The sequence below is a fragment of the Rhineura floridana genome, chromosome 19, assembly GCF_030035675.1.
Source record: "Rhineura floridana isolate rRhiFlo1 chromosome 19, rRhiFlo1.hap2, whole genome shotgun sequence".
Lineage (NCBI taxonomy): Eukaryota > Metazoa > Chordata > Lepidosauria > Squamata > Rhineuridae > Rhineura > Rhineura floridana.
The window spans coordinates 6,871,427-6,943,515 of NC_084498.1; positions in this window are offsets into that span (position 1 = coordinate 6,871,427).

Sequence of the window (72,089 nt, forward strand, 5' to 3'; positions counted from 1 at the left end):
CAATTCAATGTTACAGCATAGGTTTGTTTGCTGCAACATGACAATCATCATTTCTACAAATTTTAACTACATCTGAATGAAGAGAGATATACATACAAGGGATGAAGAGAACACGATTAGCAATTCAACGTTACAGGAAAGGTTTGTTTGCTGCAACATGAGAATAATCGTTTCTACAAACTTTAACTACATCTGAATGAAGAGAGATATACATACAAGGGATGAAGAGAACACCATTAGCAATTCAACGTTACAGGAAAGGTTTCTTTGCTGCAACATGAGAATAATCGTTTCTACAAACTTTAACTACATCTGAATGAAGAGAGATATACATACAAGGGATGAAGAGAACACCATTAGCAATTCAACGTTACTGGAAGGGTTTGTTTGCTGCAACATGACAACCGTCGTTTCCAGTAACTTTACATGTGAATGAAGAGAGATATACATACGAGGGATGAAGAGAACACGATTATAAATTCAACGTTACAGGAAAGGTTTGTTTGCTGCAACACGGCCATCATCATTTCTAGTAACTTTAACTACATCTGAATGAGGAGAGATATACATACAAGGCATGAAGAGAATACGATTAGCAATTCAACGTTACAGGAAAGGTTTGTTTGCTGCAACACGGTCACCATCATTTCTTGTAGCTTTAACTACATCTGAATGAAGAGAGATATACATAAAAGGGATAAAGAGAATACGATTAGCAATTGAACGTTACAGGAAAGGTTTCTTTGCTGCAACATGACAATCATCGTTTCTACAAACTTTAACTACATCTGAATGAAGAGAGATATACATACAAGGGATGAAGAGAACACCATTAGCAATTCAACGTTACAGGAAAGGTTTGTTTGCTGCAACACGGCCACCATCATTTCTTGTAGCTTTAACTGCATCTGAATGAAGAGAGATATACATACAAAGGATGAAGAGAACACGAATAACAATTCAACGTTACAGGAAAGGTTTCTTTGCTGCAACATGACAATCATCATTTCTACAAACTTTAACTACATCTGAATGAAGAGAGATATACATACAAGGGATGAAGAGAGCACGATTAGCAATTCAACGGTACTGGAAAGGTTTGTTTGCTGCAACATGACAACCATCGTTTCCAGTAACTTTACATCTGAATGAAGAGAGATATACATACGAGGGATGAAGAGAGCACGATTAGCAATTCAACGGTACTGGAAAGGTTTGTTTGCTGCAACATGACAACCATCGTTTCCAGTAACTTTACATCTGAATGAAGAGAGATATACATACGAGGGATGAAGAGAACACCATTAGCAATTCAACGTTACAGGAAAGGTTTGTTTGCTGCAACACGGCCATCATCATTTCTAGTAACTTTAATTACATCTGAATGAAGAGAGATATACATACAAGGGATGAAGAGAGCACGATTAGCAATTCAACGTTACTGGAAGGGTTTGTTTGCTGCAACATGACAACCGTCGTTTCCAGTAACTTTACATGTGAATGAAGAGAGATATACATACGAGGGATGAAGAGAACACGATTATAAATTCAACGTTACAGGAAAGGTTTGTTTGCTGCAACACGGCCATCATCATTTCTAGTAACTTTAACTACATCTGAATGAGGAGAGATATACATAAAAGGGATGAAGAGAATACGATTAGCAATTGAACGTTACAGGAAAGGTTTCTTTGCTGCAACATGACAATCATCATTTCTACAAACTTTAACTACATCTGAATGAATAGAGATATACATACAAGGGATGAAGAGAACACCATTAGCAATTCAACGTTACAGGAAAGGTTTGTTTGCTGCAACACGGCCACCATCATTTCTTGTAGCTTTAACTGCATCTGAATGAAGAGAGATATACATACAAAGGATGAAGAGAACACGAATAACAATTCAACGTTACAGGAAAGGTTTGTTTGCTGCAACACGGCCATTATTGTTTCTAGTAACTTTAACGACATCTGAATGAAGAGGGATATACATACAAGGGATGAAGAGAACACCATTAGCAATTCAACGTTACAGGACAGGATTGTTTGCTGCAACATGACAATCCTCGTTTCTACAAACTTTAACTACATCTGAATGAAGAGAGATATACATACAAGGGATGAAGAGAGCACGATTAGCAATTCAACGGTACTGGAAAGGTTTGTTTGCTGCAACATGACAACCATCGTTTCCAGTAACTTTACATCTGAATGAAGAGAGATATACATACGAGGGATGAAGAGAACACGATTATAAATTCAACGTTACAGGAAAGGTTTGTTTGCTGCAACACGGCCATCATCATTTCTAGTAACTTTAACTACTTCTGAATGAGGAGAGATATACATACAAGGGATGAAGAGAACACGATTAGCAATTCAACGTTACAGGAAAGGTTCGTTTGCTGCAAGATGACAATCATCGTTTCTACAAACTTTAACTACATCTGAATGAATAGAGATATACATACAAGGGATGAAGAGAACACCATTAGCAATTCAACGTTACAGGAAAGGTTTGTATGCTGCAACACGGCCACCATCATTTCTTGTAGCTTTAACTGCATCTGAATGAAGAGAGATATACATACAAAGGATGAAGAGAACACGAATAACAATTCAACGTTACAGCATAGGTTTGTTTGCTGCAACACGACAATCATCATTTCTATAAATTTTAACTACATCTGAATGAAGAGAGATATACATACAAGGGATGAAGAGAACACGATTAGCAATTCAACGTTACAGGAAAGGTTTGTTTGCTGCAACATGAGAATAATCGTTTCTACAAACTTTAACTACATCTGAATGAAGAGAGATATACATACAAGGGATGAAGAGAACACCATTAGCAATTCAACGTTACAGGAAAGGTTTGTTTGCTGCAACATGACAATCATCGTTTCTACAAACTTTAACTACATCTGAATGAAGAGAGATATACATACAAGGGATGAAGAGAGCACGATTAGCAATTCAACGTTACTGGAAGGGTTTGTTTGCTGCAACATGACAACCATCGTTTCCAGTAACTTTACATCTGAATGAAGAGAGATATACATACGAGGGATGAAGAGAACACGATTATTAATTCAACGTTACAGGAAAGGTTTGTTTGCTGCAACACGGTCATCCTCATTTCTAGTAACTTTAACTACATCTGAATGAGGAGAGATATACATACAAGGGATGAAGAGAATACGATTAGCAATTCAATGTTACAGGAAAGGTTTGTTTGCTGCAACATGACAATCATCGTGTCTACAAACTTTAACTACATCTGAATGAATAGAGATATACATACAAGGGATGAAGAGAACACCATTAGCAATTCAACGTTACAGGAAAGGTTTGTTTGCTGCAACACGGCCACCATCATTTCTTGTAGCTTTAACTGCATCTGAATGAAGAGAGATATACATACAAGGGATGAAGAGAGCACGATTAGCAATTCAACGTTACTGGAAAGGTTTGATTGCTGCAACATGACAACCATCGTTTCCACTAACTTTACATCTGAATGAAGAGAGATATACATACGAGGGATGAAGAGAGCACGATTAGCAATTCAACGTTACTGGAAAGGTTTTTTTGCTGCAACATGACAATCATCGTTTCTACAAACCTTAACTACATCTGAATGAATAGAGATATACATACAAGGGATGAAGAGAACACCATTAGCAATTGAACGTTACAGGAAAGGTTTGTTTGCTGCAACACAGCCATCATCATTTCTAGTAACTTTAACTACATCTGAATGAATAGAGATATACATACAAGGGATGAAGAGAACACGATTAACAATTCAAGGTTATAGGAAAGGTTTGTTTGCTGCAACATGACAATCATCATTTCTACAAATTTTAACTACATCTGAATGAAGAGAGATATACTTACTAGGGATGAAGAGAACACGATTAGCAATTCAACGTTACAGCAAAGGTTTGTTTGCTGCAACACGGCCATTACTGTTTCTAGTAACTATAACGACATCTGAATGAAGAGGGATATACATACAAGGGATGAAGAGAACACGATTAGCAATTCAACGTTACAGGAAAGGTTTATTTGCTGCAACACGGCCATCATCGTTTCTAGTAACTTTAACTACATCTGAATGAAGAGAGATATACATACAAGGGATGAAGAGAACACGATTAGCAATTCAACGTTACAGGAAAGGTTTGTTTGCTGCAACATGACAATCTTCATTTCTACAAATTTTAACTACATCTGAATGAACAGAGATATACATACAAGGGATGAAGAGAACACCATTAGCAATTCAACGTTACAGGAAAGGTTTCTTTGCTGCAACATGAGAATAATCGTTTCTACAAACTTTAACTACATCTGAATGAAGAGAGATATACATACAGGGGATGAAGAGAACACCATTAGCAATTCAACGTTACAGGAAAGGTTTGTTTCCTGCAACACGGCCATCATCATTTCTGGTAACTTTAACTACATCTGAATGAAGAGAGATATACATAAAAGGGATGAAGAGAACACCATTAGCAATTCAACGTTGCAGGAAAGGTTTGTTTGCTGCAACAAGGCCACCATCTTTTCTTGTAGCTTTAACTGCATCTGAATGAAGAGAGATATACATACAAAGGATGAAGAGAACACGAATAACAATTCAACGTTACAGGAAAGGTTTGTTTGCTGCAACACGGCCATTATTGTTTCTAGTAACTTTAACGACATCTGAATGAAGAGGGATATACATACAAGGGATGAAGAGAGCACGATTAGCAATTCAACGTTACAGGAAAGGTTTGTTTGTTGCAACACGGCCATCATCATTTCTAGTAACTTTAACTACTTCTGAATGAGGAGAGATATACATAAAAGGGATGAAGAGAATACGATTAGCAATGCAACGTTACAGGAAAGGTTTGTTTGCTGCAAGATGACAATCATCGTTTCTACAAACTTTAACTACATCTGAATGAATAGAGATATACATACAAGGGATGAAGAGAACACCATTAGCAATTCAACGTTACAGGAAAGGTTTGTTTGCTGCAACACGGCCACCATCATTTCTTGTAGCTTTAACTGCATCTGAATGAAGAGAGATATACATACAAAGGATGAAGAGAACACGAATAACAATTCAACGTTACAGCATAGGTTTGTTTGCTGCAACATGACAATCATCATTTCTACAAATTTTAACTACATCTGAATGAAGAGAGATATACATACAAGGGATGAAGAGAACACGATTAGCAATTCAACGTTTCAGGAAACGTTTGTTTGCTGCAACACGGCCATTATTGTTTCTAGTAACTTTAACGACATCTGAATGAAGAGGGATATACATACAAGGGATGAAGAGAACACAAGTAGCAATTCAACGTTACAGGAAAGGTTTCTTTGCTGCAACATGACAATCATCGTTTCTACAAACTTTAACTACATCTGAATGAAGAGATATATACATACAAGGGATGAAGAGAGCACGATTAGCAATTCAACGTTACAGGACAGGTTTGTTTGCTGCAACATGACAATCATCGTTTCTACAAATTTTAACTACATCTGAATGAAGAGAGATATACATACAAGGGATGAAGAGAGCACCATTAGCAATTCAACGTTACAGGACAGGTTTGTTTCCTGCAACACGGCCATCATCATTTCTAGTAACTTTAACTACATCTGAATGAAGAGAGATACACATAAAAGGGATGAAGAGAATACGATTAGCAATTCAACGTTACAGGAAAGGTTTCTTTGCTGCAACATGACAATCATCGTTTCTACAAACTTTAACTACATCTGAATGAATAGAGATATACATACAAGGGATGAAGAGAACAGCATTAGCAATTCAACGTTACAGGAAAGGTTTGTTTGCTGCAACACGGCCACCATCATTTCTTGTAGCTTTAACTGCATCTGAATGAAGAGAGATATACATACAAAGGATGAAGAGAACACGAATAACAATTCAACGTTACAGGAAAGGTTTGTTTGCTGCAACACGGCCATTATTGTTTCTAGTAACTTTAACGACATCTGAATGAAGAGGGATATACATACAAGAGATGAAGAGAACACGATTAGCAATTCAACGTTACAGGACAGGTTTGTTTGTTGCAACATGACAATCATCGTTTCTACAAACTTTAACTACATCTGAATGAAGAGAGATATACATACAAGGGATGAAGAGAGCACGATTAGCAATTCAACGGTACTGGAAAGGTTTGTTTGCTGCAACATGACAACCATCGTTTCCAGTAACTTTACATCTGAATGAAGAGAGATATACATACGAGGGATGAAGAGAACACGATTATAAATTCAACGTTACAGGAAAGATTTGTTTGCTGCAACACGGCCATCATCATTTCTAGTAAGTTTAACTACTTCTGAATGAGGAGAGATATACATACAAGGGATGAAGAGAATACGATTAGCAACGCAACGTTACAGGAAAGGTTTGTTTGCTGCAAGATGACAATCATCGTTTCTACAAACTTTAACTACATCTGAATGAATAGAGATATACATACAAGGGATGAAGAGAACACGATTAGCAATTCAACGTTACAGGAAAGGTTTGTTTGCTGCAACACGGCCATTATTGTTTCTAGTAACTTTAACGACATCTGAATGAAGAGGGATATACATACAAGGGATGAAGAGAACACGATTATAAATTCAACGTTACAGGAAAGGTTTGTTTGCTGCAACACGGCCATCATCATTTCTAGTAACTTTAACTACATCTGAATGAGGAGAGATATACATACAAAGGATGAAGAGAACACGATTAGCAATTCAACGTTACAAGAAAGGTTTGTTTGCTGCAACATGACAATCATCGTTTCTACAAACCTTAACTACATCTGAATGAATAGAGATATACATACAAGGGGATGAAGAGAACACCATTAGCAATTCAACGTTACAGGAAAGGTTTCTTTGCTGCAACACGGCCATCATCATTTCTAGTAACTTTAACTACATCTGAATGAAGAGAGATATACATACAAGGGATGAAGAGAATACGATTAGCAATGCAACGTTACAGGAAAGGTTTGTTTGCTGCAAGATGACAATCATCGTTTCTACAAACTTTAACTACATCTGAATGAATAGAGATATACATACAAGGGATGAAGAGAACACCATTAGCAATTCAACGTTACAGGAAAGGTTTGTTTGCTGCAACACGGCCACCATCATTTCTTGTAGCTTTAACTGCATCTGAATGAAGAGAGATATACATACAAAGGATGAAGAGAACACGAATAACAATTCAACGTTACAGCATAGGTTTGTTTGCTGCAACATGACAATCATCATTTCTACAAATTTTAACTACATCTGAATGAAGAGAGATATACATACAAGGGATGAAGAGAACACGATTAGCAATTCAACGTTTCAGGAAACGTTTATTTGCTGCAACACGGCCATTATTGTTTCTAGTAACTTTAACGACATCTGAATGAAGAGGGATATACATACAAGGGATGAAGAGAACACAAGTAGCAATTCAACATTACAGGAAAGGTTTCTTTGCTGCAACATGACAATCATCGTTTCTACAAACTTTAACTACATCTGAATGAAGAGATATATACATACAAGGGATGAAGAGAGCACGATTAGCAATTCAACGTTACAGGACAGGTTTGTTTGCTGCAACATGACAATCATCGTTTCTACAAATTTTAACTACATCTGAATGAAGAGAGATATACATACAAGGGATGAAGAGAGCACCATTAGCAATTCAACGTTACAGGACAGGTTTGTTTCCTGCAACACGGTCATCATCATTTCTAGTAACTTTAACTACATCTGAATGAAGAGAGATACACATAAAAGGGATGAAGAGAATACGATTAGCAATTCAACGTTACAGGAAAGGTTTCTTTGCTGCAACATGACAATCATCGTTTCTACAAACTTTAACTACATCTGAATGAATAGAGATATACATACAAGGGATGAAGAGAACAGCATTAGCAATTCAACGTTACAGGAAAGGTTTGTTTGCTGCAACACGGCCACCATCATTTCTTGTAGCTTTAACTGCATCTGAATGAAGAGAGATATACATACAAAGGATGAAGAGAACACGAATAACAATTCAACGTTACAGGAAAGGTTTGTTTGCTGCAACACGGCCATTATTGTTTCTAGTAACTTTAACGACATCTGAATGAAGAGGGATATACATACAAGAGATGAAGAGAACACGATTAGCAATTGAACGTTACAGGAAAGGTTTGTTTGTTGCAACATGACAATCATCGTTTCTACAAACTTTAACTACATCTGAATGAAGAGAGATATACATACAAGGGATGAAGAGAGCACGATTAGCAATTCAACGGTACTGGAAAGGTTTGTTTGCTGCAACATGACAACCATCGTTTCCAGTAACTTTACATCTGAATGAAGAGAGATATACATACGAGGGATGAAGAGAACACGATTATAAATTCAACGTTACAGGAAAGATTTGTTTGCTGCAACACGGCCATCATCATTTCTAGTAAGTTTAACTACTTCTGAATGAGGAGAGATATACATACAAGGGATGAAGAGAATACGATTAGCAATGCAACGTTACAGGAAAGGTTTGTTTGCTGCAAGATGACAATCATCGTTTCTACAAACTTTAACTACATCTGAATGAATAGAGATATACATACAAGGGATGAAGAGAACACGATTAGCAATTCAACGTTACAGGAAAGGTTTGTTTGCTGCAACACGGCCATTATTGTTTCTAGTAACTTTAACGACATCTGAATGAAGAGGGATATACATACAAGGGATGAAGAGAGCACGATTAGCAATTCAACGTTACTGGAAAGGTTTGTTTGCTGCAACATGACAACCATCGTTTCCAGTAACTTTACATCTGAATGAAGAGAGATATACATACGAGGGATGAAGAGAACACGATTATAAATTCAACTTTACAGGAAAGGTTTGTTTGCTGCAACACGGCCATCATCATTTCTAGTAACTTTAACTACATCTGAATGAGGAGAGATATACATACAAAGGATGAAGAGAACACGATTAGCAATTCAACGTTACAAGAAAGGTTTGTTTGCTGCAACATGACAATCATCGTTTCTACAAACCTTAACTACATCTGAATGAATAGAGATATACATACAAGGGGATGAAGAGAACACCATTAGCAATTCAACGTTACAGGAAAGGTTTCTTTGCTGCAACACGGCCATCATCATTTCTAGTAACTTTAACTACATCTGAATGAAGAGAGATACACATACAAGGGATGAAGAGAATACGATTAGCAATTCAACGTTACAGGAAAGGTTTCTTTGCTGCAACATGACAATCATCGTTTCTACAAACTTTAACTACATCTGAATGAATAGAGATATACATACAAGGGATGAAGAGAACAGCATTAGCAATTCAACGTTACAGGAAAGGTTTGTTTGCTGCAACACGGCCACCATCATTTCTTGTAGCTTTAACTGCATCTGAATGAAGAGAGATATACATACAAAGGATGAAGAGAACACGAATAACAATTCAACGTTACAGGAAAGGTTTGTTTGCTGCAACACGGCCATTATTGTTTCTAGTAACTTTAACGACATCTGAATGAAGAGGGATATACATACAAGAGATGAAGAGAACACGATTAGCAATTCAACGTTACAGGACAGGTTTGTTTGTTGCAACATGACAATCATCGTTTCTACAAACTTTAACTACATCTGAATGAAGAGAGATATACATACAAGGGATGAAGAGAGCACGATTAGCAATTCAACGGTACTGGAAAGGTTTGTTTGCTGCAACATGACAACCATCGTTTCCAGTAACTTTACATCTGAATGAAGAGAGATATACATACGAGGGATGAAGAGAACACGATTATAAATTCAACGTTACAGGAAAGATTTGTTTGCTGCAACACGGCCATCATCATTTCTAGTAAGTTTAACTACTTCTGAATGAAGAGAGATATACATACAAGGGATGAAGAGAATACGATTAGCAATGCAACGTTACAGGAAAGGTTTGTTTGCTGCAAGATGACAATCATCGTTTCTACAAACTTTAACTACATCTGAATGAATAGAGATATACATACAAGGGATGAAGAGAACACGATTAGCAATTCAACGATACAGGAAAGGTTTGTTTGCTGCAACACGGCCATTATTGTTTCTAGTAACTTTAACGACATCTGAATGAAGAGGGATATACATACAAGGGATGAAGAGAGCACGATTAGCAATTCAACGTTACTGGAAAGGTTTGTTTGCTGCAACATGACAACCATCGTTTCCAGTAACTTTACATCTGAATGAAGAGAGATATACATACGAGGGATGAAGAGAACACGATTATAAATTCAACGTTACAGGAAAGGTTTGTTTGCTGCAACACGGCCATCATCATTTCTAGTAACTTTAACTACATCTGAATGAGGAGAGATATACATACAAAGGATGAAGAGAACACGATTAGCAATTCAACGTTACAAGAAAGGTTTGTTTGCTGCAACATGACAATCATCGTTTCTACAAACCTTAACTACATCTGAATGAATAGAGATATACATACAAGGGGATGAAGAGAACACCATTAGCAATTCAACGTTACAGGAAAGGTTTCTTTGCTGCAACACGGCCATCATCATTTCTAGTAACTTTAACTACATCTGAATGAAGAGAGATATACATACAAGGGATGAAGAGAATACGATTAGCAATGCAACGTTACAGGAAAGGTTTGTTTGCTGCAAGATGACAATCATCGTTTCTACAAACTTTAACTACATCTGAATGAATAGAGATATACATACAAGGGATGAAGAGAACACCATTAGCAATTCAATGTTACAGGAAAGGTTTGTTTGCTGCAACACGGCCACCATCATTTCTTGTAGCTTTAACTGCATCTGAATGAAGAGAGATATACATACAAAGGATGAAGAGAACACGAATAACAATTCAACGTTACAGCATAGGTTTGTTTGCTGCAACATGACAATCATCATTTCTACAAATTTTAACTACATCTGAATGAAGAGAGATATACATACAAGGGATGAAGAGAACACGATTAGCAATTCAACGTTTCAGGAAACGTTTGTTTGCTGCAACACGGCCATTATTGTTTCTAGTAACTTTAACGACATCTGAATGAAGAGGGATATACATACAAGGGATGAAGAGAACACAAGTAGCAATTCAACGTTACAGGAAAGGTTTCTTTGCTGCAACATGACAATCATCGTTTCTACAAACTTTAACTACATCTGAATGAAGAGATATATACATACAAGGGATGAAGAGAGCACGATTAGCAATTCAACGTTACAGGACAGGTTTGTTTGCTGCAACATGACAATCATCGTTTCTACAAATTTTAACTACATCTGAATGAAGAGAGATATACATACAAGGGATGAAGAGAGCACCATTAGCAATTCAACGTTACAGGACAGGTTTGTTTCCTGCAACACGGTCATCATCATTTCTAGTAACTTTAACTACATCTGAATGAAGAGAGATACACATAAAAGGGATGAAGAGAATACGATTAGCAATTCAACGTTACAGGAAAGGTTTCTTTGCTGCAACATGACAATCATCGTTTCTACAAACTTTAACTACATCTGAATGAATAGAGATATACATACAAGGGATGAAGAGAACAGCATTAGCAATTCAACGTTACAGGAAAGGTTTGTTTGCTGCAACACGGCCACCATCATTTCTTGTAGCTTTAACTGCATCTGAATGAAGAGAGATATACATACAAAGGATGTAGAGAACACGAATAACAATTCAACGTTACAGGAAAGGTTTGTTTGCTGCAACACGGCCATTATTGTTTCTAGTAACTTTAACGACATCTGAATGAAGAGGGATATACATACAAGAGATGAAGAGAACACGATTAGCAATTCAACGTTACAGGACAGGTTTGTTTGTTGCAACATGACAATCATCGTTTCTACAAACTTTAACTACATCTGAATGAAGAGAGATATACATACAAGGGATGAAGAGAGCACGATTAGCAATTCAACGGTACTGGAAAGGTTTGTTTGCTGCAACATGACAACCATCGTTTCCAGTAACTTTACATCTGAATGAAGAGAGATATACATACGAGGGATGAAGAGAACACGATTATAAATTCAACGTTACAGGAAAGATTTGTTTGCTGCAACACGGCCATCATCATTTCTAGTAAGTTTAACTACTTCTGAATGAAGAGAGATATACATACAAGGGATGAAGAGAATACGATTAGCAATGCAACGTTACAGGAAAGGTTTGTTTGCTGCAAGATGACAATCATCGTTTCTACAAACTTTAACTACATCTGAATGAATAGAGATATACATACAAGGGATGAAGAGAACACGATTAGCAATTCAACGTTACAGGAAAGGTTTGTTTGCTGCAACACGGCCATTATTGTTTCTAGTAACTTTAACGACATCTGAATGAAGAGGGATATACATACAAGGGATGAAGAGAGCACGATTAGCAATTCAACGTTACTGGAAAGGTTTGTTTGCTGCAACATGACAACCATCGTTTCCAGTAACTTTACATCTGAATGAAGAGAGATATACATACGAGGGATGAAGAGAACACGATTATAAATTCAACTTTACAGGAAAGGTTTGTTTGCTGCAACACGGCCATCATCATTTCTAGTAACTTTAACTACATCTGAATGAGGAGAGATATACATACAAAGGATGAAGAGAACACGATTAGCAATTCAACGTTACAAGAAAGGTTTGTTTGCTGCAACATGACAATCATCGTTTCTACAAACCTTAACTACATCTGAATGAATAGAGATATACATACAAGGGGATGAAGAGAACACCATTAGCAATTCAACGTTACAGGAAAGGTTTCTTTGCTGCAACACGGCCATCATCATTTCTAGTAACTTTAACTACATCTGAATGAAGAGAGATACACATACAAGGGATGAAGAGAATACGATTAGCAATTCAACGTTACAGGAAAGGTTTCTTTGCTGCAACATGACAATCATCGTTTCTACAAACTTTAACTACATCTGAATGAATAGAGATATACATACAAGGGATGAAGAGAACAGCATTAGCAATTCAACGTTACAGGAAAGGTTTGTTTGCTGCAACACGGCCACCATCATTTCTTGTAGCTTTAACTGCATCTGAATGAAGAGAGATATACATACAAAGGATGAAGAGAACACGAATAACAATTCAACGTTACAGGAAAGGTTTGTTTGCTGCAACACGGCCATTATTGTTTCTAGTAACTTTAACGACATCTGAATGAAGAGGGATATACATACAAGAGATGAAGAGAACACGATTAGCAATTCAACGTTACAGGACAGGTTTGTTTGTTGCAACATGACAATCATCGTTTCTACAAACTTTAACTACATCTGAATGAAGAGAGATATACATACAAGGGATGAAGAGAGCACGATTAGCAATTCAACGGTACTGGAAAGGTTTGTTTGCTGCAACATGACAACCATCGTTTCCAGTAACTTTACATCTGAATGAAGAGAGATATACATACGAGGGATGAAGAGAACACGATTATAAATTCAACGTTACAGGAAAGATTTGTTTGCTGCAACACGGCCATCATCATTTCTAGTAAGTTTAACTACTTCTGAATGAGGAGAGATATACATACAAGGGATGAAGAGAATACGATTAGCAATGCAACGTTACAGGAAAGGTTTGTTTGCTGCAAGATGACAATCATCGTTTCTACAAACTTTAACTACATCTGAATGAATAGAGATATACATACAAGGGATGAAGAGAACACGATTAGCAATTCAACGATACAGGAAAGGTTTGTTTGCTGCAACACGGCCATTATTGTTTCTAGTAACTTTAACGACATCTGAATGAAGAGGGATATACATACAAGGGATGAAGAGAGCACGATTAGCAATTCAACGTTACTGGAAAGGTTTGTTTGCTGCAACATGACAACCATCGTTTCCAGTAACTTTACATCTGAATGAAGAGAGATATACATACGAGGGATGAAGAGAACACGATTATAAATTCAACGTTACAGGAAAGGTTTGTTTGCTGCAACACGGCCATCATCATTTCTAGTAACTTTAACTACATCTGAATGAGGAGAGATATACATACAAAGGATGAAGAGAACACGATTAGCAATTCAACGTTACAAGAAAGGTTTGTTTGCTGCAACATGACAATCATCGTTTCTACAAACCTTAACTACATCTGAATGAATAGAGATATACATACAAGGGGATGAAGAGAACACCATTAGCAATTCAACGTTACAGGAAAGGTTTCTTTGCTGCAACACGGCCATCATCATTTCTAGTAACTTTAACTACATCTGAATGAAGAGAGATATACATACAAGGGATGAAGAGAATACGATTAGCAATGCAACGTTACAGGAAAGGTTTGTTTGCTGCAAGATGACAATCATCGTTTCTACAAACTTTAACTACATCTGAATGAATAGAGATATACATACAAGGGATGAAGAGAACACCATTAGCAATTCAACGTTACAGGAAAGGTTTGTTTGCTGCAACACGGCCACCATCATTTCTTGTAGCTTTAACTGCATCTGAATGAAGAGAGATATACATACAAAGGATGAAGAGAACACGAATAACAATTCAACGTTACAGCATAGGTTTGTTTGCTGCAACATGACAATCATCATTTCTACAAATTTTAACTACATCTGAATGAAGAGAGATATACATACAAGGGATGAAGAGAACACGATTAGCAATTCAACGTTACAGGAAAGGTTTGTTTGCTGCAACATGAGAATAATCGTTTCTACAAACTTTAACTACATCTGAATGAAGAGAGATATACATACAAGGGATGAAGAGAACACCATTAGCAATTCAACGTTACAGGAAAGGTTTCTTTGCTGCAACATGAGAATAATCGTTTCTACAAACTTTAACTACATCTGAATGAAGAGAGATATACATGCAAGGGATGAAGAGAACACCATTAGCAATTCAACGTTACAGGAAAGGTTTGTTTGCTGCAACACGGCCATCATCATTTCTAGTAACTTTAATTACATCTGAATGAAGAGAGATATACATACAAGGGATGAAGAGAGCACCATTAGCAATTCAAGGTTACAGGAAAGGTTTGTTTGCTGCAACATGACAATCATCGTTTCTACAAACTTTAACTACATCTGAATGAAGAGAGATATACATACAAGGGATGAAGAGAGCACGATTAGCAATTCAACGTTACTGGAAGGGTTTCTTTGCTGCAACATGACAACCATCGTTTCCAGTAACTTTACATCTGAATGAGGAGAGATATACATACGAGGGATGAAGAGAACACGATTATAAATTCAACGTTACAGGAAAGGTTTGTTTGCTGCAACACGGTCATCATCATTTCTAGTAACTTTAACTACATCTGAATGAGGAGAGATATACATACAAGGGATGAAGAGAATACGATTAGCAATTCAATGTTACAGGAAAGGTTTGTTTGCTGCAACATGACAATCATCGTGTCTACAAACTTTAACTACATCTGAATGAATAGAGATATACATACAAGGGATGAAGAGAACACCATTAGCAATTCAACGTTACAGGACAGGTTTGTTTGCTGCAACACGGCCACCATCATTTCTTGTAGCTTTAACTGCATGTGAATGAAGAGAGATATACATACAAGGGATGAAGAGAGCACGATTAGCAATTCAACGTTACTGGAAAGGTTTGTTTGCTGCAACATGACAACCATCGTTTCCACTAACTTTACATCTGAATGAAGAGAGATATACATACGAGGGATGAAGAGAGCACGATTAGCAATTCAACGTTACTGGAAAGGTTTGTTTGCTGCAACATGACAATCATCGTTTCTACAAACCTTAACTACATCTGAATGAATAGAGATATACATACAAGGGATGAAGAGAACACCATTAGCAATTGAACGTTACAGGAAAGGTTTGTTTGCTGCAACACAGCCATCATCATTTCTAGTAACTTTAACTACATCTGAATGAAGAGAGATATACATACAAGGGATGAAGAGAACACGATTAACAATTCAAGGTTACAGGAAAGGTTTGTTTGCTGCAACATGACAATCATCATTTCCAGAAATTTTAACTACATCTGAATGAAGAGGATATATTTACTAGGGATGAAGAGAACACCATTAGCAATTCAAGGTTACAGGAAAGGTTTGTTTGCTGCAACACGGCCATCATCATTTCTAGTAACTTTAACTACTTCTGAATGAGGAGAGATATACATACAAGGGATGAAGAGAATACGATTAGCAATGCAACGTTACAGGAAAGGTTTGTTTGCTGCAAGATGACAATCATCGTTTCTACAAACTTTAACTACATCTGAATGAATAGAGATATACATACAAGGGATGAAGAGAACACCATTAGCAATTCAACGTTACAGGAAAGGTTTGTTTGCTGCAACACGGCCACCATCATTTCTTGTAGCTTTAACTGCATCTGAATGAAGAGAGATATACATACAAAGGATGAAGAGAACACGAATAACAATTCAACGTTACAGCATAGGTTTGTTTGCTGCAACATGACAATCATCATTTCTACAAATTTTAACTACATCTGAATGAAGAGAGATATACATACAAGGGATGAAGAGAACACGATTAGCAATTCAACGTTTCAGGAAAGGTTTGTTTGCTGCAACACGGCCATTATTGTTTCTAGTAACTTTAACGACATCTGAATGAAGAGGGATATGCATACAAGGGATGAAGAGAACACGAGTAGCAATTCAACGTTACAGGACAGGTTTGTTTGCTGCAACATGACAACCATCGTTTCCAGTAACTTTACATCTGAATGAAGAGAGATATACATACGAGGGATGAAGAGAACACGATTATAAATTCAACATTACAGGAAAGGTTTGTTTGCTGCAACACGGTCATCATCATTTCTAGTAACTTTAACTACATCTGAATGAAGAGAGATATACATACAAGGGATGAAGAGAGCACCATTAGCAATTCAACGTTACAGGACAGGTTTGTTTCCTGCAACACGGCCATCATCATTTCTAGTAACTTTAACTACATCTGAATGAAGAGAGATACACATAAAAGGGATGAAGAGAATACGATTAGCAATTCAACGTTACAGGAAAGGTTTCTTTGCTGCAACATGACAATCATCGTTTCTACAAACTTTAACTACATCTGAATGAATAGAGATATACATACAAGGGATGAAGAGAACACCATTAGCAATTCAACGTTACAGGAAAGGTTTGTTTGCTGCAACACGGCCATCATCATTTCTAGTAACTTTAATTACATCTGAATGAAGAGAGATATACATACAAGGGATGAAGAGAGCACGATTAGCAATTCAACGTTACTGGAAGGGTTTGTTTGCTGCAACATGACAACCGTCGTTTCCAGTAACTTTACATGTGAATGAAGAGAGATATACATACGAGGGATGAAGAGAACACGATTATAAATTCAACGTTACAGGAAAGGTTTGTTTGCTGCAACACGGCCATCATCATTTCTAGTAACTTTAACTACATCTGAATGAGGAGAGATATACATAAAAGGGATGAAGAGAACACGATTAGCAATTCAACGTTACAAGAAAGGTTTGTTTGCTGCAACATGACAATCATCGTTTCTACAAACCTTAACTACAACTGAATGAATAGAGATATACATACAAGGGGATGAAGAGAACACCATTAGCAATTCAACGTTACAGGAAAGGTTTCTTTGCTGCAACACGGCCATCATCATTTCTAGTAACTTTAACTACATCTGAATGAAGAGAGATACACATACAAGGGATGAAGAGAATACGATTAGCAATTCAACGTTACAGGAAAGGTTTCTTTGCTGCAACATGACAATCATCGTTTCTACAAACTTTAACTACATCTGAATGAATAGAGATATACATACAAGGGATGAAGAGAACAGCATTAGCAATTCAACGTTACAGGAAAGGTTTGTTTGCTGCAACACGGCCACCATCATTTCTTGTAGCTTTAACTGCATCTGAATGAAGAGAGATATACATACAAAGGATGAAGAGAACACGAATAACAATTCAACGTTACAGGAAAGGTTTGTTTGCTGCAACACGGCCATTATTGTTTCTAGTAACTTTAACGACATCTGAATGAAGAGGGATATACATACAAGAGATGAAGAGAACACGATTAGCAATTCAACGTTACAGGACAGGTTTGTTTGTTGCAACATGACAATCATCGTTTCTACAAACTTTAACTACATCTGAATGAAGAGAGATATACATACAAGGGATGAAGAGAGCACGATTAGCAATTCAACGGTACTGGAAAGGTTTGTTTGCTGCAACATGACAACCATCGTTTCCAGTAACTTTACATCTGAATGAAGAGAGATATACATACGAGGGATGAAGAGAACACGATTATAAATTCAACGTTACAGGAAAGATTTGTTTGCTGCAACACGGCCATCATCATTTCTAGTAAGTTTAACTACTTCTGAATGAGGAGAGATATACATACAAGGGATGAAGAGAATACGATTAGCAATGCAACGTTACAGGAAAGGTTTGTTTGCTGCAAGATGACAATCATCGTTTCTACAAACTTTAACTACATCTGAATGAATAGAGATATACATACAAGGGATGAAGAGAACACGATTAGCAATTCAACGATACAGGAAAGGTTTGTTTGCTGCAACACGGCCATTATTGTTTCTAGTAACTTTAACGACATCTGAATGAAGAGGGATATACATACAAGGGATGAAGAGAGCACGATTAGCAATTCAACGTTACTGGAAAGGTTTGTTTGCTGCAACATGACAACCATCGTTTCCAGTAACTTTACATCTGAATGAAGAGAGATATACATACGAGGGATGAAGAGAACACGATTATAAATTCAACGTTACAGGAAAGGTTTGTTTGCTGCAACACGGCCATCATCATTTCTAGTAACTTTAACTACATCTGAATGAGGAGAGATATACATACAAAGGATGAAGAGAACACGATTAGCAATTCAACGTTACAAGAAAGGTTTGTTTGCTGCAACATGACAATCATCGTTTCTACAAACCTTAACTACATCTGAATGAATAGAGATATACATACAAGGGGATGAAGAGAACACCATTAGCAATTCAACGTTACAGGAAAGGTTTCTTTGCTGCAACACGGCCATCATCATTTCTAGTAACTTTAACTACATCTGAATGAAGAGAGATATACATACAAGGGATGAAGAGAATACGATTAGCAATGCAACGTTACAGGAAAGGTTTGTTTGCTGCAAGATGACAATCATCGTTTCTACAAACTTTAACTACATCTGAATGAATAGAGATATACATACAAGGGATGAAGAGAACACCATTAGCAATTCAACGTTACAGGAAAGGTTTGTTTGCTGCAACACGGCCACCATCATTTCTTGTAGCTTTAACTGCATCTGAATGAAGAGAGATATACATACAAAGGATGAAGAGAACACGAATAACAATTCAACGTTACAGCATAGGTTTGTTTGCTGCAACATGACAATCATCATTTCTACAAATTTTAACTACATCTGAATGAAGAGAGATATACATACAAGGGATGAAGAGAACACGATTAGCAATTCAACGTTACAGGAAAGGTTTGTTTGCTGCAACATGAGAATAATCGTTTCTACAAACTTTAACTACATCTGAATGAAGAGAGATATACATACAAGGGATGAAGAGAACACCATTAGCAATTCAACGTTACAGGAAAGGTTTCTTTGCTGCAACATGAGAATAATCGTTTCTACAAACTTTAACTACATCTGAATGAAGAGAGATATACATGCAAGGGATGAAGAGAACACCATTAGCAATTCAACGTTACAGGAAAGGTTTGTTTGCTGCAACACGGCCATCATCATTTCTAGTAACTTTAATTACATCTGAATGAAGAGAGATATACATACAAGGGATGAAGAGAGCACCATTAGCAATTCAAGGTTACAGGAAAGGTTTGTTTGCTGCAACATGACAATCATCGTTTCTACAAACTTTAACTACATCTGAATGAAGAGAGATATACATACAAGGGATGAAGAGAGCACGATTAGCAATTCAACGTTACTGGAAGGGTTTCTTTGCTGCAACATGACAACCATCGTTTCCAGTAACTTTACATCTGAATGAGGAGAGATATACATACGAGGGATGAAGAGAACACGATTATAAATTCAACGTTACAGGAAAGGTTTGTTTGCTGCAACACGGTCATCATCATTTCTAGTAACTTTAACTACATCTGAATGAGGAGAGATATACATACAAGGGATGAAGAGAATACGATTAGCAATTCAATGTTACAGGAAAGGTTTGTTTGCTGCAACATGACAATCATCGTGTCTACAAACTTTAACTACATCTGAATGAATAGAGATATACATACAAGGGATGAAGAGAACACCATTAGCAATTCAACGTTACAGGACAGGTTTGTTTGCTGCAACACGGCCACCATCATTTCTTGTAGCTTTAACTGCATGTGAATGAAGAGAGATATACATACAAGGGATGAAGAGAGCACGATTAGCAATTCAACGTTACTGGAAAGGTTTGTTTGCTGCAACATGACAACCATCGTTTCCACTAACTTTACATCTGAATGAAGAGAGATATACATACGAGGGATGAAGAGAGCACGATTAGCAATTCAACGTTACTGGAAAGGTTTGTTTGCTGCAACATGACAATCATCGTTTCTACAAACCTTAACTACATCTGAATGAATAGAGATATACATACAAGGGATGAAGAGAACACCATTAGCAATTGAACGTTACAGGAAAGGTTTGTTTGCTGCAACACAGCCATCATCATTTCTAGTAACTTTAACTACATCTGAATGAAGAGAGATATACATACAAGGGATGAAGAGAACACGATTAACAATTCAAGGTTACAGGAAAGGTTTGTTTGCTGCAACATGACAATCATCATTTCCAGAAATTTTAACTACATCTGAATGAAGAGGATATATTTACTAGGGATGAAGAGAACACCATTAGCAATTCAAGGTTACAGGAAAGGTTTGTTTGCTGCAACACGGCCATCATCATTTCTAGTAACTTTAACTACTTCTGAATGAGGAGAGATATACATACAAGGGATGAAGAGAATACGATTAGCAATGCAACGTTACAGGAAAGGTTTGTTTGCTGCAAGATGACAATCATCGTTTCTACAAACTTTAACTACATCTGAATGAATAGAGATATACATACAAGGGATGAAGAGAACACCATTAGCAATTCAACGTTACAGGAAAGGTTTGTTTGCTGCAACACGGCCACCATCATTTCTTGTAGCTTTAACTGCATCTGAATGAAGAGAGATATACATACAAAGGATGAAGAGAACACGAATAACAATTCAACGTTACAGCATAGGTTTGTTTGCTGCAACATGACAATCATCATTTCTACAAATTTTAACTACATCTGAATGAAGAGAGATATACATACAAGGGATGAAGAGAACACGATTAGCAATTCAACGTTTCAGGAAAGGTTTGTTTGCTGCAACACGGCCATTATTGTTTCTAGTAACTTTAACGACATCTGAATGAAGAGGGATATGCATACAAGGGATGAAGAGAACACGAGTAGCAATTCAACGTTACAGGACAGGTTTGTTTGCTGCAACATGACAACCATCGTTTCCAGTAACTTTACATCTGAATGAAGAGAGATATACATACGAGGGATGAAGAGAACACGATTATAAATTCAACATTACAGGAAAGGTTTGTTTGCTGCAACACGGTCATCATCATTTCTAGTAACTTTAACTACATCTGAATGAAGAGAGATATACATACAAGGGATGAAGAGAGCACCATTAGCAATTCAACGTTACAGGACAGGTTTGTTTCCTGCAACACGGCCATCATCATTTCTAGTAACTTTAACTACATCTGAATGAAGAGAGATACACATAAAAGGGATGAAGAGAATACGATTAGCAATTCAACGTTACAGGAAAGGTTTCTTTGCTGCAACATGACAATCATCGTTTCTACAAACTTTAACTACATCTGAATGAATAGAGATATACATACAAGGGATGAAGAGAACACCATTAGCAATTCAACGTTACAGGAAAGGTTTGTTTGCTGCAACACGGCCATCATCATTTCTAGTAACTTTAATTACATCTGAATGAAGAGAGATATACATACAAGGGATGAAGAGAGCACGATTAGCAATTCAACGTTACTGGAAGGGTTTGTTTGCTGCAACATGACAACCGTCGTTTCCAGTAACTTTACATGTGAATGAAGAGAGATATACATACGAGGGATGAAGAGAACACGATTATAAATTCAACGTTACAGGAAAGGTTTGTTTGCTGCAACACGGCCATCATCATTTCTAGTAACTTTAACTACATCTGAATGAGGAGAGATATACATAAAAGGGATGAAGAGAATACGATTAGCAATTGAACGTTACAGGAAAGGTTTCTTTGCTGCAACATGACAATCATCATTTCTACAAACTTTAACTACATCTGAATGAATAGAGATATACATACAAGGGATGAAGAGAACACCATTAGCAATTCAACGTTACAGGAAAGGTTTGTTTGCTGCAACACGGCCACCATCATTTCTTGTAGCTTTAACTGCATCTGAATGAAGAGAGATATACATACAAAGGATGAAGAGAACACGAATAACAATTCAACGTTACAGGAAAGGTTTGTTTGCTGCAACACGGCCATTATTGTTTCTAGTAACTTTAACGACATCTGAATGAAGAGGGATATACATACAAGGGATGAAGAGAACACCATTAGCAATTCAACGTTACAGGATAGGTTTGTTTGCTGCAACATGACAATCATCGTTTCTACAAACTTTAACTACATCTGAATGAAGAGAGATATACATACAAGGGATGAAGAGAGCACGATTAGCAATTCAACGGTACTGGAAAGGTTTGTTTGCTGCAACATGACAACCATCGTTTCCAGTAACTTTACATCTGAATGAAGAGAGATATACATACGAGGGATGAAGAGAACACGATTATAAATTCAACGTTACAGGAAAGGTTTGTTTGCTGCAACACGGCCATCATCATTTCTAGTAACTTTAACTACTTCTGAATGAGGAGAGATATACATACAAGGGATGAAGAGAACACGATTAGCAATTCAACGTTACAGGAAAGGTTCGTTTGCTGCAAGATGACAATCATCGTTTCTACAAACTTTAACTACATCTGAATGAATAGAGATATACATACAAGGGATGAAGAGAACACCATTAGCAATTCAACGTTACAGGAAAGGTTTGTATGCTGCAACACGGCCACCATCATTTCTTGTAGCTTTAACTGCATCTGAATGAAGAGAGATATACATACAAAGGATGAAGAGAACACGAATAACAATTCAACGTTACAGCATAGGTTTGTTTGCTGCAACATGACAATCATCATTTCTATAAATTTTAACTACATCTGAATGAAGAGAGATATACATACAAGGGATGAAGAGAACACGATTAGCAATTCAACGTTACAGGAAAGGTTTGTTTGCTGCAACATGAGAATAATCGTTTCTACAAACTTTAACTACATCTGAATGAAGAGAGATATACATACAAGGGATGAAGAGAACACCATTAGCAATTCAACGTTACAGGAAAGGTTTCTTTGCTGCAACATGAGAATAATCGTTTCTACAAACTTTAACTACATCTGAATGAAGAGAGATATACATACAAGGGATGAAGAGAACACCATTAGCAATTCAACGTTACAGGAAAGGTTTGTTTGCTGCAACACGGCCATCATCATTTCTAGTAACTTTAATTACATCTGAATGAGGAGAGATATACATGCAAGGGATGAAGAGAGCACCATTAGCAATTCAAGGTTACAGGAAAGGTTTGTTTGCTGCAACATGACAATCATCGTTTCTACAAACTTTAACTACATCTGAATGAAGAGAGATATACATACAAGGGATGAAGAGAACACCATTAGCAATTCAACGTTACAGGAAAGGTTTGTTTGCTGCAACACGGCCACCATCATTTCTTGTAGCTTTAACTGCATCTGAATGAAGAGAGATATACATACAAGGGATGAAGAGAGCACGATTAGCAATTCAACGTTACTGGCAAGGTTTGATTGCTGCAACATGACAACCATCGTTTCCACTAACTTTACATCTGAATGAAGAGAGATATACATACGAGGGATGAAGGGAGCACGATTAGCAATTCAACGTTACTGGAAAGGTTTGTTTGCTGCAACATGACAATCATCGTTTCTACAAACCTTAACTACATCTGAATGAATAGAGATATACATAAAAGGGATGAAGAGAACACCATTAGCAATTGAACGTTACAGGAAAGGTTTGTTTGCTGCAACACAGCCATCATCATTTCTAGTAACCTTAACTACATCTGAATGAATAGAGATATACATACAAGGGATGAAGAGAACACGATTAACAATTCAAGGTTATAGGAAAGGTTTGTTTGCTGCAACATGACAATCATCATTTCTACAAATTTTAACTACATCTGAATGAAGAGAGATATACTTACTAGGGATGAAGAGAACACGATTAGCAATTCAACGTTACAGCAAAGGTTTGTTTGCTGCAACACGGCCATTACTGTTTCTAGTAACTATAACGACATCTGAATGAAGAGGGATATACATACAAGGGATGAAGAGAACACGATTAGCAATTCAACGTTACAGGAAAGGTTTATTTGCTGCAACACGGCCATCATCGTTTCTAGTAACTTTAACTACATCTGAATGAAGAGAGATATACATACAAGGGATGAAGAGAACACGATTAGCAATTCAACGTTACAGGAAAGGTTTGTTTGCTGCAACATGACAATCTTCATTTCTACAAATTTTAACTACATCTGAATGAACAGAGATATACATACAAGGGATGAAGAGAACACCATTAGCAATTCAACGTTACAGGAAAGGTTTCTTTGCTGCAACACGGCCATCATCATTTCTGGTAACTTTAACTACATCTGAATGAAGAGAGATATACATAAAAGGGATGAAGAGAACACCATTAGCAATTCAACGTTGCAGGAAAGGTTTGTTTGCTGCAACAAGGCCACCATCTTTTCTTGTAGCTTTAACTGCATCTGAATGAAGAGAGATATACATACAAAGGATGAAGAGAACACGAATAACAATTCAACGTTACAGGAAAGGTTTGTTTGCTGCAACACGGCCATTATTGTTTCTAGTAACTTTAACGACATCTGAATGAAGAGGGATATACATACAAGGGATGAAGAGAGCACGATTAGCAATTCAACTTTACAGGAAAGGTTTGTTTGTTGCAACATGACAACCATCGTTTCCAGTAACTTTACATCTGAATGAAGAGAGATATACATACGAGGGATGAAGGGAACACGATTATAAATTCAACGTTACAGGAAAGGTTTGTTTGCTGCAACACGGCCATCATCATTTCTAGTAACTTTAACTACTTCTGAATGAGGAGAGATATACATACAAGGGATGAAGAGAATACGATTAGCAATGCAACGTTACAGGAAAGGTTTGTTTGCTGCAAGATGACAATCATCGTTTCTACAAACTTTAACTACATCTGAATGAATAGAGATATACATACAAGGGATGAAGAGAACACCATTAGCAATTCAACGTTACAGGAAAGGTTTGTTTGCTGCAACACGGCCACCATCATTTCTTGTAGCTTTAACTGCATCTGAATGAAGAGAGATATACATACAAAGGATGAAGAGAACACGAATAACAATTCAACGTTACAGCATAGGTTTGTTTGCTGCAACATGACAATCATCATTTCTACAAATTTTAACTACATCTGAATGAAGAGATATATACATACAAGGGATGAAGAGAGCACGATTAGCAATTCAACGTTTCAGGAAACGTTTGTTTGCTGCAACACGGCCATTATTGTTTCTAGTAACTTTAACGACATCTGAATGAAGAGGGATATACATACAAGGGATGAAGAGAACACAAGTAGCAATTCAACGTTACAGGAAAGGTTTCTTTGCTGCAACATGACAATCATCGTTTCTACAAACTTTAACTACATCTGAATGAAGAGATATATACATACAAGGGATGAAGAGAGCACGATTAGCAATTCAACGTTACAGGACAGGTTTGTTTGCTGCAACATGACAATCATCGTTTCTACAAATTTTAACTACATCTGAATGAAGAGAGATATACATACAAGGGATGAAGAGAGCACCATTAGCAATTCAACGTTACAGGACAGGTTTGTTTCCTGCAACACGGCCATCATCATTTCTAGTAACTTTAACTACATCTGAATGAAGAGAGATACACATAAAAGGGATGAAGAGAATACGATTAGCAATTCAACGTTACAGGAAAGGTTTCTTTGCTGCAACATGACAATCATCGTTTCTACAAACTTTAACTACATCTGAATGAATAGAGATATACATACAAGGGATGAAGAGAACAGCATTAGCAATTCAACGTTACAGGAAAGGTTTGTTTGCTGCAACACGGCCACCATCATTTCTTGTAGCTTTAACTGCATCTGAATGAAGAGAGATATACATACAAAGGATGAAGAGAACACGAATAACAATTCAACGTTACAGGAAAGGTTTGTTTGCTGCAACACGGCCATTATTGTTTCTAGTAACTTTAACGACATCTGAATGAAGAGGGATATACATACAAGAGATGAAGAGAACACGATTAGCAATTCAACGTTACAGGACAGGTTTGTTTGTTGCAACATGACAATCATCGTTTCTACAAACTTTAACTACATCTGAATGAAGAGAGATATACATACAAGGGATGAAGAGAGCACGATTAGCAATTCAACGGTACTGGAAAGGTTTGTTTGCTGCAACATGACAACCATCGTTTCCAGTAACTTTACATCTGAATGAAGAGAGATATACATACGAGGGATGAAGAGAACACGATTATAAATTCAACGTTACAGGAAAGATTTGTTTGCTGCAACACGGCCATCATCATTTCTAGTAAGTTTAACTACTTCTGAATGAGGAGAGATATACATACAAGGGATGAAGAGAATACGATTAGCAATGCAACGTTACAGGAAAGGTTTGTTTGCTGCAAGATGACAATCATCGTTTCTACAAACTTTAACTACATCTGAATGAATAGAGATATACATACAAGGGATGAAGAGAACACGATTAGCAATTCAACGTTACAGGAAAGGTTTGTTTGCTGCAACACGGCCATTATTGTTTCTAGTAACTTTAACGACATCTGAATGAAGAGGGATATACATACAAGGGATGAAGAGAGCACGATTAGCAATTCAACGTTACTGGAAAGGTTTGTTTGCTGCAACATGACAACCATCGTTTCCAGTAACTTTACATCTGAATGAAGAGAGATATACATACGAGGGATGAAGAGAACACGATTAGCAATTCAACGTTACAGGAAAGGTTTGTTTGCTGCAACATGAGAATAATCGTTTCTACAAACTTTAACTACATCTGAATGAAGAGAGATATACATACAAGGGATGAAGAGAACACGATTATAAATTCAACGTTACAGGAAAGGTTTGTTTGCTGCAACACGGCCATCATCATTTCTTGTAACTTTAACTACATCTGAATGAGGAGAGATATACATACAAAGGATGAAGAGAATACGATTAGCAATGCAACGTTACAGGAAAGGTTTGTTTGCTGCAAGATGACAATCATCGTTTCTACAAACTTTAACTACATCTGAATGAATAGAGATATACATACAAGGGATGAAGAGAACACCATTAGCAATTCAACGTTACAGGAAAGGTTTGTTTGCTGCAACACGGCCACCATCATTTCTTGTAGCTTTAACTGCATCTGAATGAAGAGAGATATACATACAAAGGATGAAGAGAACACGAATAACAATTCAACGTTACAGCATAGGTTTGTTTGCTGCAACATGACAATCATCATTTCTACAAATTTTAACTACATCTGAATGAAGAGAGATATACATACAAGGGATGAAGAGAACACGATTAGCAATTCAACGTTACAGGAAAGGTTTGTTTGCTGCAACATGAGAATAATCGTTTCTACAAACTTTAACTACATCTGAATGAAGAGAGATATACATACAAGGGATGAAGAGAACACCATTAGCAATTCAACGTTACAGGAAAGGTTTCTTTGCTGCAACATGAGAATAATCGTTTCTACAAACTTTAACTACATCTGAATGAAGAGAGATATACATACAAGGGATGAAGAGAACACCATTAGCAATTCAACGTTACAGGAAAGGTTTGTTTGCTGCAACACGGCCATCATCATTTCTAGTAACTTTAATTACATCTGAATGAAGAGAGATATACATACAAGGGATGAAGAGAGCACCATTAGCAATTCAAGGTTACAGGAAAGGTTTGTTTGCTGCAACATGACAATCATCGTTTCTACAAACTTTAACTACATCTGAATGAAGAGAGATATACATACAAGGGATGAAGAGAGCACGATTAGCAATTCAACGTTACTGGAAGGGTTTCTTTGCTGCAACATGACAACCATCGTTTCCAGTAACTTTACATCTGAATGAAGAGAGATATACATACGAGGGATGAAGAGAACACGATTATAAATTCAACGTTACAGGAAAGGTTTGTTTGCTGCAACACGGTCATCATCATTTCTAGTAACTTTAACTACATCTGAATGAGGAGAGATATACATACAAGGGATGAAGAGAATACGATTAGCAATTCAATGTTACAGGAAAGGTTTGTTTGCTGCAACATGACAATCATCGTGTCTACAAACTTTAACTACATCTGAATGAATAGAGATATACATACAAGGGATGAAGAGAACACCATTAGCAATTCAACGTTACAGGACAGGTTTGTTTGCTGCAACACGGCCACCATCATTTCTTGTAGCTTTAACTGCATCTGAATGAAGAGAGATATACATACAAGGGATGAAGAGAGCACGATTAGCAATTCAACGTTACTGGAAAGGTTTGTTTGCTGCAACATGACAACCATCGTTTCCACTAACTTTACATCTGAATGAAGAGAGATATACATACGAGGGATGAAGAGAGCACGATTAGCAATTCAACGTTACTGGAAAGGTTTGTTTGCTGCAACATGACAATCATCGTTTCTACAAACCTTAACTACATCTGAATGAATAGAGATATACATACAAGGGATGAAGAGAACACCATTAGCAATTGAACGTTACAGGAAAGGTTTGTTTGCTGCAACACAGCCATCATCATTTCTAGTAACTTTAACTACATCTGAATGAAGAGAGATATACATACAAGGGATGAAGAGAACACGATTAACAATTCAAGGTTACAGGAAAGGTTTGTTTGCTGCAACATGACAATCATCATTTCCAGAAATTTTAACTACATCTGAATGAAGAGGATATACTTACTAGGGATGAAGAGAACACCATTAGCAATTCAAGGTTACAGGAAAGGTTTGTTTGCTGCAACACGGCCATCATCATTTCTAGTAACTTTAACTACTTCTGAATGAGGAGAGATATACATACAAGGGATGAAGAGAATACGATTAGCAATGCAACGTTACAGGAAAGGTTTGTTTGCTGCAAGATGACAATCATCGTTTCTACAAACGTTAACTACATCTGAATGAATAGAGATATACATACAAGGGATGAAGAGAACACCATTAGCAATTCAACGTTACAGGAAAGGTTTGTTTGCTGCAACACGGCCACCATCATTTCTTGTAGCTTTAACTGCATCTGAATGAAGAGAGATATACATACAAAGGATGAAGAGAACACGAATAACAATTCAACGTTACAGCATAGGTTTGTTTGCTGCAACATGACAATCATCATTTCTACAAATTTTAACTACATCTGAATGAAGAGAGATATACATACAAGGGATGAAGAGAACACGATTAGCAATTCAACGTTTCAGGAAAGGTTTGTTTGGTGCAACACGGCAATTATTGTTTCTAGTAACTTTAACGACATCTGAATGAAGAGGGATATACATACAAGGGATGAAGAGAACACGAGTAGCAATTCAGCGTTACAGGACAGGTTTGTTTGCTGCAACATGACAACCATCGTTTCCAGTAACTTTACATCTGAATGAAGAGAGATATACATACGAGGGATGAAGAGAACACGATTATAAATTCAACATTACAGGAAAGGTTTGTTTGCTGCAACACGGTCATCATCATTTCTAGTAACTTTAACTACATCTGAATGAAGAGAGATATACATACAAGGGATGAAGAGAGCACCATTAGCAATTCAACGTTACAGGACAGGTTTGTTTCCTGCAACACGGCCATCATCATTTCTAGTAACTTTAACTACATCTGAATGAAGAGAGATACACATAAAAGGGATGAAGAGAATACGATTAGCAATTCAACGTTACAGGAAAGGTTTCTTTGCTGCAACATGACAATCATCGTTTCTACAAACTTTAACTACATCTGAATGAATAGAGATATACATACAAGGGATGAAGAGAACACCATTAGCAATTCAACGTTACAGGAAAGGTTTGTTTGCTGCAACACGGCCACCATCATTTCTTGTAGCTTTAACTGCATCTGAATGAAGAGAGATATACATACAAAGGATGAAGAGAACACGAATAACAATTCAACGTTACAGGAAAGGTTTGTTTGCTGCAACACGGCCATTATTGTTTCTAGTAACTTTAACGACATCTGAATGAAGAGGGATATACATACAAGAGATGAAGAGAACACGATTAGCAATTCAACGTTACAGGACAGGTTTGTTTGTTGCAACATGACAATCATCGTTTCTACAAACTTTAACTACATCTGAATGAAGAGAGATATACATACAAGGGATGAAGAGAGCACGATTAGCAATTCAACGGTAGTGGAAAGGTTTGTTTGCTGCAACATGACAACCATCGTTTCCAGTAACTTTACATCTGAATGAAGAGAGATATACATACGAGGGATGAAGAGAACACGATTATAAATTCAACGTTACAGGAAAGGTTTGTTTGCTGCAACACGGCCACCATCATTTCTTGTAGCTTTAACTTCATCTGAATGAAGAGAGATATACATACAAAGGATGAAGAGAACACGAATAGCAATTCAACGTTACAGCATAGGTTTGTTTGCTGCAACATGACAATCATCATTTCTACAAATTTTAACTACATCTGAATGAAGAGAGATATACATACAAGGGATGAAGAGAACACGATTAGCAATTCAACGTTACGGGAAAGGTTTGTTTGCTGCAACACGGCCATTATTGTTTCTAGTAACTTTAACGACATCTGAATGAAGAGGGATATACATACAAGGGATGAAGAGAACACGTTTAGCAATTCAACGTTACAGGACAGGTTTGTTTGCTGCAACATGACAATCATCGTTTCTACAAACTTTAACTACATCTGAATGAAGAGAGATATACATACAAGGGATGAAGAGAGCACGATTAGCAATTCAACGTTACTGGAAAGGTTTGTTTGCTGCAACATGACAACCATCGTTTCCAGTAACTTTACATCTGAATGAAGAGAGATATACATACGAGGGATGAAGAGAACACGATTATAAATTCAACGTTACAGGAAAGGTTTGTTTGCTGCAACACGGCCATCATCATTTCTAGTAACTTTAACTACATCTGAATGAGGAGAGATATACATACAAGGGATGAAGAGAACACGATTAGCAATTCAACGTTACAAGAAAGGTTTGTTTGCTGCAACATGACAATCATCGTTTCTACAAACCTTAACTACATCTGAATGAATAGGGATATACATACAAGGGGATGAAGAGAACACCATTAGCAATTCAACGTTACAGGAAAGGTTTCTTTGCTGCAACACGGCCATCATCATTTCTAGTAACTTTAACTACTTCTGAATGAAGAGAGATATACATACAAGGGATGAAGAGAATACGATTAGCAATGCAACGTTACAGGAAAGGTTTGTTTGCTGCAAGATGACAATCATCGTTTCTACAAACTTTAACTACATCTGAATGAATAGAGATATACATACAAGGGATGAAGAGAACACCATTAGCAATTCAACGTTACAGGAAAGGTTTGTTTGCTGCAACACGGCCACCATCATTTCTTGTAGCTTTAAGTGTATCTGAATGAAGAGAGATATACATACAAAGGATGAAGAGAACACGAATAACAATTCAACGTTACAGCATAGGTTTGTTTGCTGCAACATGACAATCATCATTTCTACAAATTTTAACTACATATGAATGAAGAGAGATATACATACAAGGGATGAAGAGAACACGATTAGCAATTCAACGTTACAGGAAAGGTTTGTTTGCTGCAACATGAGAATAATCGTTTCTACAAACTTTAACTACATGTGAATGAAGAGAGATATACATACAAGGGATGAAGAGAACACCATTAGCAATTCAACGTTACAGGAAAGGTTTCTTTGCTGCAACATGAGAATAATCGTTTCTACAAACTTTAACTACATCTGAATGAAGAGAGATATACATACAAGGGATGAAGAGAACACCATTAGCAATTCAACGTTACAGGAAAGGTTTGTTTGCTGCAACACGGCCATCATCATTTCTAGTAACTTTAATTACATCTGAATGAAGAGAGATATACATACAAGGGATGAAGAGAGCACCATTAGCAATTCAAGGTTACAGGAAAGGTTTGTTTGCTGCAACATGACAACCATCGTTTCTAGTAACTTTAATTACATCTGAATGAAGAGAGATATACATACAAGGGATGAAGAGAGCACCATTAGCAATTCAAGGTTACAGGAAAGGTTTGTTTGCTGCAACATGACAATCATCGTTTCTACAAACTTTAACTACATCTGAATGAAGAGAGATATACATACAAGGGATGAAGAGAGCACGATTAGCAATTCAACGTTACTGGAAGGGTTTGTTTGCTGCAACATGACAACCATCGTTTCCAGTAACTTTACATCTGAATGAAGAGAGATATACATACGAGGGATGAAGAGATCACGATTATAAATTCAACGTTACAGGAAAGGTTTGTTTGCTGCAACACGGTCATCATCATTTCTAGTAACTTTAACTACATCTGAATGAGGAGAGATATACATACAAGGGACGAAGAGAATACGATTAGCAATTCAATGTTACAGGAAAGGTTTGTTTGCTGCAACATGACAATCATCGTGTCTACAAACTTTAACTACATCTGAATGAGGAGAGATATACATACAAGGGATGAAGAGAACACCATTAGCAATTCAACGTTACAGGAAAGGTTTGTTTGCTGCAACACGGCCACCATCATTTCTTGTAGCTTTAACTGCATCTGAATGAAGAGAGATATACAGACAAGGGATGAAGAGAGCACGATTAGCAATTCAACGTTACTGGAAAGGTTTGTTTGCTGCAACATGACAACCATCGTTTCCACTAACTTTACATCTGAATGAAGAGAGATATACATACGAGGGATGAAGAGAGCACGATTAGCAATTCAACGTTACTGGAAAGGTTTGTTTGCTGCAACATGACAATCATCGTTTCTACAAACCTTAACTACATCTGAATGAATAGAGATATACATACAAGGGATGAAGAGAACACCATTAGCAATTGAACGTTACAGGAAAGGTTTGTTTGCTGCAACACAGCCATCATCATTTCTAGTAACTTTAACTACATCTGAATGAAGAGAGATATACATACAAGGGATGAAGAGAACACGATTAACAATTCAAGGTTACAGGAAAGGTTTGTTTGCTGCAACATGACAATCATCATTTCTACAAATTTTAACTACATCTGAATGAAGAGAGATATACTTACTAGGGATGAAGAGAACACGATTAGCAATTCAACGTTACAGGACAGGTTTGTTTGTTGCAACATGACAATCATCGTTTCTACAAACTTTAACTACATCTGAATGAAGAGAGATATACATACAAGGGATGAAGAGAGCACGATTAGCAATTCAACGGTAGTGGAAAGGTTTGTTTGCTGCAACATGACAACCATCGTTTCCAGTAACTTTACATCTGAATGAAGAGAGATATACATACAAGGGATGAAGAGAACACCATTAGCAATTCAACGTTACAGGAAAGGTTTGTTTGCTGCAACACGGCCACCATCATTTCTTGTAGCTTTAACTTCATCTGAATGAAGAGAGATATACATACAAAGGATGAAGAGAACACGAATAACAATTCAACGTTACAGCATAGGTTTGCTTGCTGCAACATGACAATCATCATTTCTACAAATTTTAACTACATCTGAATGAAGAGAGATATACATACAAGGGATGAAGAGAACACGATTAGCAATTCAACGTTACGGGAAAGGTTTGTTTGCTGCAACACGGCCATTATTGTTTCTAGTAACTTTAACGACATCTGAATGAAGAGGGATATACATACAAGGGATGAAGAGAACACGTTTAGCAATTCAAGGTTACAGGACAGGTTTGTTTGCTGCAACATGACAATCATCGTTTCTACAAACTTTAACTACATCTGAATGAAGAGAGATATACATACAAGGGATGAAGAGAGCACGATTAGCAATTCAACGTTACTGGAAAGGTTTGTTTGCTGCAACATGACAACCATCGTTTCCAGTAACTTTACATCTGAATGAAGAGAGATATACATACGAGGGATGAAGAGAACACGATTATAAATTCAACGTTACAGTAAAGGTTTGTTTGCTGCAACACGGCCATCATCATTTCTAGTAACTTTAACTACATCTGAATGAGGAGAGATATACATACAAGGGATGAAGAGAACACGATTAGCAATTCAACGTTACAAGAAAGGTTTGTTTGCTGCAACATGACAATCATCGTTTCTACAAACCTTAACTACATCTGAATGAATAGGGATATACATACAAGGGGATTAAGAGAACACCATTAGCAATTCAACGTTACAGGAAAGGTTTCTTTGCTGCAACACGGCCATCATCATTTCTAGTAACTTTAACTACATCTGAATGAAGAGAGATATACATACAAGGGATGAAGAGAATACGATTAGCAATGCAACGTTACAGGAAAGGTTTGTTTGCTGCAAGATGACAATCATCGTTTCTACAAACTTTAACTACATCTGAATGAATACAGATATACATACAAGGGATGAAGAGAACACCATTAGCAATTCAACGTTACAGGAAACGTTTGTTTGCTGCAACACGGCCACCATCATTTCTTGTAGCTTTAACTGCATCTGAATGAAGAGAGATATACATACAAAGGATGAAGAGAACACGAATAACAATTCAACGTTACAGCATAGGTTTGTTTGCTGCAACATGACAATCATCATTTCTACAAATTTTAACTACATCTGAATGAAGAGAGATATACATACAAGGGATGAAGAGAACACGATTAGCAATTCAACGTTACAGGAAAGGTTTGTTTGCTGCAACATGAGAATAATCGTTTCTACAAACTTTAACTACATGTGAATGAAGAGAGATATACATACAAGGGATGAAGAGAACACCATTAGCAATTCAACGTTACAGGAAAGGTTTCTTTGCTGCAACATGAGAATAATCGTTTCTACAAACTTTAACTACATCTGAATGAAGAGAGATATACATACAAGGGATGAAGAGAACACCATTAGCAATTCAACGTTACAGGAAAGGTTTGTTTGCTGCAACACGGCCATCATCATTTCTAGTAACTTTAATTACATCTGAATGAAGAGAGATATACATACAAGGGATGAAGAGAGCACCATTAGCAATTCAAGGTTACAGGAAAGGTTTGTTTGCTGCAACATGACAATCATCGTTTCTACAAACTTTAACTACATCTGAATGAAGAGAGATATTCATACAAGGGATGAAGAGAGCACGATTAGCAATTCAACGTTACTGGAAGGGTTTGTTTGCTGCAACATGACAACCATCGTTTCCAGTAACTTTACATCTGAATGAAGAGAAATATACATACGAGGGATGAAGAGAACACGATTATAAATTCAACGTTACAGGAAAGGTTTGTTTGCTGCAACACGGTCATCATCATTTCTAGTAACTTTAACTACATCTGAATGAGGAGAGATATACATACGAGGGACGAAGAGAATACGATTAGCAATTCAATGTTACAGGAAAGGTTTGTTTGCTGCAACATGACAATCATCGTTTCTACAAACTTTAACTACATCTGAATGAATAGAGATATACATACAAGGGATGAAGAGAACACCATTAGCAATTCAACGTTACAGGAAAGGTTTGTTTGCTGCAACACGGCCACCATCATTTCTTGTAGCTTTAACTGCATCTGAATGAAGAGAGATATACATACAAGGGATGAAGAGAGCACGATTAGCAATTCAACGTTACTGGAAAGGTTTGTTTGCTGCAACATGACAACCATCGTTTCCACTAACTTTACATCTGAATGAAGAGAGATATACATACGAGGGATGAAGAGAGCACGATTAGCAATTCAACGTTACTGGAAAGGTTTGTTTGCTGCAACATGACAATCATCGTTTCTACAAACCTTAACTACATCTGAATGAATAGAGATATACATACAAGGGATGAAGAGAACACCATTAGCAATTGAACGTTACAGGAAAGGTTTGTTTGCTGCAACACAGCCATCATCATTTCTAGTAACTTTAACTACATCTGAATGAAGAGAGATATACATACAAGGGATGAAGAGAACACGATTAACAATTCAAGGTTACAGGAAAGGTTTGTTTGCTGCAACATGACAATCATCATTTCTACAAATTTTAACTACATCTGAATGAAGAGAGATATACTTACTAGGGATGAAGAGAGCACGATTAGCAATTCAACGGTAGTGGAAAGGTTTGTTTGCTGCAACATGACAACCATCGTTTCCAGTAACTTTACATCTGAATGAAGAGAGATATACATACGAGGGATGAAGAGAACACGATTATAAATTCAACGTTACAGGAAAGGTTTGTTTGCTGCAACACGGCCATCATCATTTCTAGTAAGTTTAACTACTTCTGAATGAGGAGAGATATACATACGAGGGATGAAGAGAATACGATTAGCAATGCAACGTTACAGGAAAGGTTTGTTTGCTGCAAGATGACAATCATCGTTTCTACAAACTTTAACTACATCTGAATGAATAGAGATATACATACAAGGGATGAAGAGAACACCATTAGCAATTCAACGTTACAGGAAAGGTTTGTTTGCTGCAACACGGCCACCATCATTTCTTGTAGCTTTAACTTCATCTGAATGAAGAGAGATATACATACAAAGGATGAAGAGAACACGAATAACAATTCAACGTTACAGCATAGGTTTGTTTGCTGCAACATGACAATCATCATTTCTACAAATTTTAACTACATCTGAATGAAGAGAGATATACATACAAGGGATGAAGAGAACACGATTAGCAATTCAACGTTACGGGAAAGGTTTGTTTGCTGCAACACGGCCATTATTGTTTCTAGTAACTTTAACGACATCTGAATGAAGAGGGATATACATACAAGGGATGAAGAGAACACGTTTAGCAATTCAACGTTACAGGACAGGTTTGTTTGCTGCAACATGACAATCATCGTTTCTACAAACTTTAACTACATCTGAATGAAGAGAGATATACATACAAGGGATGAAGAGAGCACGATTAGCAATTCAACGTTACTGGAAAGGTTTGTTTGCTGCAACATGACAACCATCGTTTCCAGTAACTTTACATCTGAATGAAGAGAGATATACATACGAGGGATGAAGAGAACACGATTATAAATTCAACGTTACAGTAAAGGTTTGTTTGCTGCAACACGGCCATCATCATTTCTAGTAACTTTAACTACATCTGAATGAGGAGAGATATACATACAAGGGATGAAGAGAACACGATTAGCAATTCAACGTTACAAGAAAGGTTTGTTTGCTGCAACATGACAATCATCGTTTCTACAAACCTTAACTACATCTGAATGAATAGGGATATACATACAAGGGGATGAAGAGAACACCATTAGCAATTCAACGTTACAGGAAAGGTTTCTTTGCTGCAACACGGCCATCATCATTTCTAGTAACTTTAACTACATCTGAATGAAGAGAGATATACATACAAGGGATGAAGAGAATACGATTAGCAATGCAACGTTACAGGAAAGGTTTGTTTGCTGTAAGATGACAATCATCGTTTCTACAAACTTTAACTACATCTGAATGAATAGAGATATACATACAAGGGATGAAGAGAACACCATTAGCAATTCAACGTTACAGGAAAGGTTTGTTTGCTGCAACACGGCCACCATCATTTCTTGTAGCTTTAACTGCATTTGAATGAAGAGAGATATACATACAAGGGATGAAGAGAGCACGATTAGCAATTCAACGTTACTGGAAAGGTTTGTTTGCTGCAACATGACAACCATCGTTTCCACTAACTTTACATCTGAATGAAGAGAGATATACATACGAGGGATGAAGAGAGCACGATTAGCAATTCAACGTTACTGGAAAGGTTTGTTTGCTGCAACATGACAATCATCGTTTCTACAAACTTTAACTACATCTGAATGAAGAGAGATATACATACAAGGGATGAAGAGAGCACGATTAGCAATTCAACGTTACTGGAAAGGTTTGTTTGCTGCAACATGACAACCATCGTTTCCAGTAACTTTACATCTGAATGAAGAGAGATATACATACGAGGGATGAAGAGAACACGATTATAAATTCAACGTTACAGTAAAGGTTTGTTTGCTGCAACACGGCCATCATCATTTCTAGTAATTTAACTACATCTGAATGAGGAGAGATATACATACAAGGGATGAAGAGAACACGATTAGCAATTCAACGTTACAAGAAAGGTTTGTTTGCTGCAACATGACAATCATCGTTTCTACAAACCTTAACTACATCTGAATGAATAGGGATATACATACAAGGGGATGAAGAGAACACCATTAGCAATTCAACGTTACAGGAAAGGTTTCTTTGCTGCAACACGGCCATCATCATTTCTAGTAACTTTAACTACATCTGAATGAAGAGAGATATACATACAAGGGATGAAGAGAATACGATTAGCAATGCAACGTTACAGGAAAGGTTTGTTTGCTGCAAGATGACAATCATCGTTTCTACAAACTTTAACTACATCTGAATGAATAGAGATATACATACAAGGGATGAAGAGAACACCATTAGCAATTCAACGTTACAGGAAAGGTTTGTTTGCTGCAACACGGCCACCATCATTTCTTGTAGCTTTAACTGCATCTGAATGAAGAGAGATATACATACAAAGGATGAAGAGAACACGAATAACAATTCAACGTTACAGCATAGGTTTGTTTGCTGCAACATGACAATCATCATTTCTACAAATTTTAACTACATCTGAATGAAGAGAGATATACATACAAGGGATGAAGAGAACACGATTAGCAATTCAACGTTACAGGAAAGGTTTGTTTGCTGCAACATGAGAATAATCGTTTCTACAAACTTTAACTACATGTGAATGAAGAGAGATATACATACAAGGGATGAAGAGAACACCATTAGCAATTCAACGTTACAGGAAAGGTTTCTTTGCTGCAACATGAGAATAATCGTTTCTACAAACTTTAATTACATCTGAATGAAGAGAGATATACATACAAGGGATGAAGAGAACACCATTAGCAATTCAACGTTACAGGAAAGGTTTGTTTGCTGCAACACGGCCATCATCATTTCTAGTAACTTTAATTACATCTGAATGAAGAGAGATATACATACAAGGGATGAAGAGAGCACCATTAGCAATTCAAGGTTACAGGAAAGGTTTGTTTGCTGCAACATGACAATCATCGTTTCTACAAACTTTAACTACATCTGAATGAAGAGAAATATACATACGAGGGATGAAGAGAACACGATTATAAATTCAACGTTACAGGAAAGGTTTGTTTGCTGCAACACGGTCATCATCATTTCTAGTAACTTTAACTACATCTGAATGAGGAGAGATATACATACAAGGGACGAAGAGAATACGATTAGCAATTCAATGTTACAGGAAAGGTTTGTTTGCTGCAACATGACAATCATCGTTTCTACAAACTTTAACTACATCTGAATGAATAGAGATATACATACAAGGGATGAAGAGAACACCATTAGCAATTCAACGTTACAGGAAAGGTTTGTTTGCTGCAACACGGCCACCATCATTTCTTGTAGCTTTAACTGCATTTGAATGAAGAGAGATATACATACAAGGGATGAAGAGAGCACGATTAGCAATTCAACGTTACTGGAAAGGTTTGTTTGCTGCAACATGACAACCATCGTTTCCACTAACTTTACATCTGAATGAAGAGAGATATACATACGAGGGATGAAGAGAGCACGATTAGCAATTCAACGTTACTGGAAAGGTTTGTTTGCTGCAACATGACAATCATCGTTTCTACAAACCTTAACTACATCTGAATGAATAGAGATATACATACAAGGGATGAAGAGAACACCATTAGCAATTGAACGTTACAGGAAAGGTTTGTTTGCTGCAACACAGCCATCATCATTTCTAGTAACTTTAACTACATCTGAATGAAGAGAGATATACATACAAGGGATGAAGAGAACACGATTAACAATTCAAGGTTACAGGAAAGGTTTGTTTGCTGCAACATGACAATCATCATTTCCAGAAATTTTAACTACATGTGAATGAAGAGGATATACTTACTAGGGATGAAGAGAACACGATTAACAATTCAAGGTTACAGGAAAGGTTTGTTTGCTGCAACATGACAATCATCATTTCTACAAATTTTAACTACATCTGAATGAAGAGAGATATACTTACTAGGGATGAAGAGAACACGATTAGCAATTCAACGTTACAGCAAAGGTTTGTTTGCTGCAACACGGCCATTACTGTTTCTAGTAACTATAACGACATCTGAATGAAGAGGGATATACATACAAGGGATGAAGAGAACACGATTAGCAATTCAACGTTACAGGAAAGGTTTCTTTGCTGCAACACGGCCATCATCGTTTCTAGTAACTTTAACTACATCTGAATGAAGAGAGATATACATACAAGGGATGAAGAGAACACGATTAGCAATTCAACGTTACAGGAAAGGTTTGTTTGCTGCAACATGACAATCTTCATTTCTACAAATTTTAACTACATCTGAATGAAGAGAGATATACATACAAGGGATGAAGAGAACACCATTAGCAATTGAACGTTACAGGAAAGGTTTCTTTGCTGCAACATGAGAATAATCGTTTCTACAAACTTTAACTACATCTGAATGAAGAGAGATATACATACAAGGGACGAAGAGAATACGATTAGCAATTCAATGTTACAGGAAAGGTTTGTTTGCTGCAACATGACAATCATCGTTTCTACAAACTTTAACTACATCTGAATGGAGATATACATACAAGGGATGAAGAGAACACCATTAGCAATTCAACGTTACAGGAAAGGTTTCTTTGCTGCAACACGGCCACCATCATTTCTTGTAGCTTTAACTGCATCTGAATGAAGAGAGATATACATACAAGGGATGAAGAGAATACGATTAGCAATGCAACGTTACAAGAAAGGTTTGTTTGCTGCAAGATGACAATCATCGTTTCTACAAACTTTAACTACATCTGAATGAATAGAGATATACATACAAGGGATGAAGAGAACACCATTAGCAATGCAACGTTACAGGAAAGGTTTGTTTGCTGCAAGATGACAATCATCGTTTCTACAAACTTTAACTACATCTGAATGAATAGAGATATACATACAAGGGATGAAGAGAACACCATTAGCAATTCAACGTTACAGGAAAGGTTTGTTTGCTGCAACACGGCCACCATCATTTCTTGTAGCTTTAACTGCATCTGAATGAAGAGAGATATACATACAAAGGATGAAGAGAACACGAATAACAATTCAACGTTACAGCATAGGTTTGTTTGCTGCAACATGACAATCATCATTTCTACAAATTTTAACTACATCTGAATGAAGAGAGATATACATACAAGGGATGAAGAGAACACGATTAGCAATTCAACGTTACAGGAAAGGTTTGTTTGCTGCAACATGAGAATAATCGTTTCTACAAACTTTAACTACATGTGAATGAAGAGAGATATACATACAAGGGATGAAGAGAACACCATTAGCAATTCAACGTTACAGGAAAGGTTTCTTTGCTGCAACATGAGAATAATCGTTTCTACAAACTTTAACTACATCTGAATGAAGAGAGATATACATACAAGGGATGAAGAGAACACCATTAGCAATTCAACGTTACAGGAAAGGTTTGTTTGCTGCAACACGGCCATTACTGTTTCTAGTAACTATAACGACATCTGAATGAAGAGGGATATACATACAAGGGATGAAGAGAACACGATTAGCAATTCAACGTTACAGGAAAGGTTTCTTTGCTGCAACACGGCCATCATCGTTTCTAGTAACTTTAACTACATCTGAATGAAGAGAGATATACATACAAGGGATGAAGAGAACACGATTAGCAATTCAACGTTAGAGGAAAGGTTTGTTTGCTGCAACATGACAATCTTCATTTCTACAAATTTTAACTACATCTGAATGAAGAGAGATATACATACAAGGGATGAAGAGAACACCATTAGCAATTGAACGTTACAGGAAAGGTTTCTTTGCTGCAACATGAGAATAATCGTTTCTACAAACTTTAACTACATCTGAATGAAGAGAGATATACATACAGGGGATGAAGAGAACACCATTAGCAATTCAACGTTACAGGAAAGGTTTGTTTGCTGCAACACGGCCATCATCATTTCTAGTAACTTTAACTACATCTGAATGAAGAGAGATATACATAAAAGGGATGAAGAGAATACGATTAGCAATTGAACGTTACAGGAAAGGTTTCTTTGCTGCAACATGACAATCATCGTTTCTACAAACTTTAACTACATCTGAATGAATAGAGATATACATACAAGGGATGAAGAGAACACGATTAGCAATTCAACGTTACAGGAAAGGTTTGTTTGCTGCAACACGGCCATTATTGTTTCTAGTAACTTTAACGACATCTGAATGAAGAGGGATATACATACAAGGGATGAAGAGAACACGAGTAGCAATTCAACGTTACAGGACAGGTTTGTTTGCTGCAACATGACAATCATCGTTTCTACAAATTTTAACTACATCTGAATGAAGAGAGATACACATAAAAGGGATGAAGAGAATACGATTAGCAATTCAACGTTACAGGAAAGGTTTCTTTGCTGCAACATGACAATCATCGTTTCTACAAACTTTAACTACATCTGAATAAATAGAGATATACATACAAGGGATGAAGAGAACACCATTAGCAATTCAACGTTACAGGAAAGGTTTGTTTGCTGCAACACGGCCACCATCATTTCTTGTAGCTTTAACTGCATCTGAATGAAGAGAGATATACATACAAAGGATGAAGAGAACACGAATAACAATTCAACGTTACAGGAAAGGTTTGTTTGCTGCAACACGGCCATTATTGTTTCTAGTAACTTTAACGACATCTGAATGAAGAGGGATATACATACAAGGGATGAAGAGAACACGATTAGCAATGCAACGTTACAGGAAAGGTTTGTTTGTTGCAACATGACAATCATCGTTTCTACAAACTTTAACTACATCTGAATGAAGAGAGATATACATACAAGGGATGAAGAGAGCACGATTAGCAATTCAACGGTACTGGAAAGGTTTGTTTGCTGCAACATGACAACCATCGTTTCCAGTAACTTTACATCTGAATGAAGAGAGATATACATACGAGGGATGAAGAGAACACGATTATAAATTCAACGTTACAGGAAAGGTTTGTTTGCTGCAACACGGCCATCATCATTTCTAGTAACTTTAACTACTTCTGAATGAGGAGAGATATACATACAAGGGATGAAGAGAATACGATTAGCAATGCAACGTTACAGGAAAGGTTTGTTTGCTGCAAGATGACAATCATCGTTTCTACAAACTTTAACTACATCTGAATGAATAGAGATATACATACAAGGGATGAAGAGAACACCATTAGCAATTCAACGTTACAGGAAACGTTTGTTTGCTGCAACACGGCCACCATCATTTCTTGTAGCTTTAACTGCATCTGAATGAAGAGAGATATACATACAAAGGACGAAGAGAACACGAATAACAATTCAACGTTACAGCATAGGTTTGTTTGCTGCAACATGACAATCATCATTTCTACAAATTTTAACTACATCTGAATGAAGAGAGATATACATACAAGGGATGAAGAGAACACGATTAGCAATTCAACGTTACAGGAAAGGTTTGTTTGCTGCAACACGGCCATTATTGTTTCTAGTAACTTTAACGACATCTGAATGAAGAGGGATATACATACAAGGGATGAAGAGAACACGATTAGCAATTCAACGTTACAGGAAAGGTTTGTTTGCTGCAAGATGACAATCATCGTTTCTACAAACTTTAACTACATCTGAATGAATAGAGATATACATACAAGGGATGAAGAGAACACCATTAGCAATTCAACGTTACAGGAAAGGTTTCTTTGCTGCAACACGGCCACCATCATTTCTTGTAGCTTTAACTGCATCTGAATGAAGAGAGATATACATACAAAGGATGAAGAGAACACGAATAACAATTCAACGTTACAGCATAGGTTTGTTTGCTGCAACATGACAATCATCATTTCTACAAATTTTAACTACATCTGAATGAAGAGAGATATACATACAAGGGATGAAGAGAACACGATTAGCAATTCAACGTTACAGGAAAGGTTTGTTTGCTGCAACATGAGAATAATCGTTTCTACAAACTTTAACTACATGTGAATGAAGAGAGATATACATACAAGGGATGAAGAGAACACCATTAGCAATTCAACGTTACAGGAAAGGTTTCTTTGCTGCAACATGAGAATAATCGTTTCTACAAACTTTAACTACATCTGAATGAAGAGAGATATACATACAAGGGATGAAGAGAACACCATTAGCAATTCAACGTTACAGGAAAGGTTTGTTTGCTGCAACATGACAATCATCGTTTCTACAAACTTTAACTACATCTGAATGAAGAGAGATATACATACAAGGGATGAAGAGAGCACGATTAGCAATTCAACGTTACTGGAAGGGTTTGTTTGCTGCAACATGACAATCATCGTTTCTACAAACTTTAACTACATCTGAATGAATAGAGATATACATACAAGGGATGAAGAGAACACCATTAGCAATTCAACGTTACAGGAAAGGTTTCTTTGCTGCAACACGGCCACCATCATTTCTTGTAGCTTTAACTGCATCTGAATGAAGAGAGATATACATACAAAGGATGAAGAGAACACGAATAACAATTCAACGTTACAGCATAGGTTTGTTTGCTGCAACATGACAATCATCATTTCTACAAATTTTAACTACATCTGAATGAAGAGAGATATACATACAAGGGATGAAGAGAACACGATTAGCAATTCAACCTTACAGGAAAGGTTTGTTTGCTGCAACATGAGAATAATCGTTTCTACAAACTTTAACTACATGTGAATGAAGAGAGATATACATACAAGGGATGAAGAGAACACCATTAGCAATTCAACGTTACAGGAAAGGTTTCTTTGCTGCAACATGAGAATAATCGTTTCTACAAACTTTAACTACATCTGAATGAAGAGAGATATACATACAAGGGATGAAGAGAACACCATTAGCAATTCAACGTTACAGGAAAGGTTTGTTTGCTGCAACAGGGCCATCATCATTTCTAGTAACTTTAATTACATCTGAATGAAGAGAGATATACATACAAGGGATGAAGAGAGCACCATTAGCAATTCAAGGTTACAGGAAAGGTTTGTTTGCTGCAACATGACAACCATCGTTTCCACTAACTTTACATCTGAATGAAGAGAGATATACATACGAGGGATGAAGAGAGCACGATTAGCAATTCAACGTTACAGGAAAGGTTTGTTTGCTGCAACACAGCCATCATCATTTCTAGTAACTTTAACTACATCTGAATGAAGAGAGATATACATACAAGGGATGAAGAGAACACGATTAACAATTCAAGGTTACAGGAAAGGTTTGTTTGCTGGAAAGGTTTGTTTGCTGCAACATGACAATCATCGTTTCTACAAACCTTAACTACATCTGAATGAATAGATATATACATACAAGGGATGAAGAGAACACCATTAGCAATTGAACGTTACAGGAAAGGTTTGTTTGCTGCAACACAGCCATCATCATTTCTAGTAACTTTAACTACATCTGAATGAAGAGAGATATACATACAAGGGATGAAGAGAACACGATTAACAATTCAAGGTTACAGGAAAGGTTTGTTTGCTGCAACATGACAATCATCATTTCCAGAAATTTTAACTACATCTGAATGAAGAGGATATACTTACTAGGGATGAAGAGAACACGATTAACAATTCAAGGTTACAGGAAAGGTTTGTTTGCTGCAACATGACAATCATCATTTCTACAAATTTTAACTACATCTGAATGAAGAGAGATATACTTACTAGGGATGAAGAGAACACGATTAGCAATTCAACGTTACAGCAAAGGTTTGTTTGCTGCAACACGGCCATTACTGTTTCTAGTAACTATAACGACATCTGAATGAAGAGGGATATACATACAAGGGATGAAGAGAACACGATTAGCAATTCAACGTTACAGGAAAGGTTTATTTGCTGCAACACGGCCATCATCGTTTCTTGTAACTTTAACTACATCTGAATGAAGAGAGATATACATACAAGGGATGAAGAGAACACGATTAGCAATTCAACGTTACAGGAAAGGTTTGTTTGCTGCAACATGACAATCTTCATTTCTACAAATTTTAACTACATCTGAATGAAGAGAGATATACATACAAGGGATGAAGAGAACACCATTAGCAATTGAACGTTACAGGAAAGGTTTCTTTGCTGCAACATGAGAATAATCGTTTCTACAAACTTTAACTACATCTGAATGAAGAGAGATATACATACAAGGAATGAAGAGAACACGATTAACAATTCAAGGTTACAGGAAAGGTTTGTTTGCTGCAACACGGCCATTATTGTTTCTAGTAACTTTAACGACATCTGAATGAAGACGGATATACATACAAGGGATGAAGAGAACACGTTTAGCAATTCAACGTTACAGGACAGGTTTGTTTGCTGCAACATGACAATCATCGTTTCTACAAACTTTAACTACATCTGAATGAAGAGAGATATACATACAAGGGATGAAGAGAGCACGATTAGCAATTCAACGTTACTGGAAAGGTTTGTTTGCTGCAACATGACAACCATCGTTTCCAGTAATTTTACATCTGAATGAAGAGAGATATACATACGAGGGATGAAGAGAACACGATTATAAATTCAACGTTACAGGAAAGGTTTGTTTGCTGCAACACGGCCATCATCATTTCTAGTAACTTTAACTACATCTGAATGAGGAGAGATATACATACAAGGGATGAAGAGAACACGATTAGCAATTCAACGTTACAGGAAAGGTTTGTTTGCTGCAAGATGACAATCATCGTTTCTACAAACTTTAACTACATCTGAATGAATAGAGATATACATACAAGGGATGAAGAGAACACCATTAGCAATTCAACGTTACAGGAAAGGTTTCTTTGCTGCAACACGGCCACCATCATTTCTTGTAGCTTTAACTGCATCTGAATGAAGAGAGATATACATACAAAGGATGAAGAGAACACGAATAACAATTCAACGTTACAGCATAGGTTTGTTTGCTGCAACATGACAATCATCATTTCTACAAATTTTAACTACATCTGAATGAAGAGAGATATACATACAAGGGATGAAGAGAACTCGATTAGCAATTCAACCTTACAGGAAAGGTTTGTTTGCTGCAACATGAGAATAATCGTTTCTACAAACTTTAACTACATGTGAATGAAGAGAGATATACATACAAGGGATGAAGAGAACACCATTAGCAATTCAACGTTACAGGAAAGGTTTCTTTGCTGCAACATGAGAATAATCGTTTCTACAAACTTTAACTACATCTGAATGAAGAGAGATATACATACAAGGGATGAAGAGAACACCATTAGCAATTCAACGTTACAGGAAAGGTTTGTTTGCTGCAACAGGGCCATCATCATTTCTAGTAACTTTAATTACATCTGAATGAAGAGAGATATACATACAAGGGATGAAGAGAGCACCATTAGCAATTCAAGGTTACAGGAAAGGTTTGTTTGCTGCAACATGACAATCATCGTTTCTACAAACTTTAACTACATCTGAATGAAGAGAGATATACATACAAGGGATGAAGAGAGCACGATTAGCAATTCAACGTTACTGGAAGGGTTTGTTTGCTGCAACATGACAATCATCGTGTCTACAAACTTTAACTGCATCTGAATGAAGAGAGATATACATACAAGGGATGAAGAGAGCACGATTAGCAATTCAACGTTACTGGAAAGGTTTGTTTGCTGCAACATGACAACCATCGTTTCCACTAACTTTACATCTGAATGAAGAGAGATATACATACGAGGGATGAAGAGAGCACGATTAGCAATTCAACGGTACAGGAAAGGTTTGTTTGCTGCAACACAGCCATCATCATTTCTAGTAACTTTAACTACATCTGAATGAAGAGAGATATACATACAAGGGATGAAGAGAACACGATTAACAATTCAAGGTTACAGGAAAGGTTTGTTTGCTGGAAAGGTTTGTTTGCTGCAACATGACAATCATCGTTTCTACAAACCTTAACTACATCTGAATGAATAGATATATACATACAAGGGATGAAGAGAACACCATTAGCAATTGAACGTTACAGGAAAGGTTTGTTTGCTGCAACACAGCCATCATCATTTCTATTTTTTTTTTCAATAATTTTTATTCAGATTTTCATAAAACATACAAGACGAAATCATAAAACATTCAAAGACAAAAAACAAAATCAAAAATAGTTAAACAAAAAAAAAAAAAGAAAAAAAAAAAAAGAAAAATAAAAAAAAAAAATAAAGAGTAAAATATTGACTTCCCATTTGTCAAAGATCAAATCAGTTATAAGTCTATAATATATAACAATCCTGTCTCTTAAGTCATATTATAAAATCACTTTCCTCCAGTAGTTATCTTACTTAATCATCAAATCTCATAAACATTACTTTATTCTTTCCACAAAAAGTCAAAGAGAGGTTTCAATTCTTTAAGAAATATATCTATCAATTTTTTTTTTCCAGATAAGCATATCGATTAATCCATCTCATTACTAATTATGATAATCTTATTGTCATAACCATAGTCAAAATAAACATTTCAATTAATCCATCACATCAGAATCTGTTAGGTTCAGTAATTTCAGTAGCCATTGTTCTATTATCCCTATTAGTTCCATTTTCCATCTTCCATCTTCAGTAGTCTTGTTAAGTCCAGTAATTTCAGTATCCAATCTTCCATTATCAGTATTCCATAATAATCATGCTGTCAAAGCCATAGTCATATAGTAAGAGTCTGATGGGAATTACCTCTATCCCAAATATTTTCTTGCCATCCATTCTGAATAGGTTGCTGAAATACTGCTGTAAAATCATATCTCTGTTCTTTTTTTCAAAATACACTGGGTCATCTCTTGAAAGTTTTTCCATTGTCACATGGCTGCAGTTAATTCCATAGATTTTCTCTATATTGGGCTCCATCACATCATTCCAGTCCAGAAGATTATCCATGCCATTGATAACTTTATCTCTAGAATCTTCATTAATTTCTTCAGAGATAACATTGAGTTCCAAACAATAGATTTTATTTCTAAAGTCCATAGACTCCAAATCTTGTTCCTGTTCCACGTTTGTTCCAATCTCCGGGATCTCCTCTCTCACAGGGACCCCTGTTCCAGTCTCCAGGGTCTCCTCTCTCACAGGGACCCCTGTTCCAGTCTCCAGGGTCTCCTCTCTCACAAGGACCCCTATGTCTTTAATCTCCTGTGTCTCCAAACAATAGATTTTGTTTCTAAAGTCCATAGACTCCAAATCTTTTTCCTGTTCCACGTTTGTTCCAATCTCCGGGGTCTCCTCTCTCACAGGGACCCCTTCCAGGGTCACCTCTCTCACAGGGACCCCTATATCTTTAATCTCCTGCTTCATTTTACTCAATTCAATTTTCAGCTCCTTACAACCCTGTCGCAGGTTTTGTTTCGTTATCTCAATCTCATCCATTATTTTCTGAAACATAGTTATTTCCAGATTCTCAGCCACTTTCTTAATTGCCATTTTAAAAGAAAAATATAGGAAAACCACTTCTTATTTCAGCAACAATTGGGTTAATACTCCAAACTTGGTGACATCACAGTATACACAGAGCAGACAGCCTTATCTCTCCATGCTTAAGTAAACAAAATGCAGTTCCCAGGATCGAAACAATTAATGGCGGTCGTCAGGAAACAGATTCGTCAAAATAAAATTGACCAAAAAGAGAGTAGTCTCAGACAATATAATATTCTTCAAAATAAAAATCTGGAATAGAAATCCCTCTTCTGTGTATATCTTTAGAATGCAAATCCAGGACAGCTTTTTGCAACAAAAACAGAGATAAGCTATTAATTAGTGAGTAGCAGAGAGAAGTTATGGCTCCCCAGTGAGATGTCAAAAACCGATCAATCTGGCAAATCTCTTTTAAACAGCAACAATTTAAGTCAAGTAAAAGAAAAATATAGAAAGAAGGGTGCTTGCCTGTTAGTGCGTTCTCTCTTAGAAGATAAGATGAACGTTCGCTTTATCAGATAGAGCTTGTTGTTGAAAATCCATCCCACCTTCGTCGGCTGGACCTCGTCCCATAAATTAATGAGATCTGGTCGTCCCAACAAAAATAGGCTTTGAGGTTAATCTCTTCGTTTCTCCCTACCCGGGAGAAGTTTAATCAGTCAAAAAAAAAAAAAATCTGACTGATATATCTGAATAAGCTTCTTTTGAGGCAGGAGCCCGTCTCAAAAGCAGGCACAGGCTAAGTCACCCTTCCCGGAAGTCAGCCATCATCATTTCTAGTAACTTTAACTACATCAGAATGAAGAGAGATATACATACAAGGGATGAAGAGAACACGATTAACAATTCAAGGTTACAGGAAAGGTTTGTTTGCTGCAACATGACAATCATCATTTCCAGAAATTTTAACTACATCTGAATGAAGAGGATATACTTACTAGGGATGAAGAGAACACGATTAACAATTCAAGGTCACAGGAAAGGTTTGTTTGCTGCAACATGACAATCATCATTTCTACAAATTTTAACTACATCTGAATGAAGAGAGATATACTTACTAGGGATGAAGAGAACACGATTAGCAATTCAACGTTACAGCAAAGGTTTGTTTGCTGCAACACGGCCATTACTGTTTCTAGTAACTATAACGACATCTGAATGAAGAGGGATATACATACAAGGGATGAAGAGAACACGATTAGCAATTCAACGTTACAGGAAAGGTTTATTTGCTGCAACACGGCCATCATCGTTTCTAGTAACTTTAACTACATCTGAATGAAGAGAGATATACATACAAGGGATGAAGAGAACACGATTAGCAATTCAACGTTACAGGAAAGGTTTGTTTGCTGCAACATGACAATCTTCATTTCTACAAATTTTAACTACATCTGAATGAAGAGAGATATACATACAAGGGATGAAGAGAACACCATTAGCAATTGAACGTTACAGGAAAGGTTTCTTTGCTGCAACATGAGAATAATCGTTTCTACAAACTTTAACTACATCTGAATGAAGAGAGATATACATACAGGGGATGAAGAGAACATCATTAGCAATTCAACGTTACAGGAAAGGTTTCTTTGCTGCAACACGGCCATCATCATTTCTAGTAACTTTAACTACATCTGAATGAAGAGAGATATACATAAAAGGGATGAAGAGAATACGATTAGCAATTCAACGTTACAGGAAAGGTTTCTTTGCTGCAACATGACAATCATCGTTTCTACAAACTTTAACTACATCTGAATGAATAGAGATATACATACAAGGGATGAAGAGAACACGATTAGCAATTCAACGTTACAGGAAAGGTTTGTTTGCTGCAACACGGCCACCATCATTTCTTGTAGCTTTAACTGCATCTGAATGAAGAGAGATATACATACAAAGGATGAAGAGAACACGAATAACAATTCAACGTTACAGGAAAGGTTTGTTTGCTGCAACATGGCCATTATTGTTTCTAGTAACTTTAACGACATCTGAATGAAGAGGGATATACATACAAGGGATGAAGAGAACACGATTAGCAATTCAACGTTACAGGAAAGGTTTGTTTGTTGCAACATGACAATCATCGTTTCTACAAACTTTAACTACATCTGAATGAAGAGAGATATACATACAAGGGATGAAGAGAGCACGATTAGCAATTCAACGGTACTGGAAAGGTTTGTTTGCTGCAACATGACAACCATCGTTTCCAGTAACTTTACATCTGAATGAAGAGAGATATACATACGAGGGATGAAGAGAACACGATTATAAATTCAACGTTACAGGAAAGGTTTGTTTGCTGCAACACGGCCATCATCATTTCTAGTAACTTTAACTACTTCTGAATGAAGAGGGATATACATACAAGGGATGAAGAGAACACGAGTAGCAATTCAACGTTACAGGACAGGTTTGTTTGCTGCAACACGGCCATCATCATTTCTAGTAACTTTAACTACATCTGAATGAAGAGAGATACACATAAAAGGGATGAAGAGAATACGATTAGCAATTCAACGTTACAGGAAAGGTTTCTTTGCTGCAACATGACAATCATCGTTTCTACAAACTTTAACTACATCTGAATGAATAGAGATATACATACAAGGGATGAAGAGAATACGATTAGCAATTCAACGTTACAGGAAAGGTTTGTTTTCTGCAACATGACAATCATCGTTTCTACAAACTTTAACTACATCTGAATGAATAGAGATATACATACAAGGGATGAAGAGAGCACCATTAGCAATTCAACGTTACAGGAAAGGTTTGTTTGCTGCAACACGGCCATTATTGTTTCTAGTAACTTTAACGACATCTGAATGAAGAGGGATATACATACAAGGGACGAAGAGAACACTATTAGCAATTCAACGTTACAAGAAAGGTTTGTTTGCTGCAACATGACAATAATCGTTTCTACAAACCTTAATTACATCTGAATGAATAGAGATATACATACAAGGGATGAAGAGAACACGATTAGCAATTCAACGTTACAGGACAGGTTTGTTTGCTGCAACATGACAACCATCGTTTCCAGTAACTTTACATCTGAATGAAGAGAGATATACATACGAGGGATGAAGAGAACACGATTATAAATTCAACGTTACAGAAAAGGTTTGTTTGCTGCAACACGGCCATCATCATTTCTAGTAACTTTAACTACATCTGAATGAGGAGAGATATACATACAAGGGACGAAGAGAACACTATTAGCAATGCAACGTTACAAGAAAGGTTTGTTTGCTGCAACATGACAATAATCGTTTCTACAAACCTTAATTACATCTGAATGAATAGAGATATACATACAAGGGATGAAGAGAACACTATAAGCAATTCAACGTTACAGGAAAGGTTTGTTTGCTGCAAGACGGCCATCATCGTTTCTAGTAACTTTAACTACATCTGAATGAAGAGAGATATACATACAAGGAATGAAGAGAACACGATTAACAATTCAAGGTTACAGGAAAGGTTTGTTTGCTTGAAGATGACAATCATCATTTCTACAAATTTTAACTACATCTGAATGAAGAGAGATATACATACAAGGGATGAAGAGAACACCATTAGCAATTCAACGTTACAGGAAAGGTTTCTTTGCTGCAACATGAGAATAATCGTTTCTACAAACTTTAACTACATCTGAATGAAGAGAGATATACATACAAGGGATGAAGAGAACACCATTAGCAATTCAACGTTACAGGAAAGGTTTCTTTGCTGCAACACGGCCATCATCATTTCTAGTAACTTGAACTACATCTGAATGAAGAGAGATATACATACAAGTGATGAAGAGAATACGATTAGCAATTCAACGTTACAGGAAAGGTTTGTTTGCTGCAACATGACAATCATCGTTTCTACAAACTTTAACTACATCTGAATGAATAGAGATATACATACAAGGGATGAAGAGAGCACCATTAGCAATTCAACATTACAGGAAAGGTTTGTTTGCTGCAACACGGCCACCATCATTTCTTGTAGCTTTAACTGCATCTGAATGAAGAGAGATATACATACAAAGGATGAAGAGAACACGAATAACAATTCAACGTTACAGGAAAGGTTTGTTTGCTGCAACACGGCCATTATTGTTTTTAGTAACTTTAACGACATCTGAATGAAGAGGGATATACATACAAGGGATGAAGAGAACACGATTAGCAATTCAACGTTACAGGACAGGTTTGTTTGCTGCAACATGACAACCATCGTTTCCAGTAACTTTACATCTGAATGAAGAGAGATATACATACGAGGGATGAAGAGAACACGATTATAAATTCAACGTTACAGGAAAGGTTTGTTTGCTGCAACACGGCCATCATCATTTCTAGTAACTTTAACTACATCTGAATGAGGAGAGATATACATACAAGGGACGAAGAGAACACTATTAGCAATTCAACGTTACAAGAAAGGTTTCTTTGCTGCAACATGAGAATAATCGTTTCTACAAACTTTAACTACATCTGAATGAAGAGAGATATACATACAAGGGATGAAGAGAACACCATTAGCAATTCAACGTTACAGGAAAGGTTTCTTTGCTGCAACACGGCCATCATCATTTCTAGTAACTTGAACTACATCTGAATGAAGAGAGATATACATACAAGGGATGAAGAGAATACGATTAGCAATTCAACGTTACAGGAAAGGTTTGTTTGCTGCAAGATGACAATCATCGTTTCTACAAACTTTAACTACATCTGAATGAATAGAGATATACATACAAGGGATGAAGAGAGCACCATTAGCAATTCAACGTTACAGGAAAGGTTTGTTTGCTGCAACACGGACACCATCATTTCTTGTAGCTTTAACTGCATCTGAATGAAGAGAGATATACATACAAAGGATGAAGAGAACACGATTAGCAATTCAACGTTACAGGAAAGGTTTGTTTGCTGCAAGATGACAATCATCGTTTCTACAAACTTTAACTACATCTGAATGAATAGAGATATACATACAAGGGATGAAGAGAGCACCATTAGCAATTCAACGTTACAGGAAAGGTTTGTTTGCTGCAACACGGACACCATCATTTCTTGTAGCTTTAACTGCATCTGAATGAAGAGAGATATACATACAAAGGATGAAGAGAACACGAATAACAATTCAACGTTACAGGAAAGGTTTGTTTGCTGCAACACGGCCATTATTGTTTTTAGTAACTTTAACGACATCTGAATGAAGAGGGATATACATACAAGGGATGAAGAGAACACGATTAGCAATTCAACGTTACAGGACAGGTTTGTTTGCTGCAACATGACAACCATCGTTTCCAGTAACTTTACATCTGAATGAAGAGAGATATACATACGAGGGATGAAGAGAACACGATTATAAATTCAAAGTTACAGGAAAGGTTTGTTTGCTGCAGCACGGCCATCATCATTTCTAGTAACTTTAACTACATCTGAATGAGGAGAGATATACATACAAGGGACGAAGAGAACACTATTAGCAATTCAACGTTACAAGAAAGGTTTGTTTGCTGCAACATGACAATCATCGTTTCTACAAACCTTAATTACATCTGAATGAATAGAGATATACATACAAGGGATGAAGAGAACACTATAAGCAATTCAACGTTACAGGAAAGGTTTGTTTGCTGCAAGACGGCCATCATCGTTTCTAGTAACTTTAACTACATCTGAATGAAGAGAGATATACATACAAGGAATGAAGAGACACGATTAACAATTCAAGGTTACAGGAAAGGTTTGTTTGCTTGAAGATGACAATCATCATTTCTACAAATTTTAACTACATCTGAATGAAGAGAGATATACATACAAGGGATGAAGAGAACACCATTAGCAATTCAACGTTACAGGAAAGGTTTCTTTGCTGCAACATGAGAATAATCGTTTCTACAAACTTTAACTACATCTGAATGAAGAGAGATATACATACAAGGGATGAAGAGAACACCATTAGCAATTCAACGTTACAGGAAAGGTTTCTTTGCTGCAACACGGCCATCATCATTTCTAGTAACTTGAACTACATCTGAATGAAGAGAGATATACATACAAGGGATGAAGAGAATACGATTAGCAATTCAACGTTACAGGAAAGGTTTGTTTCCTGCAAGATGACAATCATCGTTTCTACAAACTTTAACTACATCTGAATGAATAGAGATATACATACAAGGGATGAAGAGAGCACCATTAGCAATTCAACGTTACAGGAAAGGTTTGTTTGCTGCAACACGGACACCATCATTTCTTGTAGCTTTAACTGCATCTGAATGAAGAGAGATATACATACAAAGGATGAAGAGAACACGAATAACAATTCAACGTTACAGGAAAGGTTTGTTTGCTGCAACACGGCCATTATTGTTTTTAGTAACTTTAACGACATCTGAATGAAGAGGGATATACATACAAGGGATGAAGAGAACACGATTAGCAATTCAACGTTACAGGACAGGTTTGTTTGCTGCAACATGACAACCATCGTTTCCAGTAACTTTACATCTGAATGAAGAGAGATATACATACGAGGGATGAAGAGAACACGATTATAAATTCAAAGTTACAGGAAAGGTTTGTTTGCTGCAGCACGGCCATCATCATTTCTAGTAACTTTAACTACATCTGAATGAGGAGAGATATACATACAAGGGATGAAGAGAATACGATTAGCAATTCAACCTTACAGGAAAGGTTTGTTTGCTGCAACACGGCCACCATCATTTCTTGTAGCTTTAACTGCATCTGAATGAAGAGAGATATACATACAAAGGATGAAGAGAACACGAATAACAATTCAACGTTACAGCATAGGTTTGTTTGCTTGAAGATGACAATCATCATTTCTACAAATTTTAACTACATCTGAATGAAGAGATATACATACAAGGGATGTAGAGAACACGATTAGCAATTCAACGTTACAGGAAAGGTATGTTTGCTGCAACACGGCCATCATCGTTTCTAGTAACTTTAACTACATCTGAATAAAGAGAGATATACATGCAATGGATGAAGAGAACACGATTAGCAATTCAACGTTACAGGAAAGGTTTGTTTGCTGCAACATGACAATCATCATTTCTACAAATTTTAACTACATCTGAATGAAGAGAGATATACATACAAGGGATGAAGAGAACACCATTAGCAATTCAACGTTACAGGAAAGGTTTCTTTGCTGCAACATGAGAATAATCGTTTCTACAAACTTTAACTACATCTGAATGAAGAGAGATATACATACAAGGGATGAAGAGAACACCATTAGCAATTCAACGTTACAGGAAAGGTTTCTTTGCTGCAACACGGCCATCATCATTTCTAGTAACTTGAACTACATCTGAATGAAGAGAGATATACATACAAGGGATGAAGAGAATACGATTAGCAATTCAACGTTACAGGAAAGGTTTGTTTGCTGCAACATGACAATCATCGTTTCTACAAACTTTAACTACATCTGAATGAATAGAGATATACATACAAGGGATGAAGAGAGCACCATTAGCAATTCAACGTTACAGGAAAGGTTTGTTTGCTGCAACACGGCCACCATCATTTCTTGTAGCTTTAACTGCATCTGAATGAAGAGAGATATACATACAAAGGATGAAGAGAACACGAATAACAATTCAAGGTTACAGGAAAGGTTTGTTTGCTGCAACACGGCCATTATTGTTTTTAGTAACTTTAATGACATCTGAATGAAGAGGGATATACATACAAGGGATGAAGAGAACACGATTAGCAATTCAACGTTACAGGACAGGTTTGTTTGCTGCAACATGACAACCATCGTTTCCAGTAACTTTACATCTGAATGAAGAGAGATATACATACGAGGGATGAAGAGAACACGATTATAAATTCAACGTTACAGGAAAGGTTTGTTTGCTGCAACACGGCCATCATCATTTCTAGTAACTTTAACTACATCTGAATGAGGAGAGATATACATACAAGGGACGAAGAGAACACTATTAGCAATTCAACGTTACAAGAAAGGTTTGTTTGCTGCAACATGACAATCATCGTTTCTACAAACCTTAATTACATCTGAATGAATAGAGATATACATACAAGGGATGAAGAGAACACTATAAGCAATTCAACATTACAGGAAAGGTTTGTTTGCTGCAAGACGGCCATCATCGTTTCTAGTAACTTTAACTACATCTGAATGAAGAGAGATATACATACAAGGAATGAAGAGAACACGATTAACAATTCAAGGTTACAGGAAAGGTTTGTTTGCTTGAAGATGACAATCATCATTTCTACAAATTTTAACTACATCTGAATGAAGAGAGATATACATACAAGGGATGAAGAGAACACCATTAGCAATTCAACGTTACAGGAAAGGTTTCTTTGCTGCAACATGAGAATAATCGTTTCTACAAACTTTAACTACATCTGAATGAAGAGAGATATACATACAAGGGATGAAGAGAACACCATTAGCAATTCAACGTTACAGGAAAGGTTTCTTTGCTGCAACACGGCCATCATCATTTCTAGTAACTTGAACTACATCTGAATGAAGAGAGATATACATACAAGGGATGAAGAGAATACGATTAGCAATTCAACGTTACAGGAAAGGTTTGTTTGCTGCAACATGACAATCATCGTTTCTACAAACTTTAACTACATCTGAATGAATAGAGATATACATACAAGGGATGAAGAGAGCACCATTAGCAATTCAACGTTACAGGAAAGGTTTGTTTGCTGCAACACGGACACCATCATTTCTTGTAGCTTTAACTGCATCTGAATGAAGAGAGATATACATACAAAGGATGAAGAGAACACGAATAACAATTCAACGTTACAGGAAAGGTTTGTTTGCTGCAACACGGCCATTATTGTTTTTAGTAACTTTAACGACATCTGAATGAAGAGGGATATACATACAAGGGATGAAGAGAACACGATTAGCAATTCAACGTTACAGGACAGGTTTGTTTGCTGCAACATGACAACCATCGTTTCCAGTAACTTTACATCTGAATGAAGAGAGATATACATACGAGGGATGAAGAGAACACGATTATAAATTCAAAGTTACAGGAAAGGTTTGTTTGCTGCAGCACGGCCATCATCATTTCTCGTAACTTTAACTACATCTGAATGAGGAGAGATATACATACAAGGGATGAACAGAATACGATTAGCAATTCAACGTTACAGGAAAGGTTTGTTTGCTGCAACACGGACACCATCATTTCTTGTAGCTTTAACTGCATCTGAATGAAGAGAGATATACATACAAAGGATGAAGAGAACACGAATAACAATTCAACGTTACAGCATAGGTTTGTTTGCTTGAAGATGACAATCATCATTTCTACAAATTTTAACTACATCTGAATGAAGAGATATACATACAAGGGATGTAGAGAACACGATTAGCAATTCAACGTTACAGGAAAGGTATGTTTGCTGCAACACGGCCATCATCGTTTCTAGTAACTTTAACTACATCTGAATAAAGAGAGATATACATGCAATGGATGAAGAGAACACGATTAGCAATTCAACGTTACAGGAAAGGTTTGTTTGCTGCAACATGACAATCATCATTTCTACAAATTTTAACTACATCTGAATGAAGAGAGATATACATACAAGGGATGAAGAGAACACCATTAGCAATTCAACGTTACAGGAAAGGTTTCTTTGCTGCAACATGAGAATAATCGTTTCTACAAACTTTAACTACATCTGAATGAAGAGAGATATACATACAAGGGATGAAGAGAACACCATTAGCAATTCAACGTTACAGGAAAGGTTTGTTTGCTGCAACACGGCCACCATCATTTCTTGTAGCTTTAACTGCATCTGAATAAAGAGAGATATACATACAAAGGATGAAGAGAACACGAATAACAATTCAACGTTACAGGAAAGGTTTGTTTGCTGCAACACGGCCATTATTGTTTTTAGTAACTTTAACGACATCTGAATGAAGAGGGATATACATACAAGGGATGAAGAGAACACGATTAGCAATTCAACGTTACAGGACAGTTTTGTTTGCTGCAACATGACAACCATCGTTTCCAGTAACTTTACATCTGAATGAAGAGAGATATACATACGAGGGATGAAGAGAACACGATTATAAATTCAACGTTACAGGAAAGGTTTGTTTGCTGCAACACGGCCATCATCATTTCTAGTAACTTTAACTACATCTGAATGAGGAGAGATATACATACAAGGGACGAAGAGAACACTATTAGCAATTCAACGTTACAAGAAAGGTTTGTTTGCTGCAACATGACAATCATCGTTTCTACAAACCTTAATTACATCTGAATGAATAGAGATATACATACAAGGGATGAAGAGAACACTATAAGCAATTCAACGTTACAGGAAAGGTTTGTTTGCTGCAAGACGGCCATCATCGTTTCTAGTAACTTTAACTACATCTGAATGAAGAGAGATATACATACAAGGAATGAAGAGAACACGATTAACAATTCAAGGTTACAGGAAAGGTTTGTTTGCTTGAAGATGACAATCATCATTTCTACAAATTTTAACTACATCTGAATGAAGAGAGATATACATACAAGGGATGAAGAGAACACCATTAGCAATTCAACGTTACAGGAAAGGTTTCTTTGCTGCAACATGAGAATAATCGTTTCTACAAACTTTAACTACATCTGAATGAAGAGAGATATACATACAAGGGATGAAGAGAACACCATTAGCAATTCAACGTTACAGGAAAGGTTTCTTTGCTGCAACACGGCCATCATCATTTCTAGTAACTTGAACTACATCTGAATGAAGAGAGATATACATACAAGAGATGAAGAGAATACGATTAGCAATTCAACGTTACAGGAAAGGTTTGTTTGCTGCAAGATGACAATCATCGTTTCTACAAACTTTAACTACATCTGAATGAATAGAGATATACATACAAGGGATGAAGAGAGCACCATTAGCAATTCAACGTTACAGGAAAGGTTTGTTTGCTGCAACACGGACACCATCATTTCTTGTAGCTTTAACTGCATCTGAATGAAGAGAGATATACATACAAAGGATGAAGAGAACACGAATAACAATTCAACGTTACAGGAAAGGTTTGTTTGCTGCAACACGGCCATTATTATTTTTAGTAACTTTAACGACATCTGAATGAAGAGGGATATACATACAAGGGATGAAGAGAACACGATTAGCAATTCAACGTTACAGGACAGGTTTGTTTGCTGCAACATGACAACCATCGTTTCCAGTAACTTTACATCTGAATGAAGAGAGATATACATACGAGGGATGAAGAGAACACGATTATAAATCAAAGTTACAGGAAAGGTTTGTTTGCTGCAGCACGGCCATCATCATTTCTAGTAACTTTAACTACATCTGAATGAGGAGAGATATACATACAAGGGATGAAGAGAATACGATTAGCAATTCAACCTTACAGGAAAGGTTTGTTTGCTGCAACACGGCCACCATCATTTCTTGTAGCTTTAACTGCATCTGAATGAAGAGAGATATACATACAAAGGATGAAGAGAACACGAATAACAATTCAACGTTACAGCATAGGTTTGTTTGCTTGAAGATGACAATCATCATTTCTACAAATTTTAACTACATCTGAATGAAGAGATATACATACAAGGGATGTAGAGAACACGATTAGCAATTCAACGTTACAGGAAAGGTATGTTTGCTGCAACACGGCCATCATCGTTTCTAGTAACTTTAACTACATCTGAATAAAGAGAGATATACATGCAATGGATGAAGAGAACACGATTAGCAATTCAACGTTACAGGAAAGGTTTGTTTGCTGCAACATGACAATCATCATTTCTACAAATTTTAACTACATCTGAATGAAGAGAGATATACATACAAGGGATGAAGAGAACACCATTAGCAATTCAACGTTACAGGAAAGGTTTCTTTGCTGCAACATGAGAATAATCGTTTCTACAAACTTTAACTACATCTGAATGAAGAGAGATATACATACAAGGGATGAAGAGAACACCATTAGCAATTCAACGTTACAGGAAAGGTTTCTTTGCTGCAACACGGCCATCATCATTTCTAGTAACTTGAACTACATCTGAATGAAGAGAGATATACATACAAGGGATGAAGAGAATACGATTAGCAATTCAACGTTACAGGAAAGGTTTGTTTGCTGCAACATGACAATCATCGTTTCTACAAACTTTAACTACATCTGAATGAATAGAGATATACATACAAGGGATGAAGAGAGCACCATTAGCAATTCAACGTTACAGGAAAGGTTTGTTTGCTGCAACACGGCCACCATCATTTCTTGTAGCTTTCACTGCATCTGAATGAAGAGAGATATACATACAAAGGATGAAGAGAACACGAATAACAATTCAAGGTTACAGGAAAGGTTTGTTTGCTGCAACACGGCCATTATTGTTTTTAGTAACTTTAATGACATCTGAATGAAGAGGGATATACATACAAGGGATGAAGAGAACACGATTAGCAATTCAACGTTACAGGACAGGTTTGTTTGCTGCAACATGACAACCATCGTTTCCAGTAACTTTACATCTGAATGAAGAGAGATATACATACGAGGGATGAAGAGAACACGATTATAAATTCAACGTTACAGGAAAGGTTTGTTTGCTGCAACACGGCCATCATCATTTCTAGTAACTTTAACTACATCTGAATGAGGAGAGATATACATACAAGGGACGAAGAGAACACTATTAGCAATTCAACGTTACAAGAAAGGTTTGTTTGCTGCAACATGACAATCATCGTTTCTACAAACCTTAATTACATCTGAATGAATAGAGATATACATACAAGGGATGAAGAGAACACTATAAGCAATTCAACGTTACAGGAAAGGTTTGTTTGCTGCAAGACGGCCATCATCGTTTCTAGTAACTTTAACTACATCTGAATGAAGAGAGATATACATACAAGGAATGAAGAGAACACGATTAACAATTCAAGGTTACAGGAAAGGTTTGTTTGCTTGAAGATGACAATCATCATTTCTACAAATTTTAACTACATCTGAATGAAGAGAGATATACATACAAGGGATGAAGAGAACACCATTAGCAATTCAACGTTACAGGAAAGGTTTGTTTGCTGCAAGATGACAATCATCGTTTCTACAAACTTTAACTACATCTGAATGAATAGAGATATACATACAAGGGATGAAGAGAACACCATTAGCAATTCAACGTTACAGGAAAGGTTTGTTTGCTGCAACACGGACACCATCATTTCTTGTAGCTTTAACTGCATCTGAATGAAGAGAGATATACATACAAAGGATGAAGAGAACACGAATAACAATTCAACGTTACAGGAAAGGTTTGTTTGCTGCAACACGGCCATTATTGTTTTTAGTAACTTTAACGACATCTGAATGAAGAGGGATATACATACAAGGGATGAAGAGAACACGATTAGCAATTCAACGTTACAGGACAGGTTTGTTTGCTGCAACATGACAACCATCGTTTCCAGTAACTTTACATCTGAATGAAGAGAGATATACATACGAGGGATGAACAGAATACGATTAGCAATTCAACCTTACAGGAAAGGTTTGTTTGCTGCAACACGGCCACCATCATTTCTAGTAACTTTAACTACATCTGAATGAGGAGAGATATACATACAAGGGATGAACAGAATACGATTAGCAATTCAACCTTACAGGAAAGGTTTGTTTGCTGCAACACGGCCACCATCATTTCTAGTAACTTTAACTACATCTGAATGAGGAGAGATATACATACAAGGGATGAACAGAATACGATTAGCAATTCAACCTTACAGGAAAGGTTTGTTTGCTGCAACACGGCCACCATCATTTCTTGTAGCTTTAACTGCATCTGAATGAAGAGAGATATACATACAAGGGATGAAGAGAACACCATTAGCAATTCAACGTTACAGGAAAGGTTTCTTTGCTGCAACATGAGAATAATCGTTTCTACAAACTTTAACTACATCTGAATGAAGAGAGATATACATACAAGGGATGAAGAGAACACCATTAGCAATTCAACGTTAGAGGAAAGGTTTCTTTGCTGCAACACGGCCATCATCATTTCTAGTAACTTGAACTACATCTGAATGAAGAGAGATATACATACAAGGGATGAAGAGAATACGATTAGCAATTCAACGTTACAGGAAAGGTTTGTTTGCTGCAACATGACAATCATCGTTTCTACAAACTTTAACTACATCTGAATGAATAGAGATATACATACAAGGGATGAAGAGAGCACCATTAGCAATTCAACGTTACAGGAAAGGTTTGTTTGCTGCAACACGGCCACCATCATTTCTTGTAGCTTTAACTGCATCTGAATGAAGAGAGATATACATACAAAGGATGAAGAGAACACGAATAACAATTCAACGTTACAGGAAAGGTTTGTTTGCTGCAACACGGCCATTATTGTTTTTAGTAACTTTAACGACATCTGAATGAAGAGGGATATACAAACAAGGGATGAAGAGAACACGATTAGCAATTCAACGTTACAGGACAGGTTTGTTTGCTGCAACATGACAACCATCGTTTCCAGTAACTTTACATCTGAATGAAGAGAGATATACATACGAGGGATGAAGAGAACACGATTATAAATTCAACGTTACAGGAAAGGTTTGTTTGCTGCAACACGGCCATCATCATTTCTAGTAACTTTAACTACATCTGAATGAGGAGAGATATACATACAAGGGACGAAGAGAACACTATTAGCAATTCAACGTTACAAGAAAGGTTTGTTTGCTGCAACATGACAATCATCGTTTCTACAAACCTTAATTACATCTGAATGAATAGAGATATACATACAAGGGATGAAGAGAACACTATAAGCAATTCAACGTTACAGGAAAGGTTTCTTTGCTGCAACATGAGAATAATCGTTTCTACAAACTTTAACTACATCTCAATGAAGAGAGATATACATACAAGGGGATGAAGAGAACACCATTAGCAATTCAACGTTACAGGAAAGGTTTCTTTGCTGCAACACGGCCATCATCATTTCTAGGAACTTTAACTACATCTGAATGAAGAGAGATATACATACAAGGGATGAAGAGAGTACGATTAGCAATTCAACGTTACAGGAAAGGTTTGTTTGCTCCAACATGACAATCATCGTTTCCACAAACTTTAACTACATCTGAATGAATAGAGATATACATACAAGGGATGAAGAGAACACCATTAGCAATTCAACGTTACAGGAAAGGTTTCTTTGCTGCAACACGGCCACCATCATTTCTTGTAGCTTTAACTGCATCTGAATGAAGAGAGATATACATACAAAGGATGAAGAGAACACGAATAACAATTCAACGTTACAGGAAAGGTTTGTTTGCTGCAACACGGCCATTATTGTTTCTAGTAACTTTAACTACATCTGAATGAGGAGAGATATACATATAAGGGACGAAGAGAACACTATTAGCAATTCAACGTTACAAGAAAGGTTTGTTTGCTGCAACATGACAATCATCGTTTCTACAAACCTTAATTACATCTGAATGAATAGAGATATACATACAAGGGATGAAGAGAACACTATAAGCAATTCAACGTTACAGGAAAGGTTTGTTTGCTGCAAGACGGCCATCATCATTTCTAGTAACTTGAACTACATCTGAATGAAGAGAGATATACATACAAGGGATGAAGAGAATACGATTAGCAATTCAACGTTACAGGAAAGGTTTGTTTGCTGCAACATGACAATCATCGTTTCTACAAACTTTAACTACATCTGAATGAATAGAGATATACATACAAGGGATGAAGAGAGCACCATTAGCAATTCAACGTTACAGGAAAGGTTTGTTTGCTGCAACATGACAACCATCGTTTCCAGTAACTTTACATCTGAATGAAGAGAGATATACATACGAGGGATGAAGAGAACACGATTATAAATTCAACGTTACAGGAAAGGTTTGTTTGCTGCAACACGGCCATCATCATTTCTAGTAACTTTAACTACATCTGAATGAGGAGAGATATACATATAAGGGACGAAGAGAACACTATTAGCAATTCAACGTTACAAGAAAGGTTTGTTTGCTGCAACATGACAATCATCGTTTCTACAAACCTTAATTACATCTGAATGAATAGAGATATACATACAAGGGATGAAGAGAACACTATAAGCAATTCAACGTTACAGGAAAGGTTTGTTTGCTTGAAGATGACAATCATCATTTCTACAAATTTTAACTACATCTGAATGAAGAGAGATATACATACAAGGGATGAAGAGAACACCATTAGCAATTCAACGTTACAGGAAAGGTTTCTTTGCTGCAACATGAGAATAATCGTTTCTACAAACTTTAACTACATCTGAATGAAGAGAGATATACATACAAGGGATGAAGAGAACACCATTAGCAATTCAACGTTACAGGAAAGGTTTCTTTGCTGCAACACGGCCATCATCATTTCTAGTAACTTGAACTACATCTGAATGAAGAGAGATATACATACAAGGGATGAAGAGAATACGATTAGCAATTCAACGTTACAGGAAAGGTTTGTTTGCTGCAAGATGACAATCATCGTTTCTACAAACTTTAACTACATCTGAATGAATAGAGATATACATACAAGGGATGAAGAGAGCACCATTAGCAATTCAACGTTACAGGAAAGGTTTGTTTGCTGCAACACGGACACCATCATTTCTTGTAGCTTTAACTGCATCTGAATGAAGAGAGATATACATACAAAGGATGAAGAGAACACGAATAACAATTCAACGTTACAGGAAAGGTTTGTTTGCTGCAACACGGCCATTATTGTTTCTAGTAACTTTAACTACATCTGAATGAGGAGAGATATACATATAAGGGACGAAGAGAACACTATTAGCAATTCAACGTTACAAGAAAGGTTTGTTTGCTGCAACATGACAATCATCGTTTCTACAAACCTTAATTACATCTGAATGAATAGAGATATACATACAAGGGATGAAGAGAACACTATAAGCAATTCAACGTTACAGGAAAGGTTTGTTTGCTGCAAGACGGCCATCATCATTTCTAGTAACTTGAACTACATCTGAATGAAGAGAGATATACATACAAGGGATGAAGAGAATACGATTAGCAATTCAACGTTACAGGAAAGGTTTGTTTGCTGCAACATGACAATCATCGTTTCTACAAACTTTAACTACATCTGAATGAATAGAGATATACATACAAGGGATGAAGAGAGCACCATTAGCAATTCAACGTTACAGGAAAGGTTTGTTTGCTGCAACATGACAACCATCGTTTCCAGTAACTTTACATCTGAATGAAGAGAGATATACATACGAGGGATGAAGAGAACACGATTATAAATTCAACGTTACAGGAAAGGTTTGTTTGCTGCAACACGGCCATCATCATTTCTAGTAACTTTAACTACATCTGAATGAGGAGAGATATACATATAAGGGACGAAGAGAACACTATTAGCAATTCAACGTTACAAGAAAGGTTTGTTTGCTGCAACATGACAATCATCGTTTCTACAAACCTTAATTACATCTGAATGAATAGAGATATACATACAAGGGATGAAGAGAACACTATAAGCAATTCAACGTTACAGGAAAGGTTTGTTTGCTGCAAGACGGCCATCATCGTTTCTAGTAACTTTAACTACATCTGAATGAAGAGAGATATACATACAAGGAATGAAGAGAACACGATTAACAATTCAAGGTTACAGGAAAGGTTTGTTTGCTTGAAGATGACAATCATCATTTCTACAAATTTTAACTACATCTGAATGAAGAGAGATATACATACAAGGGATGAAGAGAACACCATTAGCAATTCAACGTTACAGGAAAGGTTTCTTTGCTGCAACATGAGAATAATCGTTTCTACAAACTTTAACTACATCTGAATGAAGAGAGATATACATACAAGGGATGAAGAGAACACCATTAGCAATTCAACGTTACAGGAAAGGTTTCTTTGCTGCAACACGGCCATCATCATTTCTAGTAACTTGAACTACATCTGAATGAAGAGAGATATACATACAAGGGATGAAGAGAATACGATTAGCAATTCAACGTTACAGGAAAGGTTTGTTTGCTGCAACATGACAATCATCGTTTCTACAAACTTTAACTACATTTGAATGAATAGAGATATACATACAAGGGATGAAGAGAGCACCATTAGCAATTCAACGTTACAGGAAAGGTTTGTTTGCTGCAACACGGACACCATCATTTCTTGTAGCTTTAACTGCATCTGAATGAAGAGAGATATACATACAAAGGATGAAGAGAACACGAATAACAATTCAACGTTACAGGAAAGGTTTGTTTGCTGCAACACGGCCATTATTGTTTTTAGTAACTTTAACGACATCTGAATGAAGAGGGATATACATACAAGGGATGAAGAGAACACGATTAGCAATTCAACGTTACAGGACAGGTTTGTTTGCTGCAACATGACAACCATCGTTTCCAGTAACTTTACATCTGAATGAAGAGAGATATACATACGAGGGATGAAGAGAACACGATTATAAATTCAAAGTTACAGGAAAGGTTTGTTTGCTGCAGCACGGCCATCATCATTTCTAGTAACTTTAACTACATCTGAATGAGGAGAGATATACATACAAGGGATGAAGAGAATACGATTAGCAATTCAACCTTACAGGAAAGGTTTGTTTGCTGCAACACGGCCACCATCATTTCTTGTAGCTTTAACTGCATCTGAATGAAGAGAGATATACATACAAACGATGAAGAGAACACGAATAACAATTCAACGTTACAGCATAGGTTTGTTTGCTTGAAGATGACAATCATCATTTCTACAAATTTTAACTACATCTGAATGAAGAGATATACATACAAGGGATGTAGAGAACACGATTAGCAATTCAACGTTACAGGAAAGGTATGTTTGCTGCAACACGGCCATCATCGTTTCTAGTAACTTTAACTACATCTGAATAAAGAGAGATATACATGCAATGGATGAAGAGAACACGATTAGCAATTCAACGTTACAGGAAAGGTTTGTTTGCTGCAACATGACAATCATCATTTCTACAAATTTTAACTACATCTGAATGAAGAGAGATATACATACAAGGGATGAAGAGAACACCATTAGCAATTCAACGTTACAGGAAAGGTTTCTTTGCTGCAACATGAGAATAATCGTTTCTACAAACTTTAACTACATCTGAATGAAGAGAGATATACATACAAGGGATGAAGAGAACACCATTAGCAATTCAACGTTACAGGAAAGGTTTCTTTGCTGCAACACGGCCATCATCATTTCTAGTAACTTGAACGACATCTGAATGAAGAGGGATATACATACAAGGGATGAAGAGAACACGATTAGCAATTCAACGTTACAGGACAGGTTTGTTTGCTGCAACATGACAACCATCGTTTCCAGTAACTTTACATCTGAATGAAGAGAGATATACATACGAGGGATGAAGAGAACACGATTAGAAATTCAACGTTACAGGAAAGGTTTGTTTGCTGCAACACGGCCATCATCATTTCTAGTAACTTTAACTACATCTGAATGAGGAGAGATATACATACAAGGGACGAAGAGAACACTATTAGCAATTCAACGTTACAAGAAAGGTTTGTTTGCTGCAACATGACAATCATCGTTTCTACAAACCTTAATTACATCTGAATGAATAGAGATATACATACAAGGGATGAAAACTATAAGCAATTCAACGTTACAGGAAAGGTTTGTTTGCTGCAAGACGGCCATCATCGTTTCTAGTAACTTTAACTACATCTGAATGAAGAGAGATATACATACAAGGAATGAAGAGAACACCATTAGCAATTCAACGTTACAGGAAAGGTTTCTTTGCTGCAACATGAGAATAATCGTTTCTACAAACTTTAACTACATCTCAATGAAGAGAGATATACATACAAGGGGATGAAGAGAACACCATTAGCAATTCAACGTTACAGGAAAGGTTTCTTTGCTGCAACACGGCCATCATCATTTCTAGTAACTTTAACTACATCTGAATGAAGAGAGATATACATACAAGGGATGAAGAGAGTACGATTAGCAATTCAACGTTACAGGAAAGGTTTGTTTGCTCCAACATGACAATCATCGTTTCCACAAACTTTAACTGCATCTGAATGAATAGAGATATACATACAAGGGATGAAGAGAACACCATTAGCAATTCAACGTTACAGGAAAGGTTTCTTTGCTGCAACACGGCCACCATCATTTCTTGTAGCTTTAACTGCATCTGAATGAAGAGAGATATACATACAAAGGATGAAGAGAACACGAATAACAATTCAACGTTACAGGAAAGGTTTGTTTGCTGCAACACGGCCATTATTGTTTCTAGTAACTTTAACGACATCTGAATGAAGAGGGATATACATACAAGGGATGAAGAGAACACGATTAGCAATTCAACGTTACAGGACAGGTTTGTTTGCTGCAACATGACAATCATCGTTTCTACAAACTTTAACTACATCTGAATGAAGAGAGATATACATACAAGGGATGAAGAGAGCACGATTAGCAATTCAACGTTATTGGAAAGGTTTGATTGCTGCAACATGACAACCATCGTTTCCAGTAACTTTACATCTGAATGAAGAGAGATATACATACGAGGGATGAAGAGAACACGATTAGCAATTCAACGTTACAAGAAAGGTTTGTTTGCTGCAACATGACAATCATCGTTTCTACAAACTTTAACTACATCTGAATGAATAGAGATATACATACAAGGGATGAAGAGAGCACCATTAGCAATTCAACGTTACAGGAAAGGTTTGTTTGCTGCAACACGGACACCATCATTTCTTGTAGCTTTAACTGCATCTGAATGAAGAGAGATATACATACAAAGGATGAAGAGAACACGAATAACAATTCAACGTTACAGGAAAGGTTTGTTTGCTGCAACACGGCCATTATTGTTTTTAGTAACTTTAACGACATCTGAATGAAGAGGGATATACATACAAGGGATGAAGAGAACACGATTAGCAATTCAACGTTACAGGACAGGTTTGTTTGCTGCAACATGACAACCATCGTTTCCAGTAACTTTACATCTGAATGAAGAGAGATATACATACGAGGGATGAACAGAATACGATTAGCAATTCAACCTTACAGGAAAGGTTTGTTTGCTGCAACACGGCCACCATCATTTCTAGTAACTTTAACTACATCTGAATGAGGAGAGATATACATACAAGGGATGAACAGAATACGATTAGCAATTCAACCTTACAGGAAAGGTTTGTTTGCTGCAACACGGCCACCATCATTTCTAGTAACTTTAACTACATCTGAATGAGGAGAGATATACATACAAG